This window comes from Gossypium hirsutum, chromosome D10 (assembly GCF_007990345.1).
Source record: "Gossypium hirsutum isolate 1008001.06 chromosome D10, Gossypium_hirsutum_v2.1, whole genome shotgun sequence".
Classification (NCBI taxonomy): Eukaryota; Viridiplantae; Streptophyta; class Magnoliopsida; order Malvales; family Malvaceae; genus Gossypium; species Gossypium hirsutum.
Window position 1 is genome coordinate 59,757,147 of NC_053446.1, and position 72,089 is coordinate 59,829,235.

The following is a 72,089-nucleotide window of genomic DNA, read 5'->3' on the forward strand; positions in this document are numbered from 1 at the left end:
CTCACTGTAAACCTCCAAGTTTGATCCATTGGGATGCAAAATTTATACCATCTTTCTCCCGTTGTCACCCAAGAGTAAAAGGATTTGGTCTTTTCTCAATCCTCTACTATCACAATTCAAGGATATAAGATATGAAACTCTTTGGTCCCTTACACCATTTCCAAGGTGTCATACCAAATTCTCATGCACAAATGAAGAATGTTCCTCTCCAAGAACAACTTCTTCTTATTATTCGGTGATCATTGCCTGCTTGTTCATTGAAGCCTTGTCACCAACATGACACATTGCCATTTTGTCCAATCGATGTTTTAGGCAACAAAATTTAAAGGGATAGTCTAAATTTAGACTTTTCCCTATTAGATTTCCAACCTGGTGCGTTCTAAACAATAGTCCTGTTTCAGGTTCCTGTATTATTTAGAAACTTCTAGAGTAATATGCAAAACTTCCCTTGTGAAAGTTTTATTAGTCTATTAACCATTATTCTAATGCAACATGCTTGCAAAAAGATCGTGGATAAGAATAGAGTTGGCTCTAAGCATAGCTCGAAATGAATAAATTATCAAGGATAATAAAGATGGATAACAAGGAAATTGATTTAGGAATGCATATCTTGGAAATGAATGAAGTGTTCCAAGAATAACAAAAATAGTATAAGGATTAGGTGCCCCAGATATCGCAGCCTGAACTTCTCTGTACAGACTTTCTGAAGATCATTCTAACTTTAACATGTGTTTAGGAGATCTACAATACTTTGTCGATGCCCCCAAAATGTCGCCTACCCTTTCCTGTTGATTCAGGTATAGCAAGACCACTGCATGCCCTGCTCTGATCAATATTTGAGCTGCTCTGATTACTTCATACCCCATTCTGATCAATATTTGAGCTGCCCTTTTCGGGTTTTCAACTCAAATCCCTTTGGTCTAAAGCGCCTTTTGCGAGTTTTCACCTTAGCCTCTCCATTTTTTTTTACTCAAGGCTCCCTTTGTAGGGTTTCACCCTGGTCTCTTTTTTTTGACTCAAAGCGCCCTTTGTAGGCTTTCACCTTGGTCCCACCTTTTTTAAGCAGAGTATTTCCTGACTGAATCTGAGTTTACAGGACTTTGTAAATTTTTACCATCCATCTCACTCAAGATCAAAGCTTCTCCAGAAAAGGCTTTCTTTATAACATATGGACCCTTCTAATTTGGCCTCTATCTTCCTCTAAAATCCTTTTGTATAGGAAGGATCTTTTTCAACACTAGTTCTCTCTTGTGAAATTCTTTGGGACGAACCTTCGGGTCTTCCTCTTAGGATAAAATGTAGAGAAATGACAATTCGACTTCAATGAGTAAAGCTATGATAAGCCAAAGAGGAGGATATTGCCCCAGCAAAGAAAGTTTACTGCATCGTTCATAGCATCGATGTTGAACCTACTGCCCATTTCTAACATCATGCTGTTATTCAGATTACAAGCTAGTGCTTAACCCTAGCATATCTGGGTATGACCATGTGAAGACATCATTGAATTCTTGGGGTAGCTCTATAAGGTCCCGCCTCGTCTTTGTGATCATGTCAATTCACCAAGCTCACAATTTCTGATAATTCATCGCGATGTAGGATCTGTCTATCCTCTTATTCTATCACCCTCCTCAAGTCTGGAGATAAGCTACAATCTATGTCATCTTCAAAGTTATGAGATCCCTCTAAACACATGTCTCACTCAAAAGAAAATTTTGAGTCTGTAGCAGCATCACTCATGACATTGATATCTGGGGACCCATAGTAGGTATCCGAGAATATACAAAAGAATGTATGAATAATATTAATGAATGGTTTGGCAGAGAAAAAATCCAAAAAAATGAAAAAAACGTAAAGAATGAAAGAACATTTGCTCAAAGATGATTGCAATAATGTATTTCATTAAAATAATAATGTTCAGACGTGAGCCTATTTCACAAAGAAAACCTTATTGCTTCTAGGCTTAAAGCAACAAGTGTGTTCTAAACATTACTCTAACAGACTTTAAATACTTCAGGGGTTTCCTCCGCAGTCTCATTATTTAGAACACCTCTAAGGCAAATATCTAACAAGGACCCTTTAAATTGTGTCTGCATATATGGCATCGATGTGTAAATTTCTCACCACTTCTTCATACATTGCAGTCCCTCTATCCTCAATCATGATTGGGTAGCAGATTTCCTGCGCTAGACAAGTCACCAAACTTGATAATACCCATGTTGATAAGTCTTTCAACTTGCTTCTTGAAGGCGGTGCAATTCTCAATCGAGTGTCCCGTAATTCCCGCGTGGTAGTCACATTGTGTGTTCGCATCATACCATTCGGGATACGGAGGTTGTAGAGGCTTCACATGAAAAGAGGAAACAACATGTGCATCAAACAAATTTTGATACAGTTCCTTATACGGTACTAGGATTGGTGTAAACTGGAACTTTTCAGTCTTTATGCCGGAATCTTGCCTCGAAGAATTTTGTTGATTACCAACCACCTTTCTTGGCTGAACAGTAACTGATTTAGAGTAACCCGTGTTGTTCACCTCATTTTCTCTTCTTTTTGAGACTGACCTCTTGTTACTCTCCTCTATATCAATTTTCCCACTTCTTATCGCATTTTCGATCATTTCACCATTCATAATTATGTCAGAAAAGCTTTTTGTAGCATTTCTTAACATATGCGTAATGAATGGGGCTTTCAGTGTGTTAATAAATATCATGGTCATTTCTTTCTCCAAGAGCGGTGGCTGGACTTGGACTGCAACTTCCCTCCATCTTTGTGCATATTGCCTGAAGCTTTCACTCGGCTTCTTCTTCATATTTTGAAGGGTGATTCTATCAGGAGCCATATCTGTCACATGACTATATTGTTTCATGAATGCTTGCGCCAAGTCTCTCCATGAACCAATCGTGGCACGACTCAACTGATTGTACCACTTGGATGCTGCCCCTGCAAGGCTGTCTTGGAAGCAATGTATTAATAGCTGGTCATTATTAACGTATCCAGCCATTCGCCTGCAGAACATGGTGATATGAGCCTCTGGGCAAGTCGTCCCATTGTACTTCTCGAATTCAGGCATCTTAAATTTATGAGGAAGTACAAGGTCTGGCACTAAACTCAGCTCTTTTGCGTCAATGCCTCGATAACTTTTAGTGACTTCCATCGCCTTGAACTTCTCCTCGAGCCACTTACATCTCTATTCTAACTGTCTCGGCAACTCTTCCTTCACTCTTTCCTTCTCAACCACTTCATCAAAGTCAGGAACGACAAAGTTAATAGGATTATTTTCGAGATTAAAACCCGGCCCAGTTTGGAGGTTCGGAATACCAGCTCGAAATTTCTGAGGCATGATGGTGACGGTAGATTTGTGCGGGTGTTCAGCTTGCACTCGCTCATGTGGAGGGGTGAAACTTGGAGGATAGAAAAGTTCATCATCATTTCCCTCATCGACATCTGCCATGGGGCCCTTTCCTTTGTCACCTCCCTTAGTTATCAGTTGGGTTAACTTTGCCACTATATCTTCTTGGGATTCTCGCATCTTCTCAGACATCTCTTGTTTCATCTTGTCTAACTGCTCTTGCATTTGTAGCTAAAGCCGGTCTTGCATCTCCTTCTGGGCTATTGGATTGGGACTTTGGTTTGTACGGGCCCGGGTAAATTGGGCTTATTACAGCAATTTTTTTCTTTTTTTTTTGGGGAAAATATTTTTTAATTTACTAAAATGTTAATAAATAATATATAAATTTTCAAATCAATTTGAATTCATTTACCCACCGAAATCAATGTTTTTCAAAAAAATTTTAAGGTAAAAACAAGTTTTCTTAGAGGTTGTTTAAGCAAAATGGGTGAAAACAGTTTATTTAACATAAAGAAACAACTTTAAAACACCAAATTCTTATACCAAATGATGGGGGAGGGTGGAAGATTATATTGAAATTGTTTGATACGAGAAAATTCAAATCTAATCTAAAAAAAAAACCAATAAAATTTAGGAAAACAAAGAAAATATTTATTTATTAATTCTAATTTCCCCTTCAATTTATTTCACTATTGTTAACTTGACAAACGAATGATGTAAAAAAATGAGAAATGAATGAATATAAAAATTCAAATAAACCTATAACTTACCATACTAATTTTAGTATACATTTTCAAGTTAAAGAATATTAAAGTACGGAATTCTGGGAGAGTAATAGCAACTTATTTGAATTTTCAATCAACTTATTTCTTCTTTCTCTGTCATTAAAATTTTTTGTTTAATTTCAATTTAAGAGATAATTTTTTTATTAAATTTAAAATTTTTATAAGTAGAGTTGTCAAATCAGCTAAGTTATCAATTTCCGGTTCAATCGATCTAGTCGATGTAAAATTATAAAAATATTCAAAAAATAAAAAACATTAAACTAGATGATATAAATTCATCAAATCGATACCCAATTAATTTTTTATCCAATCAATCCAGGGTTGAAACAACGTTGAAGAAACAGTAGTTACTCACATGCAAATGATGCGATGGGGCAAGACACACACAATCAACTATTTAAAAGTACTTGTTAATAATAGCATCTGCTTCTCCTTCAAATTTGTACCAACACAAATTATAAAATTCCAATCCTAAATCTATAACGTTCTGAATCTGCGAAAGATGAATAGAATAGTTACTGCTATTTCTTATCATTACTAACATTAATAAACAATACCATTATTTATATTTTTCTTATGTCTCCCACGTGAATATTTCGTAATATATAAATAAAGATTTATTTAGCTCTAAAGTGTACTTGCAAATTGTAAAAACACCATTTGAATGTTGATCTAAAACAAATCAGATCAAACCAAACTTGGAAGCTGATGCTCCAAGTCCTTTTATTTTGTTAACGAACAGGCAAATGGGTCGTGAACTATCCTAGTCTCGAGGTGTTGGGGCAATTTTGATGGCTTGCAGCAAAGTTTTTGAAGTCTTATGGAGCCTTGAATTGAATTTAGTGCAGTCTAATGTTGCTGATATTTGAGCTGGCTCGTGCTCACCTGCTCATGTTATGCCAGTGCATTCCTAGTGTACTTCTCCTTTGCCTTTTTAATATTAATTTTGTCTTTACTTTTCAAGAAAAAAATCAATCTTTATTAAAATATTAAGATGTCGAAAACCCTAGCTGTTTTTTTCAGGTAAATTGAAAACCCTAGTATAATTAGCGACGAATATAATTAAAGCTAAAAGTGTTACGTGTCTTTGATGTATTTAACACAATAAATCATGTGTTAGATGCAAAAATAAATTACATTACAGTATTTTTAGAAAGAAAATTTAAGTTAAAACTTTAAATATTATATTATTAAAAACAACAACATAAACACTAAAAATTTAAAAACTTTATGCAAGTAAAAACTTGAAGACTAACACAACAAAAACCATCGACAATACTGTATTCTTCATCAACAAAAAGAAAGAGCTAAAAAGCCTAAAACCATAGTGTGTACATATATATATATATGTATATACACACAATATCTAAAATGATGTGTGAGATATAGGAAAAACATGAAGAGGGATTTTCTTGTTAACTGTGAGGCCGTAGAGCTCAGTCATATCCAAGTTGTTAGCATTTTGACCAGCAGGCAACTTCCAGTCAAACCAATATAGGAGGTTGGCCATCACATACTCGACAGAAGCAACTCCAAATGGCATCCCAGGGCACCCCTTTCTTCCGAAACCAAATGGGATGAGCTGAAAATCTTGACCTTTGAAATCAATGGAGCTATTCTCGAACCTCTCTGGTATGAACTCTTCTGGTTTTTCCCACCATTTGGGATCTCTCTGAATGGCCCATGCATTAATCAAGACCGTGGTATCTGAAGGAATGTGGTAATCTCCCAATTTGACACTCGCAGATGTTCGTCGAGGAGCTAGAAGAGGAGCTACCGGATGCAATCTTAAAGTTTCTTTGATTACACATTTTAAGTATTCCATTTTACTGATATCTTCCATATCCACCTTCGACTTGTTTCCCACCACATTTTTCACTTCTTCTTGGACCTTTTTCATTGCATTTGGATGCTTTAAAAGCTCAGCCATCATCCATTCGGTTGTGGTTGTAGAGGTATCAGTTCCTCCTACAAACATGTCCTGAGTTTATCAAAATTAAAAATTTCAGATCAAACCAAGGCGCAGAAAAAGAAAAAAGAAAAAAAAAAAGAATGGAAACAATATTGTTGAATAATAACCAGTAAGATTGCTTTGATGTTGTCTTGAGTGAGGTCCATCTCATACATGCCATCCTTTTGGAGTTGCATAATGATAGAAACGAAGTCCTTTCTATCGGAAACTTGGTCATCACTTTCAAGAGCTCTATGCTCCTGAAGTACCTGGTCAAAGAATGCATCAAATTCCTCGTTTACTGCTTTCAAACTTGGAATATATCCAGTAACCACATCTAGCCACCTCAAGTAAGGAAACATATCGCCAATACAGAAACTTGTGAAGAGAATCATCAGCCTTTTGGCCAACTTCCCAAACTTGCTGCACCCATCTTCATCTTCACTTTTGTGACTAAGAACACATCGAGACACTATGTTACTGAAAACGGACGTAAGCATCTCTGACAAATTAATAGACTGTCCTTTAAGAGAAGCACTACGGATTTTTTTGATAAGAAGTTCAACTTCTTCATCTCTAACAAACTGAAAGGAGTGCACTCTTCGGTGGCTGAAAAGCTCAACAACACTGATCTTCTTAACTTGTCTCCAGTACTCACCGTAGGGTGCGAAAGCCATATCCTTGCATCCGTAGAACAAGATATCTACAGCTGTGGTCCTTGGTCTGTTGGAGAAAACAATGTCATGGTTCTTCACAATTTCTCTAACGATGTCAGCTGATGAAACCACTACAGTCGGGTTATACCCCAACTGTAGAAGTAAGAGAGAACCATATTTCCTAGAGAGGTCTCGGAGAGAGCGGTGGGGAAGTTTGCCAAGTTGATGGATGTTGCCAATAATTGGTAGCCTTGGGGGTGATGGAGGCAAATTAAGTGTTTTCCTTTTTGCTAGTTTAAGCCAAATCAAAAGCGAGAAAAGGAGAATCATAGATAGAAACAATGGTTTGCTGGAAAGTATAGCAACATTCAACAGCTCCATTTGCAAAGCTAATGTTGAAATTTCTTCGCTACTTTGCCCTTTTTATAGACTAAAGATGCTTAGATCTCGGGTAAATTGAGCTTCTCCCCTGCATGATTCCCTAGTCTTGGCATCTTTTTTTATTATTACGTTTTCTCAAAAAAATAAAAATTAAAAATTAAATAAAACAATGCCATGATCTTTAAAAATCGAATTCACATAGTTGATATATATATACACCTGTACATGGGTCAGGTTGGACCCGGCCCGAAGACCAGCCCAAAAAGTGAAAATTTAGGTAAAAATGTAGGCTTAAAAAATAGATTTGGACAAAAATAAGACCGTTTAAAAAATGAGTCAGACCTTTAGTAAGAATTTTTTGGCTCAAGCCTTGCTCAAATTTGTAAAACTTTTTCTTGTTATTTTTTACTGTTTTACTGTTATTCTATTGTTGTTTTCTCACTATTTTGCTACCATTTCACTATTATGTTACTACTATTGTGTTGTTATTGTTTGGATATTGCATAACTCTTGTTTTATTGTTAATTTTGTTACTATTTGAAAGACATTTGCGTATTAAGTTGCATCTATCTTAGTGTTATTTAAGTATTTTTTTATGTTGTTGGGAAACATTTATTTTAATATTTTAAGTATGTATAATGTATTATATTTTTTAAAAAATAATATAAAAAAATTCAATACGAGTAGATTAGGCCAGACTCAGATTTTAACATTTTTATTCGGACTAGCTTGAGTAAAATTTTAAGCCTATTTTTCAGATCAGTCCCGAGCCTAGTAAACGGGCCTAATATTTGGTTGGGTCCTGCCTAAACCCAACCCCGCCATGGACACCCCTCTCTCTATACATATATCCCCTAATGCCTACATTATATTATTTTTTATTTTCTTTCAAAAAAATTACTTTATTATTTAAGTGATTTTTTATTTTATATAATTAATTTAAGCAATCATTATATATTAAAGATAATTAAAATATATAATTTACTTTTAAAAGATTATAATTATGATTAAAGTAATTGTAATATTAAAAGTTTATACCTTTAGGATGTTTAAAGATAGTAACTTTTATTATCAATTTTTATTGTTTTGATCTCCGTAAAAAGAATTTATATAAATAACTTAATTATATTATCAATGCATTAAATAATAAAAAATAATTTATCTCATCATGATCTTATAAAATCAATAGTTTTTAGGTATTAAAATGCATTTACCCTTTTATTCAAGGATTAAAATGAGTTACGGATAATTTTAAGTATTGTATCAATTTAAAAACTTTTAGATACCTCAAAAATAATAATAATTGAAAATTGAAAAAAAAAATTGCTAGAAGAAACTAAAAAAAAAAGAAAAGAAAAGAAAAACTTATAAAATAAATAAAGCGGATTAGAATTTTAAAAGAAAAACTAAAAATAATTTAAATTATAAAGAAAGAAAATCTACTTGTTTATTTTTTTTCAAAATTTTAATTATATTTAAATAATTTAATTAAATTAGAGAAGTTATTATATATGAATGAGTGTATAATAATATTTGAATGCATTTAAAAATTGAGTACGTGGTACTATTTTTTTGGTGCCTAAAACTTATGAGTTTTAGGATCGTCCTAATGTAAATAAGTCCCTAAATGATCATGTCATTTTGAATTTTAAAAATGTTAATGTACTAAATATAACACCCCTTACTCTGCCCGATCGCTGAACCCGAGTAATATAATGTTACAGACAAATACGAATCGTTTACATACAAATTACAATTCAAAATCTCAATTAATTATCAAGCAATTTATAAATAATAGTGTTAATATGTGATTCAATCAATTTCGAGTTAATATCGAGCTTACAAAAGCTTAATACCAACCCGATAGCAAATAGGGATCAACTTGAAACTAAAACAAAAACTTGGGAAAAATAAAAAAACAAGGGTTACACAACTGTGTTCCCTAACCATGTGGAAAAGCTAAAGTCGTGTGGAATAGGACACAGTCGTGTAGACAAACCATGCAATAGACTAATGTTTTGTGGTGTTGGAGTCACATGGTCGTGCAAACAACCGTGTACACTCCTCAAGGTTATATGGGTCAAAGTGTAAATATTCTAAAATATGTCACACGGCCATGTTGCTAGGCCATTTAACAAACTATAACCGTGTGTACCAAAATCACCTAAAAACTTACAAACCACATGGTCGTGCCCTATGCCCGTATATGGCACATAGTCGTGCGTCAAGCCGTGTGTACCTAGAATTACCTTTCAATACAGGATTTCTAGTTTAACTCACTCAGGCAACAAGCAACCTTTTTAAACCACATTCAACTAATTTAATAGCATCAAAATCAACCAAAAAATCATCATTTAAAACAACCATCTTAAGTGTCTAACCAATATGTCACAATTGGCACCTCAATTCATAATTTAAAATCATCCAAGTTATCTCATTCAACCATAGCAATATGCCTTCTAAGGCACCTCAAACAAATACATCAATCTAACACCAAACTAACCATTCAAAACAATTTCAAATTGACTCCTATTCAACTTCATATCTTATGCGCTAAAGCTTCCAAACCATTTCAAGCATAATATAATCATATGAGTCCCTTTTACACAATCTATTTTATAACACATTACCTGGTTATCATTTAAGCTATCAACCATTGGTAAAGAATGAGGCGGATGAATGTGGAAGCAGATCGTAAAATTTGTTTAAGTCGCGAATTTGACTTAGGGCTCTAGACGTTCGAAAATAAATTTGGATTTCAACCTAAAACGCAATCAAATCCAAGTCAAATTAAATAAATAAGATAAGATAAATAAAATAAATCAAAGGTTAGAACAATAAGGAATAAAATAAATAAGATAGATAGAAAGAAAAAATGTGGTAGGTAAAAGTCCTAAGAAATCTTGGAAACACGAATAATCTACAACCCCTTTCAAACGGCTCTAATTTCCCCTCCAAGATAGAAACATTGGCAATAAAAAGCTTAAGATGATCCCCACAATCTGAAAAGATTGTTAAAAACTCTTCTAAAAGAAACTCAAGAGAAATTCTTGAAAAGAAAAACTTAAAGAGAATTTATTAATTCAAAAGAGAAATAGAATAATAATCAATTGTCTAAATTATGTACAATGCAAAGGCCTATATATAAACTAGCTAAATAAGTCTAAATAAAACTCTTAAGTATACTAGAACTCTAATTTAATCTAAACAAGAAGTAGTTTTAAACTAAACTTAAAATACTTAAAATTATCAAATATCCAGAATAAAATAATAAAATAATAAGAACTGATAAAAACAATATTGGGCTCATATATAATAAAAATTAAGTCCAAAACTTGAACCCAATATGATTTAAACTAGAATTAAAAGCTCAAAACTTGTAATTCCTGTCATAATCCCGTTCAGAAATTCTACTCACACAGTCTTCACTCAAACAGTCATAACTTGAGCTCTCAAACTCAAAATCGAGTAATTCAAAATGCATTTTAGAGCTAAGAGATAGATTTTCAAACTCCATGAGATATCTCAACCTAGAAATGCCAGGATCCCATCCAAAAAATCGTCACAAATCTACTAATTTCCCGAGCTTGAAAATTGGTAGCTTCGGTGAATGGAATTTAATAAATTTCACATCATCCATACAAGTATCAACCATACAATCCAACTACTCAACCAAATATCATTAACATGATCACTCCCATGACTCACACACACACATATACATATGATTTCTCAAAATGCCAACACAATCCATATAAACATCATATAAACACAAGACATCCTAGGTACATGTCAAGACCGAAATGAATTCATTACCAACACTTGAGTTTGGGATTGCCATTAGATGCTGTGTCGACAATCAAATCATAGGTACCTAACTTGCGCATGGAAAATAAAATCATACGTTGAGTATAACTCAATGGAATTTCTATAATATGAACATTTTATACATAATATAAGTCATTAGGGCGCACAAATGACATGTAATATAACAAATAAATTATACTATTTCATACATTCTTAATTCACAACTAACACATTTTATCAATAATGAAACATAACATTTATATTTCATATGTCATTTGGTTACTCAAATTATATAATGGAACATTCCATCTCATTTTCCAATTTCATGATTTCATTAAGCATAATCAATCTATGTTCATAACTCATTCACTATTTCATTTTCCATTTCATGTTTCACTTTCATTCTCAACATTTTTCATTTCAATATCAAATATCTCAATTTTATTTCCCTATTAACACGACTCAGACTCAGACAGATACATAGTCTCAACCAACACACAGTTTAGTACCTAGTGCATCATCGGATAAATCCAAAGTAAATAGTTGCACCCAACACTATAAAGAAATTTGACACCCAGTGTCTCATTGGTTAAGCTAAAGCAAATTGACACCCAATGCATCATCGAATCATAGTTGAAGAACCCTTGAACTCTTCCTATACTGTGGCATATGCCAACTATATCCAACTATATCCAACTTTACCCGAACAGTTAATAAGGTTTTCATTACCAATCAGTATCTCAATTCGCATTTATTTTCATCATAAACACTTTTATTTTAACATATGGAAGCAATAGTTCATTTCAATATATGCTCAATTTCACATTAATGTAAACATGCACACTTTTCATAATTATTCAATTTAGCCCTCAAGAACATTAATCTTTCAAATCAATCCAAATACATCTCATTATTACAAATTGACTCACCTTATATTCTTACCATGCACACACAATTCATAATGCAACAATTTACAAGTAATTCGAAACACAAACTGTAAACTCCGAGCTATTGATCGACAACTTTATCTTTTCCTTTTTGTTAAAGGAATCTCAGTCGATGTTAGCTACGGATTAAAATAAACAAATTATTTCATCAATAATCAATCATTTTCGCATTCTGCAAAATTATAAATTTTCTTTTTTGTATTTTATTCAATTTATCCCCTAAAATTGGGACTAACATAACTTTCACATTTAACCTCCAATTTTTATACCGATTTCACTCTAGGCCTTATTTAACTTCCTATTTCTTCTTTCTACCACAAATTTCTAAATTTGTGCAATTTATCCCTATCACACAAAATCATCAATTGTCTTTACAATTTATTCTTTTTCAATACTAAACTTAAAATCTATCAAGATATTACCAAAAGCTTCAACTATCTAACAATGATAACTTCCTAATTCTTTAATAGTATCGAAAAATATGACATGGGTCAACTAGCTTAAGCTATCGAGATTCTAAAAACATTTATATTCATAAGTTTCACACTGAAGAAGGTTGTCGAAACCATCTTTAAAAATAAAAATTTAATTCGTTGTCGACTTAAAAACGAAAATGGGAGTCGCCACCAATCTTTTATTGAGGTGTGATCGGCTCACCTTGAAAATGATTTTTGGTCTGCGAATTTTGAGAAAATAGGTTCGGGAGTCAGTTACGCACGAGGAAGGGTTAGCACCCTCGTAACGCCCAAAATTGGTACCAAATTGATCGTTTAATGTCCTAAGGTCTAAAAATTAAAAAGATTTTGAAACATGATCCTTTGAAGTTTTCAATAAACCAACTTAAATAATGAGATGTACTTATTTTGAAGAAATAAATTGCCACACTCAGTGAGTTAGGGTGCAACAATTCAATCGTCAAAATTAAGTATGTCTTTTTAGTTTTCAAATTTTAAAATTCATGTATCTTGAGAAGGTTGTTTGGTCATTTAAGTCGAACAAGAAATCAGAATCCAGTAAGTTAGGTTTCGATTATATTATTTATTAATTTTATTTAGTTTTATTATTCTTTATTTATTTGTTGTTGTTTTTTTTTCTTTTTGAAATATATGTGGGCCGGGCAAATTTGGGTTATTACAAAGGTCGTGAAATCCAGGAATGCGCTAAGTTCAAAGCTCTAGTGCAAAATCTGATGGATAACAAAGAATTGGAATTCTTTGAAGATGTCAAGAGTTTGGGAGAAGGAGATGTTTGTGCCTCAGAGGAAGGATCGACATAGAATGTCTACAAGGTCAACCACCTAGTGGTGATTATTTCACGGTTATCAATCCCTCTTATAATTACTTATTGGGTAGGCCTTGGATTCATTCGGCTAGGGCTGTGCCATCGTCACTACACCAAAAATTGAAGTTGGTAACAGAGGGTCAACTGGTAATGATAAACGCTAAAAAGGATATCATTGTATATGTAACTAGTGACGCACTATACATAGAAGCGGATGAAAAGGTAATGGAATGTTCCTTTCGATCACTAGAATTTGTTAGTGCAACTTTCATTATCGAAGGAAACAAGATCTTAGTGCCCAAAATATCCAAAACCACGAGGATGGGCCTGCAGTTGACGATTGGAAAATGAGCCTTACCTGGAAGAGGACTCGAAAAATATTTTCAAGGAAAAGTCGAGGCACCAATACTGATAGACAAACAAGACCGCTTTGGCTTAGGATACAAGTCAGATGTGAGGCAAAAGAAGAAAGAGTTGGAAAAGAAGTAAGAAAGGAGAAGAGTGCGACTAAGTGGGGGAGAGGTCAAGTGGGAACCGATGACCTTTCCCCATATATCCAAAACATTCGTGTTAGGAGAAACTATTTACCCTGAACGAAATATGTTAGAAAAAGAAAACCCGAAAGGAATATTGGGAAACTTGAGCATCAATGCTATATCCAAAGAAAGAGTTAGGGAAAACCTGTCAGGCATTCGTCTTTATATCTCCGGAAGTGTTCTGGACAATTAGACTGCGGAAGAGATCCCTATAATTTTTAAAACTAATTAAGGGTAATGTTCAAAGCACATTTATTGCTCTAAGCCTAGAAGTACTAAGAATCCTTTTGTGAAAAGGCATATGTCCAACAATTTTATTTCAAAAAAATGCATCTTTTTGTCTCATTTTGGCAAGTATTCTTTTATTTTTTCCATTTCATTCATACTCATAAAACACAGATAATTATTCTTAGATTCATTTGTTGTTTGGGTCTTCCTTTATTTCTATAACAGGTATCCAGATATCAATTATACGAGCGACACTGTTGCTGACCCAAAGTCTCATTTTCAGTAGGATATGTGTCTAAAGGAACTTAAGGACTTTGAAGATGATCGAGATTGTAATTTATCTCCTGATTTGTTAAGAATGGTAGAATAAGATGAGAAACAAATCCTACGTTACAAAGAGTCAGTAGAAATTGTGAGTTTGGGAGATAAACAAGAAAAGAAAGATATGAAGATCGGAGCTTGCATCACTGCGGAGACAAAGCGAGACCTCATTGAGTTACTCCAAGAATTCACAGATATTTTCGCGTGGTCATATCAAGACATGCTTGGGCTAAGTATTGATTTCTTGGTACACCAGTTTCTCATAAGGGAAGAATGCAAGCTGGTTCAACAGAAACTTCGAAGGATGAGGCCCGACGTCCTGTTGAAAATAAAAGAAGAGGTCAAGAAACAATTCGATGCTGGTTTCCTATAAGTGGTTAAATACTCGGAGTGGGTAGCTAATATAGTCATCGTCCTTAAGAAATATGGAAAAGTACGAATGTGTGTAGACTATAGGGATTTAAACAAAGCTAGCTCAAAAGATAATTTCATGTTGCCTCACATCGACACCTTAATGGACAACACGGTAGGTTATTCATTATTCTCCTTTATGGATGGCTTCTCTGGATACAACCAGATAAAGATGCATCCCGAAGACATGAAATAGACCACATTTGTAACCATGTGGGGAACATTTTTCTATAAAGTATTGTTATTCGGACTGAAAAATACGAAAGCTACATATCAAATAGCCATGGTAACTTTGTTTTATGGTATGATGTACAAGAAATCGAGAAAAAACCAGAATCACCTTTCTTTTCAATTTTTTGCTTTTTTTTTGCTTTGTATTGATCTTGCGTGTGTACAAATGAGAAGCAAAAGAGAAAAAGGAAAAAATTCCCCCTGTTACAGGTTTTTGAAAGGGTTTCTTATAGCCCCCGAAACAAAAATGAAAAAATACAAAACTCCTTTTTTCTTTTCTTTTTCTCTACTTTTCTCTTGTTGTTTGTTTATGTGTCTGTTGCAGGTACGGAGCCAGCCTGACGCTGAGGTGCACGTGTGGCGCAGATGCAGTGCATTGTGGGGCGGTTGGAGACGCGCGGATGTGCTAGAGTTGCTGACTGCTGCGGCGTCAGAAGAATCTAAGTTTAGTATTTGGACCAGTGTAATGGGTCAGATGTAAATGGACTTTTAATTGGATTCTATTCTTTATTAATTTTATTTGGCTTTATTATTCTTTATTTATTTGTTGTTGTTTTTTTCTTTTTGAAATATATGTGGGCCGAAAAAATTTGGTTTATTACAGCTGCCCCTCTTTCCTCTTTGTCGGGTAACGGGAATGAAGTAAAGACTTTAATAAGGCCAAATTTGCCTGGTCCTGCGGGATCTTGGTGTTTTTCTTTATGTAGTTTCATTCCATCCTACTGCATCTTCAGAGGTATAGGAATTGGTGCTTCGATCCACTCCACCGCAACGTCAAGAGAGATAGGATTTGTAACTCGTAATTTTAATCTACTTAACTATAATGTCGGGGAAGCAAGATTCGCCATTGTAGCTTTAATCTGTTCCACTGCACCGCCAGGGAAGTAAGATTCGCCGTTGTGGCTTTAATCTTTTTAACTGCAATGTCGGGGAAGCAAGATTCACCAATGTGGCTTTAATCTGTTCCACTGCACCGCCTGGGAAGTAAGATTCGCTGTTGTAGCTTTAATCTTTTTAACTGCAATGTCAGGGAAGCAAGATTCACCGATGTGGCTTTAATCTGTTCCACTGCACTGCCTGAGAAGTAAGATTCACTGTTGTAGCTTTAATCTTTTTAACTGCAATGTCGGGGAAGCAATATTCACCGTTGGCTTTAATCTGCTTTACTGCACTGGCTGAGAGAGTGAGATTCGTCGTTGTGACTTTAATCCTTTTAACTGCAATGTCGGGAAAGCAAGATTCACCGTTGTGGCTTTAATCTGCTTCACTGCATTGCCAGGGAAGTAACACTCGCTGCTGTGGCTTTAGTCTTTTTAACTGCAATGTCGGGGAAGCAAGATTCACCGATGTGGCTCTAATCTGTTCCACTGCACTGCCAGGGAAAATAAGATCTGTAATTATTCGGTCTATTCCACTGTAATCTCAGGGAGATAAAATCTGAAATTCTTCGGTCTATTCCACTGTAATCCCAGGGAGATAAGATCTAAAATTCTTCGGTCTATTCCACTGTAATCTTAGGGAGATAAAATCTGAAATTTTTCGGTCTATTCCACTGTAATCTCAGGGAGATAAGATCTGAAATTCTTCACTCTATTCCACTGTAATTTTAGGGAGATAAGACCTGATGCGATCTACTCTACTCTAACTTCAGAGAGATAAGATCCTTTATTTTAATACGCTCCACTGTAATCTCAGGGAGATAGAATTACTAGCTTCAATCTGCTCTGCTGTAATCTCAGAGAGATAAGATCTGAAATTTTAAGGTCTATTCCACTGTAATCTCAAGGAGATAAGACCTGATGCAATCTACTCTACTGTAACTTCAGAGAGATAAGATTCTTTATTTTAATCCGCTCCACTGTAATCTCAGGGAGATAGGATTACTAGCTTCAATCTACTCCGCTGTAATCTCAGGGAGATAAGATCTGGAACTCTTCACTTATCTATTCTCTGGGGAACACGACCTGTATAATAAACCTAATTATGCCTAATGATTAGGGTGGCATGATCAAAATGAATCAAATGCTCCTAACTAGACATGTGTGAATGAATGTAGAATTTTATTTTTTCGAGAATGAATCCGCTTTGTTATTACTCAAAGTTTATTAAGGCTTTGTGACTGACGTGCTACAACGCCTTCTTGCTTGACTGGCTTTCTGAAGAAACATTTAGCCAAGTTGCCCCCCACTGTAAACCTCAAAGTTCAATCCATTGGGGCGCAAGATTTGTATCATCATTCTCCCACTGCAATCCAAGGGTAGCAATATGTGGCTTTTCCTCAATCCCTCCCTATCACAATTTAAGGATACCGGATTTAAGTTGTTTTGGTTTCTTACACCATTCTCAGGGTGTCGTACCAAAGACTCATGCGTAAATGAAGACTCTCCTCTCCGAGGTAACCTCTTCTTATTACCTGATGATCATTGTTTGCTTGTTTATTTAAGCTTTGTCATTAACACGACATCTTGTCATTCTGTTCAATCAATGCATTTGACAACAAATTCCAAAGAGAAAATCCAAATTTAGACTCTTCCTTCTCAGATTTCCAACCATTAAATTTGGTGTGTTCTAAACAATAGTCATGTTTCATGTTCCTATATTATTTAGAAACTTTTTAGAGTAATACACAAAACTTCTTTTGTGAAATTTTTATTAGTCCATTAATCATTATTCCAATGCAACATGCTTGCAAAAATGGTCATAACAATGGATAAGAATAAAGTTGGTTTTGAGCATAGCTCGAAAGGAATAAATTATCAAAAACAATAAAGAAGGATAATAAAGAAATTGATTGGGAATGTATATCTTGGAAAAGAAAAAGTATTCCAAGAACAACAAATTCAATATAAATAATATGAGAATTGGGTGCCCTAGATATCGCAACTTAAACTTCTCTGTACAAACTTTCTAAAGACCATTTTGAGTTTGAAATGTGTTTAGGAGATCCACAGTGCTTTGTCGACTTAAAAATGAAAATGGGAGTTGCCACCGATCTTTTATTGAGGTGTGATTGGCTCACCTTGAAAATGATTTTTGGTCTGCGAATTTCGAGAAAATAGGGTCGGGAGTCGGTTACGCACGAGGAAGGGTTAGCACCCTCGTAATGCCCAAAATTGGTACCAAATTGATCGTTTAATGTCCTAAGGTCGAAAAATTAAAAAGATTTTGAAACACGATCCTTTGAAGTTTTCAATAAACCAACTTAAATAATGAGATGTACGTATTTTGAAGAAATAAATTGCCACACTCAGTGAGTTAGGGTGCAACAATTCAATCTTCAAAATTAAGTATGTCTTTTTAGTTTTCAAATTTTAAAATTCATGTATCTTGAGAAGGTTATTTGGTCATTTAAGTCGAACGAGAAATCAAAATCCAGTAAGTTAGGTTTCGATTTCTCGAAGTTCTTAAACATCAAACCTTGCCTTTATTTTAAAATTGGGATAACATAATGTCACATCCAGTAAGTTAGGATTCAACATTTTGAAATCCTAAATGCTTAGTTTTAAAATTGTATGGTCTTAATAAAATGAATACTTGATTATCTAAATTCATCGAGAAGAATTGAGGCCCAGTAAGTTAGGGCACAATTCTCTCGAGAACTCATAAACATCAATTCCTTTTTTGAAATTATGAAATACAATGGTTGTAGCGCTTTAATAAAACATAACTTTTACAAACCACATAATTGAATAGCACAATAAAGTAAAAGATAAATAGCGAACTAAATTTACATTAAGGAGCAAACAAGCATATAGTATATCAATATTAATAATTAAATACCTAACAAAATAATAATCAATTTCCTAAAGATATTTTGATTACAAATAAAAAATAATGTGAAGAAAAAAACAATTGGATAATAATGCTAAAAACAAAGAAAATGTTTAAATGAATCTTTACAAAAGAATTGTAAGAAAAAAAAAGAAAAAATCTTAGAATTAATATGTACATTTAATTTATAAGCAAAAATCTTAATGTAGATAATAGTATACGTATAGTAATAATATATAAAGGTCAGAATAAGTAAAGTAAAGTACCAAACTTAAAATGGACGAAATATTTGTGCAAAAAAAAGAGAGTAAAATTTCAATTTGAAATTAATAGCACATCATTACATATACATATGTATACTATAAATAATTTAATATGATTTACACATACATATATAAAAAAAACTTGAGATATTATTAAAAAAATTGAAGTTAAATGTATATACATACATATATGAAATAAAAAAGGTATAAATTGTACTAAGACAATATAGAAATGTATAATAAAATAAAATAATAATATCTAAAAACATAAAAAAATATCTTATAATAAAATAAAAGGATCTATATAATAAGATTAAGAGAAAAAAATAATAAAATAAAAAAAGTAAAAGACTAATAATAATAATGACAAATAAAAATAATAACAATAAATCAATTAATTTAATAAAAGTGGACCTATTTCGAAATCAAACAGAATTTAAAGGGCTGATTTGAAATAAAGAGATAAACAAACGAATTGAGAACGGCTTAAAATTAAAGGGACCATTGTAGCAATTAAGCGCATAAATCCAGGCACCCAAACCTAATCATCGAAAACGATGTCGTTTATTCATAGACTCAATTAAAATTGGAACTAAATATGAGATAACAATTAAAAAACAAATAAAACCGGATTGAAATGAAAAATAAATGCGGAGGGGCTTGTTGCGCAATAATCCCATCACACCCAAAACGCACGGATCCTTCCCTTGGGTCGGGTCACCGCGCAGGTCAAAGACCGCTAAACGGCGTAGTTTCATATCACGCATATATGTAAAAATAAACCTAAAAATAATAAATATTAACCATTTCCTTTGAAACCAAAAGAAAACCTAGAAGCCTTAAATATTATCTCTGCGTCGCTTCATGCCCCAGTCGTTCAGAGGCTCTTTAGAAGCTCAATCGACTTCGACTGCGACGGAGAGAATATGAGTCCAACGTCGGCGTAAAGGTAAACCCTCGCCTTTTATTTTCTTTCAAGTTGTAGATAAGAAAATAAGTAGAAGAACAGAAACGAGAAAAAACCAGAATCACCTATCTTTTCAATTTTTTGCTTTGTATTAATCTTGCGTGTGTACAAATGAGAAGCAAAAGAGAAAAAGGAAAAAATCCCCCCTGTTATAGGTTTTTGAAAGGCTTTCTTATAGCCCCCGAAACAAAAATGAAATAATACAAAACTCCTTTTTTCTTTTCTTTTTCTCTATTTTTCTCTTGCTGTTTGTTTATGTGTCTGTTGCAGGTACGGAGCCAGCCTGACGCTGAGGTGCACGTGTGGCGTTAGAAGAATCTAGAAACCCTAAAGGTGTCTGGAAATATTTGGGCCATTTGAGCCAGTATAGCTGGGTCTTGTCTAAGTTTAGTATTCGGACCAGTGTAATGGGTCAGATGTAAATGGACTTTTAATTGGATTCTATTCTTTATTAATTTTATTTGGCTTTATTATTCTTTATTTATTTGTTGTTATTTTTTTTCTTTTTGAAATATATGTGGGCCGGAAAAATTTGGTTTATTACAGCTGCCCCTCTTTCCTCATTGTCGGGTAACGGGAATGAAGTAAAGACTTTAATAAGGCCAAATTTGCCTGGTCCTGTGGGATTTTAGTGTTCTTCTTTATGTAGTTTCATTCCATCCTACTGCATCTTCAGAGGCATAGGATTTGGTGCTTCGATCCACTCCACCGCAACGTCGGGGGAGATAGGATTTGTAACTCGCAATTTTAATCTGCTTAACTGTGATGTCGGGGAAGCAAGATTCACCATTGTAGCTTTAATCTGTTCCACTGCACTGCCAGGGAAGTAAGATTTGCCGTTGTGGCTTTAACCTTTTTAACTGCAATGTTGGGGAAGCAAGATTCACTGATGTGGCTTTAATCTGTTCCACTGCACCACCTGGGAAGCAAGATTCGCTGTTGTAGCTTTAATCTTTTTAACTGCAATGTCAGGGAAGCAAGATTCACCTATGTGGATTTAATCTATTCCACTGTACTGCCTGAGAAGTAAGATTCGCTGTTGTAGCTTTAATCTTTTTAACTCCAATATCGGGGAAGCAATATTCACCGTTGTGGCTTTAATCTGCTCTACTGAACTGGCTGAGAGAGTGAGATTCGTCGTTGTGACTTTAATCCTTTTAACTGCAATGTCGGGAAGCAAGATTCACCGTTGTGGCTTTAATCTGCTTCACCGCATTGCCAAGGAAGTAACACTCGCCGCTGTGGCTTTAGTCTTTTTAACTGCAATGTCGGGGAAGCAAGATTCACCGATGTGGCTTTAATCTGTTCCACTGCACTGCAGCGAAAATAAGATCTGTAATTCTTCGGTCTATTCCACTATAATCTCAGGGAGATAAAATCTAAAATTCTTCGGTCTATTCCACTGTAATCTCAGGGAGATAAGATCTGAAATTCTTCGGTCTATTCCACTGTAATCTCAGGGAGATAAAATTTGAAATTTTTCAGTCTATTCCACTGTAATCTCAGGGAGATAAGATCTGAAATTCTTCAGTCTATTCCACTGTAATTTCAGGGAGATCAGACCTGATGCGATCTACTTACTGTAACTTCAGAGAGATAAGATCCTTTATTTTAATCCGCTCCACTGTAATCTCAGGGAGATAGGATTACTAGCTTCAATCTGCTCCGCTGTAATCTCAGGGAGATAAGATCTGAAATTTTTCGGTCTATTCCACTGTAATCTCAAGGAGATAAGACCTGATGCAATCTACTCTACTGTAACTTCAGAGAGATAAGATCCTTTATTTTAATCCGCTCTACTATAATCTCAGGGAGATAGGATTACTAGCTTCAATCTACTCCGCTGTAATCTCAGAGAGATAAGATCTGGAACTCTTCACTGATCTATTCTCTGGGGAACATGACCTGTATAATAAACCTAATTATGCCTAATGATTAGGGTGGCATGATCAAAATGAATCAAATGCTCCTAACTAGACATGTGTGAATGAATGCAGAATTTTATTTTTTCGAGAATGACTCCGCTTTGTTATTACTCAAAGTTTATTAAGGCTTTGTGACTAACGTGCTACGACGCCTTCTTGCTTGACTGGCTTTCTAAAGAAACATTTAGCCAAGTTGCCCCCCACTGTAAACCTCAAAGTTCAATCCATTGGGGTGCAAGATTTGTACCATTATTCTCCCACTGTAATCTAAGGGTAGCAATTTGTAGTTTCTCCTTAATCCCTCCCTATCACAATTTAAGGATACCGGATTTAAGTTGTTTTAGTTTCTTACACCATTCTCAAGGTGTCGTACCAAAGACTCATGCGCAAATGAAGACTCTCCTGTCTGAGGTAACCTCTTCTTATTGCCTGATGATCATTATTTGCTTGTTTATTTAAGCTTTGTCATTAACACGACATCTTATCATTCTGTTCAATCACTGCATTTGACAACAAAATCGAAAGAGAAAATCCAAATTTAGACTCTTCCTTCTCATATTTCTAACCTTTAAATTTGGTGTGTTCTAAACAATAGTCCTGTTTCAGGTTCCTATATTATTTAAAAACTTTTTAGAGTAATACACAAAACTCCCTTTGTGAAAGTTTTATTAGTCCATTAATCATTATTCCAATGCAACATGCTCGCAAAAATGGTCATAACAATGGATAAGAATAAAGTTGGTTTTGAGCATAGCTCGAAAGGAATAAATTATCAAAAACAATAAATAATGATAATAAAGAAATTGATTGGGAATGTATATCTTGGAAAATAAAAAGTATTCCAAGAATAACAAATTCAATATAAATAATATAAGAATTGGGTGCCCCAGATATCGCAGCTTAAACTTCTCTGTACAAACTTTCTAAAAACCATTTTGAGTTTGAAATGTGTTTAGGAGATCCACAGTGCTTTGTCGATGCCCCAAGATGTCGCCTACCATTTCATGTTGATTCAAGTATAACAAGATTACCACATGCCCCAATCTGATCAAGATACGAGTTGCTCTGATCACTTCATGCCCCATTCTGATCAATATTTGAGCCGCCCTTTTCGGGTTTTCAACTCAAATCCCCTTTGGCCTAAAGTGTCCTTTACGTGTTTTCCCCTTAGCCTCTCCATTTTTACGTTTTCATTTTTTCATTTTTCATTTTCATTTTTTTGACTCAAAGTGCCATTTGTAGGTTTTCACCTTGGTCCTTTCTTCTTCTTTAAATAAAGTATTTCTTGACTGGATCCGAGTTTATAGGATTAGCCATCTCACTCAGGATTAGTGCTCTTCTGAGAAAGGTTTTCTTTACAACATAGGGGCATTCCCGGCTTGGCATTCATTTCTCTCTAGAATCCTTTTGTTGAGGAAGGATCTTTTTCGACATCTAGCCTTCTCGTGGAATTCTCTAAGACGACCATTTTTATTATGGGCTCGTATCATTTGTTTCTGGTACATAAGCTTTTAACCTTTTTCCTAGGTTCAACTGATCACATCACGATTGGATTCATTCTGCTTCATCCAACTCTAGCTCAACTAATACCCGGAGAGAGAGGATTTCAATAGGTAAAACTACCTAAATCCCGCAAACCAAAGAGAAAGGTATTGCCCCAGTACAGATGTTTGACAAGCAAGGAAGGCAAATGGTAATTTCTCATGCCGGTCCTTGCAGGTCTCAGTCATTTTCCTTCAATTTTCTTCATCTCTAGGCAATTTGGTGACGAATCGTGGTGTCTGATTTTGACTTGATTTAAGACCTCAGCAGTCGTGCTATTGTCCAAGTTCAATACCATCTTCTCTAGAATTCTATATAAGCATATGATGACATTGGCGTATGAAGCGGCCTCTAATGATCTCAAAAAGGAAGCAATGCCCATTAGAAGTCTTCGATAATGGTGATGTCCATGCCCCATTTTGCTCAAAATTTGAGTCGCCCTTTTCGGGTTTTCAACTCAAAACCACATTTGGTCACAAAGCGCCCTTTTGCGATTTTTCGCCTTGGCCTCTCCTTTTCTTTTTCCTTTTTTCCTTTTTTCTTCTCTCTTTTTCATTTCCATTTTTACTTTGATTTTGATTTTTCTTTTTCTTATCTTTTTTGTTTTTTTTTTTTTGAAATTGGATCTGAACCCATAGGATTAGGCAAGTCCATGTTATCCATTTCGATAAGATCTTCCACTTTCATCTTGTACATGAAAAATCTTCTTTGGTATCAGATTTCTTTCCTAGAGCCTTTTGAGGCACAACTACGACAGAAAATTCCAATCAACATCTTAAAGGGATAGAAACTCGACTTCAAATGGGCAAAGCTATGCTGAGTCAACGAGAGAGGCATTGCCTCGGCGAAGAATTGCATTGTTCATACTGCAAATTTCTGACATCGTGCTATTGTGCAGATTTCATTATCAGCGGTTAACCCGGGCATATCCTGGTATGATCATACAAAGACATCTTAAAACTCTAGAGGTATCTCGACAAGGTATTGCTTCGCCTTTGCAGTCAGGTCAATTCTAATCTTTACCAAGCTCACAATTTCTAATGATTCCTTGAGAGGTATGATCTGTTTTATCCTCTTATTTTACCATCCTCGACAAGTTCAGAGATAAGCTACGATTTATGTCATTTCCAAAGTTATGAGATCCGTCTAAACACATGCCTCGCTCAAGAGGAAAATCTGAGTTTGTAGCAGCGTCATTCATGTAATTGATATCTGGGGACCCATAATAAGTACCAAAGAATATACAAAAGAATGTATAAATTTATGAATAATTATTTATACAATATGATTATGAATGAATGAATGATGTGGAAGAAAATCCAAAAGAATAAAATAATTATTCAAAAAGAATGAAATAACATTGGCTCAAAAGTGATCGCAAAGATGTATTTCATTAGAATAATAACGTTCAGACATGAGCCTTTTTCACAAAGGAATTTCTATCATTTTTAGGCTAAAAACAAAAAAAATGTTCTGAACATTACTCTAAATAAGTTCTAAAAACTACAGGGCTTTCATCTGCAGTCTAATTGCTTAGAGCACTCCCAAATTTATAAGGGTGGATATCTAACAAGGCCCCTTCTTCAGTTGTTTTTCGTCGATGTGAACATTTCCCACTCTTCTTCATGCAATGCATTTACTCCATTATCAATTATGATTGGGTAACGGATTTTCTACACTGGAGTCATCAAACTTGACAACACCCATGTTAATGAGCCTTTCAACAAGCTTTTTAAAGACGATGCAATTTTCTATCGAATGTCTCACAATTCCCGCATGATAATTACACTGTACATTCGCATCATACCACTTGGGGAACGGAGGTTGTAGGGGATTTGAGTAAAAATGGGCAACAATGCGCGCATCGAATAAGCGTTGATACAGCTCTTTATACGACATCGGAATTGGTGTGAACTGGAGCTTCTCAGTACTTGGTTTCACTCCAGATTCTTGTCTCAATGAACCTTGTTGACTCGGGACCCCTTTACCTAGACGACTTACTGACCTTGAGTAACTTATGTTATTCATCTCATCTTCTTTTCTCTTTGCGACTGATTTTTTGTTACTCTCTCCACCATCTATTCTTCCGTTTCTGATGGCATTTTCAATCATTTCGCCATTCATGATTATATCTGAAAAACTCTTCAAAGCGCTTCCCAGCATGTGAGTGATGAACGGGGCCTTTAATGTGTTGATAAAGAGCATTGTAGTTTCTTTCTCTAGGAGTGGCGGTTGAACTTGGACTGCAACCTCTCTCCACCTCTGTGCATACTATCTAAAGCTTTCATTCGATTTCTTTTCCAAATTTTGCAAGGTGATTCTATCAGGAACCATATCTGTCACATGACTGTATTGTTTCATAAATGTCTATGCTAGGTCCCTCCATGAACCAATCTCGGTAAGGCTCAACTAATAGTACCATTTTGACGCTGCTCCAATGAGGCTATCCTGAAAACAATGTATTAATAGCTGATCATATTTAATATACCCAGTCATTCTCCTACAGAACATGGTGATATGAGCTTCTGGGCAACTGGTCCCACTATATTTCTCAAATTCAGGCATCTTGAACTTGTGAGGGAGTACTAATTCTGGAACCAAGCTCAGATCTTTAGCGTCGATTCCATGGTGACTATCGGTGCTTTCCAGGGCTTTGAATTTTTTCCTCCAACCATTTACACCTATCTTCCCACAGTTTTGGCAATTTCGCGTTCGCCTTTCCTTCTTAGCTGCTTCATCAAAATCCGAGACGGCAAGATTAACCAAATTATCACCAGGGTTAGGGCCTGATCCGGTCAGAAAGTTTATCGGTAATGAAACATCTGTTTGAAACCTCTGAGGCCCAATTGAAATAGAGGATCTGTGCGGAGGTACCTCAGTCTGAACCTGCGCATACAAAGGTATAAATCTTGGAGGATAGGAAGGCCTATCCTTGTCTTCTTCTTCATCATTTATCATAGGGCCTTTCCCCTTATTTATTCCTTTTAGTAATTGCGTCAGCTAAGTCATCATGTCCTTTTGAGACTTCAGCATCCTTTCTGTCATGTCCTGTTGAATTTTTTTTCCAATTGCTCCTTCATTTGCATCTATAACTGATCTTGCATATCCTTTTGCATTTGCTCCAATTTCTCTAATCTTTGATCCATTTCCTTAGTTTTGCGACGAGTACCGTAAGGATGATTGGTTGGTTGGTTTTCCAGATTAGCTTAAATAAATTGACTCAATTAGACTCTTTCAATAGATTTTAATGCATGTAATGCAGATGCATAAAATGAATGCCTAAAGAGACGTTGATTCTGATTCAATTACATTTAGAAAACTTTTCTAGAAGACAAATTTCTTTACATAAAACAGATACATGTACGGCCTCACCCTCATATTCCAAGAAACAACATCGATCTTTTTCTTCAGGCGCATGTTTGAGATAATCTCACCAATTTCCAATAGATGCCACTGCTAGCTCCTTTTCTTGATCTTGGTCGCGATCCATCACCTGCCCATCTTCATAAGGCTCGTCAGCTTCTTTAAGGGAGTTGGAACGTCGAAGGCTCTTAGACAATCGCCTTGAATCCTCAGGCCACGAAGCAAGGTCACTAACTCTTCCATGTGTTTTTCAGAATATATTAAGGTAGCCGTATTGTTTTCCACTTTATCAAGGAATCCGTATTCCATGACAAGCTTTCTAATTTAGTAATTGGACTTGAATCAATATCTCTTTCCTAAGATGCAAATACAATGCAATCAAAATCAAAACACAACAAAAGGGGTTAGTACAAAACAGAAGTAAACAAGGAAAACAGAAAGTACCTAATTAGGTAACCACTAGGGATTTGGAGTGGCTCTACCTAGGTTAAGTTCCTAAGTCCACTATATGAGGTTTGGTTCTAAAGTCAAGATACCCGAACCAGCAGATTCCTCGATCCTCACCCATTATAGGCTCATACAGACTGAGTTCGGTTCAGGGGAATACATTTCCCTATGGCTGCAAGGAGATGAAAATATCACGAAGACATAGGTACGGATGTATTCCGAAAGTGATCCACTATCCTGCACGGAGGTGAAAACCTCACGAAGGAGTAGCTTCTCACTCCCACTTAGAAGGGTAAGACTAAACAGTCTTATGCAAAATGATGTCAAAATATACAACTTAATTTACAATAATCATGCAAACAAGTGCAAAGAAAAGATCGTAATTTTTCAAATCAATTTTCGACAATAAGACAGAAAACAATCAATTTTACGGCTTAAAAATAAAAATTTAACTGGTTGTCGACTTAAAAACGAAAATGGGAGTTGCCACCGATCTTTTATTGAGGTGTGATTGGCTCACCTTGAAAATGATTTTTGGTTTACGAATTTCGAGAAAATAGGTTCGGGAGTCGGTTACGCACGAGGAAGGGTTAGCACCCTCGTAACGCCCAAAATTGGTACCAAATTGATCGTTTAATGTCTTAAGGTCGAAAAATTAAAAAGATTTTGAAACACGATCCTTTGAAGTTTTGAATAAACCAACTTAAATAATGAGATGTACTTATTTTGAAGAAATAAATTTCCACACTCAGTGAGTTAGGGTGCAACAATTCAATCGTCAAAATTAAATATGTCTTTTAGTTTTCAAATTTTAAAATTCATGTATCTTGAGAAGGTTGTTTGGTCATTTAAGTCAAACGAGAAATCAGAATCCAGTAAGTTAGGTTTTGATTTCTCGAAGTTCTTAAACATCAAACATTGTCTTTATTTTAAAATTGGGATAACAGAATGTCACATCCAGTAAGTTAGGATTCAACATTTTGAAATCCTAAATGCTTAGTTTTAAAATTGTATGGTCTTAATAAAATAAATACTTGATTATCTAAATTCATTGAGAAGAATTGAGGCCCAGTAAGTTAGGGCACAATTCCCTCGAGAACTCATAAACATTAGTCCTTTTTTGAAATTATGAAATACAATGGTTGTAGCGCTTTAATAAAACATAACTTTTACAAACAACATAATTGAATAGCAATATAAAGTAAAAGATAAATAGCGAACTAAATGTACATTAAGGAGCAAACAAGCATATAGTGTATCAATATTAATAATTAAATACCTAACAAAATAATAATCAATTTCCTAAAGATATTTTGATTACAAATAAAAAATAATGTGAAGAAAAAATCAATTGGATAATAATGCTAAAAACAAAGAAAATGTTTAAATGAATCTTTACAAAAGAATTGTAAGAAAAAAAAAAGAAAAAATCTTAGAATTAATATGTACATTTAATTTATAAGCAAAAATCTTAACGTAGATAATAGTATGCGTATAGTAATAATATACAAAGGTCAGAATAAGTAAAGTAGAGTAGCAAACTTAAAATGGACGAAATATTTGTGCAAAAAAAAAGAAGTAAAATTTCAATTTGAAATTAATAGTACATCATTACATATACATATGTATACTATAAATAATTTAATATGATTTACACATACATATATAAAAAAAACTTGAGATATTATTAAAAAAAATTGAAGTTAAATGTATATATATACATATATGAAATAAAAAAGGTATAAATTGTACTAAGACAATATAGAAATGTATAATAAAATAAAATAATAATATCTAAAAACATAAAAAAAATATCTTATAATAAAATAAAAGGATCTATATAATAAGATTAGGAGAAAAAAATAATAAAATAAAAAAATAAAAGACTAATAATAATAATAATGACAAATAAAAATAATAACAATAAATCAATTAATTTAATAAAAGTGGACCTATTTCGAAATCAAACAGAATTTAAAGGGCTGATTTGAAATAAATAGATAAACAAACGAATTGAGAACGACTTAAAATTAAAGGGACCATTGTAGCAATTAAGCGCATAAATCCAGGCACCCAAACCTAATCATCGAAAACGATGTTGTTTATTCATAGACCCAATTGAAATTGGAACTAAATATGAGATAACAATTAAAAAACAAATAAAACCAGATTGAAATGAAAAACAAATGCGGAGGGGCTTGTTGCGCAATAATCCTATCAGACCCAAAACGCGCGAATCCTTCCCTTGGGTCGGGTCACCGCGCAAGTCAAAGACCGCTAAACGGCGTAGTTTCATATCACGCATATATGTAAAAATAAACCTAAAAATAAAAATTATTAATCATTTCATTTGAAACCAAAAGAAAACCTAGAAGCCTTAAGTATTATCTCTGCGCCGCTTCATGCCCCGGCCGTTCAGAGGCTCTTCGGACGCTCATTTGACTCCGATTGCAACAGAGAGAATAGGAGTCCGACACCGGCATAAAGGTAAACCCTCACCTTTTATTTTCTTTCGAGTCGTAGATAAGAAAATAAGTCGAAAAACAGAAACGAGAAAAACAAAGAATCACCTTTCTTTTCAATTTTTTACTTTTTTTTTTGCTTTGTATTGATCTTGCGTGTGTACAAATGAGAAGCAAAAGAGAAAAAGGAAAAAATCCCCCCTGTTACAGGTTTTTGAAAGGCTTTCTTATAGCCCCCCCGAAACAAAAATGAAAAAAATACAAAACTCCTTTTTTCTTTTATTTTTCTCTACTTTTCTCTTGTTGTTTGTTTGTGTGTCTGTTGTAGGTACGGAGCCAGCCTGGCACTGAGGTGCACTTGTGGCTCAGATGCAGTGCATTACGGGCGGTTGGTGGCGCGCGGATGTGCTAGAGTTGCTGACTGTTGTGGCGTCAAAAGAATCTAGAAACCCTAAAGGTTTCTGGAAATATTTGGGCCATTTGGGCCAGTATAGCTGGGTCTTGTCTAAGTTTAGTATTCGGACCAGTGTAATGGGTCAGATGTAAATGGACTTTTAATTGGATTCTATTATTTATTAATTTTATTTGGTTTTATTATTCTTTATTTATTTGTTGTTTTTTTTTCTTTCTGAAATATATGTGGGCCGGGCAAATTTGGGTTATTACAAAGGTCATGAAATCCAGGAATGCGCTAAGTTCAAAGCTCTAGTGCAAAATCTGATGGATAACAAATAATTGGAATTCTTTGAAGATGTCAAGGGTTTGGGAGAAGGAGATGTTTGTGCCTCAGATGAAGGATCGACATAGAATGTCTACAAGGTCAACCACCCAGTGGTGATTATATCACGGTTATCAATCCCTCTTATAATTACTTATTGGGTAGGCCTTGGATTCATTCGGCTGGGGCTGTGCCATCGTCACTACACCAAAAATTGAAGTTGGTAACAGAGGGTCAACTGGTAATGATAAACGCTAAAAAGGATATCATTGTATATGTAACTAGTGATGCACCATACATAGAAGCGGATGAAAAGATAATGGAATGTTCCTTTCGATCATTAGAATTTGTTAGTGCGACTTTCATTATCGAAGGAAACAAGATCCTAGTGCCCAAAATATCCAAAACACGAGGATGGGCCTGCAGTTGACGATTGGAAAATGAGCCTTACCTGGAAGAGGACTCGAAAAATATTTTCAAGGAAAAGTCGAGGCACCAATACTGATAGAAAAACAAGACCGCTTTGGCTTAGGATACAAGTTAGATGCGAGGCAAAAGAAGAAAGAGTTGGAAAAGAAGTAAGAAAGGAGAAGAGTGCGACTAAGTGGGGGAGAGGTCAAGTGGGAACCGATGACCTTTCCCCATATATCCAAAACATTCGTGTCAGGAGAAACTATTTACCCTGAACGAAATATGTCAGAAAAAGAAAACCCGAAAGGAATATTGGGAAACTTGAGCATCAATGTTATATCCGAAGAAGGAGTTGGGGAAAACCTGTCATGCATTCGTCTTTATATCTCCGGAAGTGTTATGAACAATTACACTGCAGAAAAGATCCCTATAATTTTTAAAACTAATTAAGGGTAACGTTCAAAACACATTTATTGCTCTAAGCCTAGAAGTAATAAGAATCCTTTTGTGAAAAGGCATATGTCCAACAATTTTATTTCAAAAAATGCATCTTTTTGTCTCATTTTGGCAAGTATTCTTTTATTTTTTCCATTTCATTCATACTCATACCACACAGATAATTATTCTTAGATTCATTTGTTGTTTGGGTCTTCCTTTATTTCTATAACAGGTATCCAGATATCAATTATACGAGCGACACTGTTGCTGACCCAAAGTCTCATTTTGAGCAGGATATGTGTCTAAAGGAACTTAAGGACTTTGAAGATGATCGAGATTGTAATTTATCTCCTGATTTGTTAAGAATGGTAGAACAAGATGAGAAACAAATCCTACGTTACAAAGACTCAGTAGAAATTGTGAGTTTGAGAGATAAACAAGAAAAGAAAGAGGTGAAGATTCGGAGCTTGCATTACTGCGGAGACAAAGTGAGACCTCATTGAGTTACTCCAAGAATTCACAGATATCTTCGCATGGTCGTATCAAGACATGCTTGGGCTAAGTATTGATTTCTTGGTACACCAGCTTCTCATAAGGGAAGAATGGAAGCTGGTTCAACAGTAACTCCGAAGGATGAGGCCCGACGTCCTGCTGAAAATAAAAGAAGAGGTCAAGAAACAATTCGACGCTGGTTTCCTATAAGTGGTTAAATACTCAGAGTGGGTAGCTAATATAGTCATCATCCTTAAGAAATATGGAAAAGTACGAATGTGTGTAAACTATAGGGATTTAAACAAAGCTAGCCCAAAAGATAATTTCATGTTGCCTTAGATCGACACCTTAGTGGACAACACGGTAGGTTATTCATTATTCTCTTTTATAGATGGCTTCTCTGGATACAACCAGATAAAGATGCATCCCGAAGACATGAAATAGACCACATTTGTAACCATGTGGGGAACATTTTTCTATAAAGTAATGTTATTCGGACTGAAAAATACGGGAGCTACGTATCAAAGAGCCATAGTAACTTTGTTTTATGATATGATATACAAGAAAATCGAGGTTTATGTTGATGATATGATCGGTAAATCTCGAAAAGAAAATGAGCATTTGCAAGTCCTGAGGAAACTATTTTTGAACTTAAGAAAATTCCAGTTAAAGCTCAATCCAACAAAATGTACCTTCAGGGTTAGGTCGGGAAAATTACTAGGATTCGTAGTCAACGAAAAGGGGATCGAGGTTTACCCAAATAAAGTCAAGGCTATACAAAAGTTGCCTCCGCTGCACACTCAAAAAGAGGTCCGGAGTTTCTTAAGAAAATTAAATTACATCACCCGATTCATTTCACAACTAACTGAGAAATGCAACCCCATATTCCGTCTCCTTAAGAAACACAATCCAGGTGTATGGGATGAGGAATGCCAGAAAACCTTTGACAAGATCAAACGTTTCTTGTCCAATGCCCCAATATTGATGCTACCTAGTCTAGATAAGCCACTAATACTGTACATGGTAGTATTTGGGAATTCTATGGGATGTGTACTCGGCCAAGACGATGAGTCCGGAAGGAAAGAAAGAACGATATATTACCTCAGTAAAAAATTCATTGAATGTGAGACAAGATATTCGCCAATCGAGAAGTTGTGTTGCACCTTGATCTGGACAACCCAGAGACTAAGATAGTACATGTTGTACCATACAACTTGGCTAATCTCAAAAATGGACCCTCTAAAGTACATGAAGTAGTCGACTACTTTGAATGGAAGAATGACCTAATGGCAAATTCTGCTATCTGAATTTGATATAATCTGTGTAAATCAGAAGGCAGTAAAAAGAAGTGTAATAGTTGATTTTCTAGCCAAGAGAGCTCTAGAAGATTACGAGCCTTTGAACTTTGATTTCTCAAACGAAGATTTGATTTATGTTGCGACTACTGAAGAAGGTGTTCAAGAAGAACATCCCTAGAAACTAAATTTTAATAGGGCTTCAAACACTATGGGTAATGGAATCGGGGTAGTCCTAGTATCTCCAAATGGAGATCATTATCCATTTACTAGCAAATTGGATTTTGATTGCACGAACAATATGGAAGAATACGAAGCATGCATCATGGGTATTCGTGCAGCCATAAAACGCAAGATCAAAGTACTAGAGGTATATGAGGACTCTGCACTAGTGATCTATCAACTTAAAGGTGAATGGGAGACAAGAGATCCCAAGTTGACCAATTATTGAAGGCTAGTCTTGAAATTAGTTAAAGAGTTTGATGACATCACCTTCTGCTACCTCCCACGAGATGAAAATAAAATAGATGACGCCCTAGCTACCTTAGCTTCCATAGTCAAAGTGAGTAAACAAGATGAAGTAAAACCTATCCAGATGAGTATTTATGAGGCTCTGGCTTATTGTTACAATATCGAGGAAGAAGAAAAAGATGATCACCCTTGGTACCACGATATACTGCGATATGTGAAGAATTGTGAATACCTTGATCAAGCAACCGAGAATAATAAAAGGACGTTGAGAAGATTGGCCAATAACTATGTCTTAGATAAGGAGATCCTATACAAAAGAAGAAAGGATTAGGTACTACTAAGATGTGTGGATGCTGTTAAGGCCAAGAAAATCTTAGAAGAAGTCCATAAGGGTGTTTGCAGAACACATGCTAATGGTTTTACAATGGCCAGGCAAATCATGAGATTCAAATATTATTGTTTCACCATGGAAGGGGATTGCATCAGTATGCCAAGAGATGTCATAAGTGCCAAATTTATGGAGACAAAATTCATGTGCCTCCTTCACCTCCTCATGTTATGACTTCTCAATGGCCTTTCTCTATGTGGGGCATGGATGTCATTGGGTCGATCTCGCCAAAAGCTTTCAGTGGGTATCGATTCATCTTTGTGGTCATCGACAACTTCACCAAGTAGGTAGAAGTCGCTTCTTACGCCAATGTCACGAAGTCAACAGTCAGTAAATTCTTGAAAAAAGAAATTATATGTCGGTATAGGATGCCAAAAATGATTATATCTGACAATGCATTAAATTTAAACAACAGCATGATAACAGAGGTCTGTAGTCAATTCAAGATCAAACACCACAACTCGTCACCATATCGCCTAAAAATGAATGGTACAATAGAAGCAACCAATAAAAACATTAAAAAGATCGTGGGGAAAATGACTGAGACTTATAAAGACTAGCATGAGGAGTTACAATTTTCCCTTTATGTTTATCGAACGTCTGTCAAAACCTCAATTGGGGTAACACATTTCTCATTGGTTTATGGAATAGAGGCGGTTTTGCCTATTGAAGTCGAGATTCCTTCTCTCCGAGTTTTTTCAGAGTTGAAGATAGATGAAGCAGAATGGATCCAATCTCAATATGATCAGTTGAACTTGATTGAAGATAAGAGGTTAAAAACTATCCGCCATGGCCAGATGTATCAAAAACGAATGATACGAGCTTACAAGAAAAATGTTCGCCCTAGAAAATTTCATGAGGGGGACCTAGTATTGAAAAAGATCCTACCCATACAAAAGGACTTCAGAGGGAAATTGATGTCAAACTGGGAAGGACCTTATGTGGTAAAGAAGTCCGTTTCTGGAGGAGCGCTAATTCTGACCGAGATGGATGGCAAAAACCTACCTAATCTAGTGAATTCAAATTTAGTCAAGAAATACTTCACCTAAAAAAGATTGGAGAGACTAAGGCGGAAACTCGCAAAAGGCATATTGAGACCAAAGGGGTTTTGAGTTGAAAACCCGAGAAAGGGCAGCTCAAATTTAGATTAAAGATTGAACATGTGGTAGTTGTCAGAAGAAGAAACGTTACATCTTGGGGGATCAACAAAGTACTCTAGATCTCCTAAACACATATCAAGCTTAAAATGGTCCTTGAGAAGTTTCTGCAGAGAAGCTCATGCTATGATATTTGAGGTACCTCTTTTCATCTTACTCATTTTGTATTTTAACAATGTTTTCTATTTTGATTAATATATTCATTTCGAGCTTTGCTCCCAATAAATTTCAATTGTATCCATTGTTACAATCTTTTTCAAGCATTTTTAAATTGAAATAACGATTAATGGACTAACAATATTCAAGTAAAAGGATTTTTGCATATTGCTATGAAAGGTTTCTAAATAGTATAAGGACCTGAAATAAGACCACTAGTCAAAACTAATCAAATCTAAGGGTTGAAAATATTTGGGAATGAATAGTTTAAATTGTGATTACTTTTTCGGGTTTTTTATCAAAGGTACTAGATTTGAATAAAAAGGTAGGGTAACACGTCAGTCAGTGATGGAGCCTTAATAAACAACGAGTAATGCCAACTTAAGTACTAAAAAGGGGGATCATTCTCAAAAGATAACATCCTGCATTCATGCAAATATCATTCATATAAATCTAGTTAGGAGCATTTGATCATAACATTTTAATCACTTGGCATAAATATAAGCCTATGAAATGGCTTCTACAGGCTATGTTCCCTAGAGAACGGTGGAACAGATCAGTGAAACCACAATTCCTATACCCCTAAAGTTTTAGTGGGTTAGATTGAAGCTACAAATCTTATCTTCCTAAAGTTGTAGTGGAATAGATTGAAACAACAAATCTTATCTTCTTGAAGTTGCAGTAGAGTAGATTGAGACAACAAATCTTATATCCCTAAAATTGTAGTAGAGCAGACTGAAACAATAAATCTTATATCTCTAAAATTGCAGTGGAGCAGACTGATACAACGAATCTTAACTTCCTGAAGTTGCAGTGGAGTAGATTGAAACAACGAATCTTCTCTTCCTGAAGTTGCAGTGGAGCAAATTGAAGCGATAAATCCTATACCTCTAAAGTTGCAGTGGGTTAGAATGAAGCTACTTGAAAAAGAGGAGCACCAAAAAGGTCGAGATTCAGCAAGAACAGCGAAATTGGTCCTTCTTAATAGTCTTTGCTCCATTCTCGTTACACGACAACGAGCAAATAGGGGTAGTTGTAATAGCCCAATTTTGCTCGGGCCCAATTTACAAACAAATAAAAATAAATTACAAGCCCAAATAAAAAAAAACCCTAATGGCCTAGTGGCCTAACAACCTAAACATCTTTTCAGTAAAACTAAAAACCCTAGGGTTCTTGGCACCACACCCCCTTTCGCAGGTACGCCACCCAAGGCTTCTCGTCCCGAAGCCTGACGCACCTCTGTCGCCCTTGCACCAAAACGAAAAAGGCAAGGGCCTCCGTCTCACCGTTGATTGCGCATCGTCATCTACAAAGAGAAAGAACGAAAGGACAGCAAACGCAGAAACAAAAAAAGCAAATAGTAGCAAAGGCAGTAGATACAATAAAAGAAAATATGTATAATTGGCTATAAAAGCCGGATTTAAAATATATTTTAGAAGACACGAAAGTAATCAAAAACAGAGAAAATACGAAGAACAAAAAGTTAAAAGAAAAAAGGTGAATTTTTTCTTTATTTTGAAAAGCATAACACATAAAAATACCCTTTTTACCGGCATCCTTTTGCCTCCCTCCGTCGTCGGAGATCTTCTCTGACTCCGGAAGACCCTTGGGCTCCTTCGGGCTAGTCGGGATTTCGTAGGAAAAGAGGCGTGAGAGGTGCGATGAGGGCTATTTTTTAGTTTTGAAGGCGTTGCCTTCAGATCAGAATAAAAAAAAAAAGGGAAAATGGAAAGGCAAATTTTTTAAATTTTTCGGCCACAGGAGACGGCGATCGTCGTCACTGACGACTGACAGCCGCGGCGGAGCAATAATGACTCTAATAGTCGACCCTAAGAACATTTCACAATAAAAAAAAAGGAGAAAAGGTTTTTTTTAAAAAAAAACAAAGGGGAAATGATTTTTTTTGAAAAATTATTAACTTAAATAGGCATAGTGGAACGACACCGTTTCATCTAGGCCCTAAATGCCCCAAAACGGCGTCGTTTTAGGATTGACCTGCCAACCCGACCCACATTAGGATCCGCGCGTTTTCTAAAAGGGGGTCTAATTGTTGTTTTGACTCTTCCGCTTTTTTGCCACTTTTCGATTTCGTCCTATTGTTTATTATTTTTTATTTTCGCCCTTTTATTTTGTTTTTTGTGCAATTTAGTCCTTCGACCATTGTTGACCCACTTAGGGGATGACACGTGTCTCAGGGCTTGGAATAATTACCCATTTGGACCTTGCGCCTTTTCGCACGTCACATTTTAGTCCTTTATTATTTATTTTATTCCAATTTATCCTTTTAATTTTGTTTAAGTTATTATTAAGTCCTTTATTTATTTTAATTCAACCTTTTATAAATTGTTCTTTTTATTTATTTATTTATTTACTTATTTATTATTCCTTTAATTTTTAATATTTAAAATTGTTTTTTTATTTCCTTTTATTATGCATTTTTTTTCTCTTTTCTTCTTTGTTTTGCCTTTGTTATTATTATTCCATTATTATCTATCTATTTATTTACTATTCCTTTTTTATAGTTAATGCGGATGTTATTTATATTTCTTTTTATTGTGGATTTATTTTTTTTCCTTTTCCTTCATTTTTTTTACCCTTATTATCATTATTATTATTTCATTATCTATGTTATGATAGTAAACATAACACGATTATCACTATTATTGTCGGTTTTTCATTATCATCATAGTCGTATTATTATTACCCATTTGCGTAGTATTTTTATTTTTTATTTTATTTTATTGATTTATTGATTTTTTCTTTTATTTACTTATCATTTTAATATCATCATATCATTTTTACCTGATACCATGTTATTTTTTTTGCTACAATCGTGTCTCGAACCGCATTTAAATATACTTATCCATTTTTATATTGTGTCCGAATAAGTTAAATGCACATCACTTTAAATGTTACGTTCGTTTTTACACAATGCATAAAAAAGGAAAATTTTTAACTCGAGGCAATGTTCATTATTTTTGGAATTAGAATAGTCGTGTTCCTAACTTACGGAATATGACTTCTTTCTAAAACCGAAATAGTCGAATATCTATTTTAAAAAATAAGAAAAAAGAGATTTAAGTAATGATCAAATGGCGTTCATTCTTGTTTCCGAGGATTTAAGGCAGTGTGTCCTAACGTACGAGATATGATCATTTCTTCTCGATTAACTTGAAATAAGCTCTCTTCGTGAAAACTAATTTAGTTAAGTAATGTCCTAATACAAAAAGGGATCGCATTTTAAATTCTCTTCAAATATTCAATTCTCGACACTAAGACATCAGTAATCTACTAGGTACCAATTTTGGGCGTCACGATGGTGTTAATCCTTCCTCGTGCGTAACTGACTCCCAAACTCATTTCCTGGATTTTGTAGATCGAAAAGTATTGTTTTAATAAGTCTAACATTTTATTAAAATGAGTTTTAAGGTGATCCAATCACACCTAAATAAAAAGGATTAGTGGCAACTCCATTTTCGTTTTTTAATAAAATGTCTATTTTCAAAAAAGGTTTCGACAATATTAAAATTATTATTAAATATTATTCATAATTATATTAAGAATGTTATTAAATTATATATTATTTTATTAAATTATATTTAATAATAATTATGTTAAAATATGACTAAATTATTTATTTTTATTTTTATTAAATTATATTTAATAATAATCTTATTAAAATTTAATAACAATAACAATAATCATCTACCTAACAGAAAATTCTGCTAAGGGTACTTTGATCATTTAAGTATTTTTCCTTATGCTATTGCAACATCTATTCTATTAAACCAAATACAAGAATACTATTACAGCTTTATTACATTCCATTGAGCCAAACATTTGAATTACTGATTACATCTCTATTCCATTCACCCCAACCAAACGTGGTGGTACTATTTCAATGATTAAACAAAGAGTTTTACATGAGGATGACTTAATTTTTAACTTTTTAAGTATAAGATTAAATCTCAGATTTAGTAAAAATACAAGGACTAACAATATATTTTAACCAAAAATAAAAACCTTGAAACAAGTGCAAAGTAGCAAAAGAAGGAAACAAGTGTCGGTAATACATCTAACAATAACTACACTGACAGTGTATCTTGGTGTTTTTTATCGCTTTTTATGGAAAAAGATCTTTTCAGGGGGTGCCCCTTAAATTCGCCGTTGGTTTTTTTTTTTACATCATTCCCATATTCACGTGATATTTTTAATATTTTATTACACACACTTATCAATCTCATAATTCCAATATTTAAAAAATAATTATTAAAAACGCATGTTAATTTTTTAAAATTATTTATGAAATTTAAAAAATATATTATTAACCTACTTATTATATTTGAATATTTAGGATCTGTTTGATTGCCAGTAAAATATTTTCCGTAAAATGATTTCTGGAAAATGTTTTACTTTTCTGTAAAATGATTTACTGGAAAATATTTTCTGGTGTTTGATTGAATCTGTGTAAAATATTTTCTGCTGCTTGGCAGATTTTTTGAAAATATTTTTCGAAAAATTTGTTTTTACATATATTAATATATATTAATAAATTTTTATATTTTAAATTATTTTTACTTATATTGCAATGATTTATTTATAATAATACTCAATTATTAAGCTACAATATTAATCGTTATAAATTGAAAAAAACTAATATCAAATAAATTATTTGTAATTGTGTTAAAAAAACAAGTATTGAATAATTAAAAAAACAAGTTACTGGAAAATCGATAAACAGAAGCAGTTTTCTACCGAAAATGAAGGAAGGAATGAAGGAGGCGATAGAGAGGAGAGCACGGAAAATGTCTTACGGAAATTGAAAGGGTAAGACATTTTCCCTAAAATGTAACTCATTTTCCCTTGCTTTGGAGTTCATTTTCCAAATGGAAAATGTTTTCCGCCAATCAAACACTGGAAAAGTTGGAAATGATTTTCCGGAAAATCAATTCCGTCAATCAAACAGACCCTTATATCTTTAAACTATAATTTAAATAAAAAAATATTTTTTTAATTTTATGGTTAAGAACCAACTAAGGAAAAAATGTTCATCTTATAGTGTCCTAATAAGAAAATATAAATAAGAACAGAAAGTGGACGAAAACAAAAATAATAAAAATTAATTTAAATTTTAATTGCTAATTTATTAAATTAAAAAATAAAAATAAAACTATGATCTTCATTTAATTGTTTAAGAAAAGTACCTTTGAAGAATTATTGACCACCGAAAACGAAAATGAATCGAAGACCAAGCCGCCGCTTGTATTAGAGTTGCCTCCCACAATTTTACTTTATTAAAAAAATAGATTAAAGTGGAGGGGTTAACCTTTTTAAAATTTCAAGATAAAAATTAAACTAAGCTAAATAAATAAACTATGATAATACTAACAACTTATGAAAAGTTTTATGTTAAGACAGCTCTTTATATTGGTATTTATACATTAGATTAATAAATTAATTAATTTTTTATTAAAAATTTTATTTATTATATATCATCATAAAGTACAAGTGGTATGTCTCGTATTAATTTTTTTGTTAAACACGTCAATTTTTAACAATATAAATAAATAATTATTTTTAAAAGAAAAATTAATTTATTTTTTTAATTTGACGTGCATACTCTAATTTATTATATTTTATATAAAAGGGTATAAAATGTGATTTGATTTGTAGTATAAAGATGGAAATTTTTAGTGTTAAAACGATAGTACCCAAAAGCAAAATTGTACGATGATTCTCGTATTAAATGATTGTCAATTTGTCTGTTATAAAAAGTGGACTCACAAACGAATACTAGAGAACCATTTGGTAAGAAAGTAAGAAAAAACACTAAAACCTCCCTGAAATCTGAGTCCAGGAAAGAAAATATGAATTCAAATCACTTGCTTCTTGAAGAGCCCATAAGAATGGCTTCCATTCTTGAGCCATCAAAGCCTGTAAGTTTTTATTTTTATTTTTTGCTTGCAAAAAACCTAGAGAAAGAAACGCCTTTTTCTTTCTGGCATTTTTTTAAAATTTTTTTGTTTATACTGTTTATCGATCTTCTGATTTTTGTTTTTGGTGATGAGCTATATGAAGAGAAAGCAAAAGAAGAAATAAGAAAAAAAGGAGTACTGTATGTATAGCTTATACTGAATTTTACGTATCCAAAAGAAAAACTTAGATATAGATGGTGGGAAACTTTCCTCGGTAATTGCTTGTTTGATAAGAAAATTTGAAGAATTCTACTCATAATTAGTTAAATGAAATTCTTGGGACTTAGAATAAACAAAAAGATAAAAAAGAAAACAAAAATCATAGAAGAGCATGTCATTGTTAACTTTTATTAGGACTTTTTTAGTACTTAAGAAACTTTGGATGATATTGCTAACTTTTGAGTTGACTGTGAATTGCAGAGTTTCTTTCCTGCAATGACTAAAATTGTGGGGACACTTGGTCCGAAGTCGCGATCTGTTGAAATAATATCCGATTGTCTTAAGGCTGGAATGTCTGGTATTAATTATTTTCCCTTTTGTAATATTAATTTTGTGTAACCATAGTCTTGACAATGCAATTTTTGTTTAGTTTTGGAAATGGGTTCATTTGACTTTAGAATTTAAAGGCAAAAAAGAAGAAGAAAAGAACAGTGCATTAACAATTGTTTGTATACTTGACCAACAGAGTAGAATTTTATATGCTTTTGAGACGATTATGTGTTGTTTTCTTCAGTGGCGAGGTTCGATTTTTCGTGGGGTGATATTGAATTTCACCAAGAGACATTGGAAAATTTGAAGACTGCTGTTAAAAGCACTAGGAAGCTTTGTGCCGTAAGCCTCTTTTGTACTTTAGTTTAAATCCGACCTCTTTATTATCCTTCTGTTATTTTACACCATTGAAGTCCTTTACCCGGTATGTTCACATGACAGTTTATTCAAGCCTTGATGAATTTGTTTACAATTCCATCCTTAAGATCTAGAAAATATAAATATTACAAGATTGGACCTGTGATTTCAGATTATGCTTGATACTGGGGGTCCAGAATTGCAAGTAGTTAATAAAACGGAGCACCCCATTTCCCTTGAAGCAGATACAAAAGTTATCCTCACTCCAGACCAAGATAAACCAGCTACTTCAAATCTGCTACCAATAAATTATCATGGGCTATCTAAGGTCAGCAACATTTTTGTGAGATCTGTAAATTTCATGGACCATCTGTACTCTGATGTGTGTCTCACTTTTGCATCTCATATTATCATTTTTTTTTCAATATCCTACATATGGATTGATGGAAATTTTTGTTGGTCTTGGTTGACCTGAAACTTGTGCATTTTTTCTGCATTAGTGTTACTATTATTAGGAATGGTTTCAGTTTAACATTTTTTCCGAAATTCTTCTTTTGCTGCTAAATATTCTAAACAAGATAATTGACTTTTAAGTGTCAAATGTACAGGAATTAGTTTAACATAGTAGTTTGACCAAGAGAAGAATCTTTGTTAAGAGGCTGTGAAATGGATAAAGAGCATATGAGTGACTCTTTTTTGTCCTATGTACTCCGTTTTTCTTGTCTGTATAGGTTGCATGTGAAAGGGAATTTTCTTGTTCATCATCCTTTTCTTCACATATTAGTTAACTAAATTTCTTTATCCGTAGCGGACGTGACATTTTCCTTTTTGTATTAGCATATGGAGGGACTTTATTATCTCCCATCTACTTTCCCTTGTCTTCTGATTTATCATCCCTCTCTTCCTCCAGGTTTTATCATGAAAAGGAAGAAGGTATGTGGTAATTTTTCCATTCTAACTACAGTAGTTGATTCAGTTTCATTTGGTACTTGCAGGCGGTCAAGAAGGGAGATACTATATTTATTGGCCAATACCTGTTTACTGGAAATGAAACTACTTCAGTGTGGTTAGAGGTAAGGAAAAGTTGAAGGAGTGAGTTCATTCCGACTAGACAAAATAGTGGCCTACCTACATCCCGTATTGGGCATTTCTTATGGTTGTCGCCACTTTATTAGAGCAGGAGCAAATGACAAATATATTACATGGAGAATGAAGGTTATGGGATAATAAGGTATATTAATGTAATTTATGTCATGGTCCAGGTAGATGAGGTGTGCAGTGAAGATGTGGTTTGCCTAATCAAGAATTCCGCTACCTTATCTGGGACATTGTATACCTTGCATGTCTCTCAAATTCGCATTGATATGCCTACTTTGACTGATAAGGATAAGGAGGTAATTTTCCTATTTCTATTTGATTTCAGATATTGAATGGAAGAACTAGCGCAAAAATATATTCAATGTACCTTGTATAATAGTAGAATACTCCATTAACTATCAGACGCTTATTTAAATGATGTGATGAGCTAATCTATTGGTTGTTGGATAGATATGTATATGTTTATGTTTATTTTCCCCCTAGAAGAACCTAAATAAAATTATCTGTCTATTATATCTTTGCTTGAAATCATAATAGGTGGCATTTGATTCCAGCTTTTATACCATTGATTTTGATGATAGGCATCAATTATGTAGCATTATTAATAGATGCATATCTTGTACTTCACTGAAGGCACAAAGCACAGTGTAGATAGATACAGCATGAACATTTTGTCTCCAAGAGATTGTTTTGGTTTAACAATACAAACAAGGGACAGCATGATACATCTGCTTTGAAGGTACTTTTTTGAGATTTTGTTAACATGATTATTTTTTATAGGTTATAAGCATCTGGGGCGTTCAAAACAATATAGACATCCTTTCTTTGTCATATACCCGACATGCAGAAGATATTCGTCATGTAAGAACTTTCCTACTTGGAGTTTATATTGTTTAATTATTTCAGTTTCTCCTTTTGCACCCTCGTCATTCTGATTTCTTTAGAGTTAGTGCAAATTTCGTAATATTGTGGCCTGCAGTTATGATTTCTGTCCATTTTACTAGTACTTCCAATATTGCTGTGTGCAGGCTCGTTCTTTTCTTTCTAAACTGGGTGAGCTCAACCAGACTCAAATTTTTGCCAAGATTGAAAATATAGAGGTTAGATGTATAAAAAGGCAGATAGATTTTAACACTCTTTTGATTTGTACTTGAGATGTGATTTGGTTTTGAATGAAATCCTTGTCTTTTGTCAACTGCTTGTAGGGGTTAACTCATTTTGATGAGATCTTACAAGAAGCAGATGGAATCATCTTTTCTCGGGGAAATCTGGGGATAGATCTCCCGCCTGAGAAGGTTAGCATTTTTAGTTTTTTTATCGCAATATGTATTTAGCAGAATGGGACCATCTTGGTCGTGGTTCTATATGCATTCTTTGCTTGAAAACTATCTATAAAATTTGAAGGAGCAGAGTATAGAAAAGTGCTGACAGCCAAAATAGTGGATATTGCATCCTCATTAGTTAAAATGCTTGATGGCATTGCTGATAGCTAGGAGGTATCAGTCCAGAGTTTTGTGTCTGTTGAGTGTTATTACTTGAGTGAAAGCATATATTCACTTATCTGATTTTAATCAAATATTAGCTAGTAAATTGTAGGTAAAATCGTGCATCCCTACAACTGAAATGGATTTTTCATAAGACTGATTTCCGAGTTTCTTTATTGTTTTTAATTTATGGGACCACATTAGCACCCGCAAATTAGTTTCTTTGTTGTTTTTTTTCCATTTGGAATTTACAGGTGTTTCTATTTCAAAAAGCTGCTGTTTACAAGTGCAACATGATGGGAAAACCTGCAGTGGTCACTCGTGTTGTGGACAGTATGACAGACAACCTAAGACCTACTCGTGCTGAAGCAACTGATGTTGCCAATGCTGTGTTGGATGGTGAATTTTTGCTCACTTATACCATGCTTTTTTCCTCCTTTCTGTCACCTTTGTGTCAAGTTTGATGGAATCTCTTAGTTACACCGCCTTCATTTCTTAATCTCATTGGTCCCTGTTTAATAAATGACTTCTGACATGGATTCAATCAATTCAAATCTTAATTTTCTGTTTACATTTTGGTTCAGGGAGTGATGCAATACTTTTAGGGGCAGAAACCTTGCGTGGACTATACCCTGTTGAGACTGTCTCTACAGTTGGAAAAATTTGTGCTGAAGTAAGTTCAGTATACCCTAGGTCTGGATGCTTGTTTGTTTCTACTATCCTAAGAAGTTTTGTGGAACCACATATTTTGTCCATTGAATTTTCCGTCATATGTGAATGTTCAATCTATTTACCAATCTCAGTTTATTGGTTTCTCTTCGATATATATGAGGGTTTGAGGGTTTAAGCATTGCGAAGCAAAATAGTTTTAAGTATTAATAAGCAAGATTATTACTTCCACTAATTTTTACTACATTATTCTAAATGTTGCCAACCTGGTGTACTTCCAATTAATTTCTTTATGCAGGCAGAAAAAGTTTTCAATCAAGATTTATACTTCAAGAAAACTGTCAAAAATGTTGGAGAACCAATGAGTCATCTGGAATCCATTGCTTCCTCTGCGGTATTTACCTTAGATGCTTCCTCGTTTTAACTTTCTGTTTCTGTCTTTCCATGCAATACAGTCAGAACAAGGTATTATAGTAAGAACTGAATAGTTCCCTCAGAGACTGGTTGATTCATCAATGGATTCTCTATCCTATCTTTTGCCATCTAATCGATTTATGGTCCTTGTAGGATAAGAAAATGGTAAGAAATCCAACCAAATACAAATTTGGAAGGTGTAAATTCCACACTTGTGCCTTCTATGGGAATTCTTGTAATTTGGATAAGCTATTTTAGGGTCAATCTATTAGGAATATGTTTACATAGTTATGGTATTGCCTTCTAATTTTCTGACTAAAGCATTTGGATGTCCAAATTTTAAGCCCCTTAATTGAATTTAATGTACCACAGGTACGTGCAGCTATCAAAGTCAAAGCCTCTGCAATTATTTGCTTCACTTCATCTGGAAGAGCTGCAAGGTTACATTTATTATTTTGCGTCCACTTCTTTTTTTTTGTGTGTGTGTGAGAAAGAGTCTATATCAGTGCCTGTAGTTTGTGTTCTTATAATTAATGCAAATGCTTATGGTCGGTGGTTTCCTACATGGTTATTGCACATTGATCATCCTGCATGGCATACCAACATTATGCTTATACTTCTTTCTTTGCTAATTGGTTGCTAAATGTAGCTTCATACGTTTTTGTACTAGTGCAGGCTGATTGCCAAGTACAGGCCAACAATGCCTGTGATATCTGTTGTCATTCCTCGGCTAAAGACAAATCAACTACGCTGGACTTTCTCTGGTGCTTTTGAGGTATGCTACTGATGATATTTTTCATGTTCTCTGGGAGTATGAGTCTGTTTCATGGATGTGAGAAGCTTGAATTACATTTTGAATGGATGCGTTAATACTTTTAACTTGGTTCGCAGGAGTAGAATTTCTTTCTTCTATCTGCCCTTTAGATACTAATTACCAAACTACATTTTAAATAGCTTAAATGATGCAACACTGTTCAAGCTATTTGCAAAATTATATTCTACTTATTTGGCAGTTTCTTTGAATAAAGTTTAAATGAATGGAATACTCTTTTATTGTCTTCCTTTTTTTATCAGCGGAATATTTATACTGAATAACCCCTCATCCTAGTATAGCTGGTTATTCGCTTGAAAACTTGAAGTTCGTCTCTTCATCACTCTTTCTTTTCTTTGAACCATTGCAGGCAAGGCAATCCCTCATCGTTAGAGGCCTATTCCCCATGCTGGCTGACCCTCGACATCCGGTAAGGCTTATTTTATGCTTGTTAGAGATGTTCCTCATCAGAGGAGCTAAATAGTAAATACAAATAAGATTTGATTAGTTACACGTAACAGTCATCCAATTGCCAGTGTTTTACTAGTTCCGGATTCGGTCCATTTTTGTGATATTATGATGCTTGTGTTATCCTCTGCTTCTCGTAATCAAAATCTTGTTTATACTCTGGACATCACCCTTTCCGAAAATTGAACCCTTCATCAATAATTGAAGCACATATTCTTTTACTTTAAACTGCTGCCTTATTTGAAGTACATAATTTCTATAATTGGATTGACAATTTCCTTGAAGAAAAGCTATATTTCCTTGGGACTGTAGTAGAGCATAATATCACATGAATCTCATAAAATGATTCTATGCCTTTTCTACTATACTTTGGGTTTTGCAGGCGGAGTCGAAGAGCGGCTCAAATGAATCGGTTTTAAAGGTTGCTTTAGATCATGGAAAGGCCTCAGGTGTTATAAAGCCACATGACCGTGTGGTGGTTTGCCAGAAGCTGGGTGATGCATCAGTGGTAAAGATCCTTGAACTTGAAGATTAGAAGCTAATATGTGGATGAGAAGTTTTGCATAACCTAAAACCCTAAGCATAGCATGGATGAAATAAACCGTATCTGTACATGTATTCTTAAACTATCCATGCTATTTTTGTGTAAACGGATTTTGCGTCTTGTAAGAAAAACAGATCAGATATTTGCGGAGGTTACTAAAAAGTGGTCATGAAATTTTATTTTACTTTTACTTACTATGGCATATCTAAAAAATTTATATAAATAAATATATTTATAAACAAAAGATAAAAACACCTTAAAAATAATATTTATTACTTTAATCAATAATTGAATTGTGTTCGGTTAACTTAAATCTAACATTACCAACAAGTGCTGGTGCAGCAATAAGCTATATTGTATTCTTAAAAGGAAAAACACGAACACCGAAATATATGAGTTTTTCACCTTAAAAAAGTTACATCTGATTTTGGTGGTGGGGGAATATCCTGAAATACATTACAGGACCAAGCATAGGGACAATAAATAATCTTTTCCACACATCCATCAGCAGGGTTATACCCCAAAGTAACGGCAGCATCAAAAGCTCGGATTCTACGAACCACCCAACCAACAGACAAAATATGATTGAGTAAAGGCTTTCAGACACCAACATAATGAAAGCACTTGTACCAAAAACCACTTGGAGAAGGGCAATGGTGAAAATGAAAATTATCACAAACACACGAATTTAGAGCATAGAAACAAGGCGAACTGGTGATTGATTCCCAATGAGAAGTTTTCCCAAAAATCACCATGGCTTTAAAAGCAGTAGTGCTAACCAAAACTAACATTATCAGTACTGCATTGATCTTATCCATGATTGAAAATGAAAACAAGATGACAAGAATGAAAAAAAGCCTAATTCTTGAGCAGAAATGAAGAAGTAGAAAAATAGAGCGGAGCTCAGCTAATGTTTGTAAGTTGTAACTAAATTAATAAGCGGCCAGGGCCAGCTATTCTGGCAGGTTGCTCGTGTTCTTTGATCCATCTTTGTTGATGAAAGCAAAGCTTTGTTTGTTCATGTTTGCATGTTCGAACTGAAACTTTATGGTCCATGTTCGAGGTTCCACCTTACATCTCCCCTTAAAATATAATGTATTTTATTATTGCATATAATATTTGTTGGTTAGAACTGTTATTAATGGTTATAGTTGTACGACACTGATATCACTTTTGCTTTGAACTAATGCCATATTTTACTATTTTCTCACTTTTGGTAATTGGTAGCTTTTGTCTCGAGTTTATGTCTTCTTATTAAATAAAGGATTTTTCAACTTTAAAAAATCATTTAATAATGGCTAATTTTTACAATTAGGATAAAAATATAATTAATAAATATTGAGGGTTAAATTTATTATTATGTCAATTAAAAAATAGTCACATTGCTCTTCCATCAGTCATCTATTGACTAGATGACCCAAAAAAACACAATCCTGAATAGTCAAGTGACCCAATTGTAACTTTTTAAAGTTGAGTGATCAAAACAATAACTTACAAATAATTAAATAACTAATGATATAATTTATCCAAATATTTATGTATAATTTTTTAAATGTAACATCATAGCTTCAAGAATGAAGAAAATATTTCTTTATCTATTATACATAAAAGTACCAACTCTAAAAGTGTAAATAGTGATAGACATATTTGCCCTTGATAATTTTTACAATTAATTATCTAATCATGCATGCTTAATTAAAAAAAAACTATTAATAAAATATATATTACCTTTGATATTAAAGTCCTTATTAAACTAAATTACTTAATTGTTTAAAATATTAATCAAATATATTATCATTCCTATTAACATTAAACTTTTTATTAAAGTGAAAATTCTTTTAGATTAGACTCCCATGAAGGCGAAAGGGAAAATAGTGTTACATGTTACTTTTAGATTAACAAGATTGCTCTACTATTATGTTATATGGTACGAAGGAATACGAGAAAGCATGTGTCAATGCCTAACACTTCCATGATGCATGCAACAGGATCACTGAAATAGTTCGACATATATTTTTCAAGGATTTATTTTCCTATTTTCTATCAAATGGATCTTTTAATATGTATAGATCGAGGTCTTAAGAGCTAAGTAAATAGAGGCATGCCTAAAAAATCTACATTCATGGAATGTGGTACGTATATTAAAGATAATTTATTATTAGAATCTAAAAAATTGATGGCTGATTTTGTTGATGAAGCTAATTATAGATTACATAAATTAGTTGATTCCCACTAAAAGAATTTTTTTTTTAAATGTGCTACTTGAGAGATTTAAAAAAGGAGGAATCGTGATCGCATTTGAACTATATGAACTTCATATTTACTTAGATAATAGTGTTTGAGAATCCCCTTTAACACTTCGAATGCAATAACTTTTCAAAACATTGTTGATCTATGAGGAGAAGTAGTATTGATGACAGAATCACTCATGGAAGTTATGACTATGGTAAAATGACTATGATGATTTTAACTAGTTAGTTAAGTCATATTAAGGAGGTTTCCATACTCAATCGCAATGGTTGTTTGTTCCCAATTAGATTTTTAGAATGAGAAGATGTGTTGACATTAGTTCATTATTTTTGTCTATAAAATGATTCTAAGTAACTCATATCTCTAGCGCCATTGGACATTGAATCAAGTGGCTTTATTGATTAGAGAAAGAAGCTAGAAAAGGTAGAAGAACAATTCCATATTAGAGGTGAAGAGAATGAAAAAAAAGATGTAGCGTATTTAATGAACCAGCTTTGGGGATTTTAAATGTCTAACATAACACTAAAGAAAAGGGAGCATATGATCAAGTGTGAGCACATATGCATTGATAAAGAGTAGACGTTGAGCATCCATATGGGGCAACTATCAAGAAATAATGCTAATAAAAATGGTCAACAAAAGATGAAGTAGAGCTTAGTATACCAATATTGGAATTTGATAAATTATGGACTTTTTTAATTAATGTAAGCTTAAGTTCTTTGAGGGTCTAATTCAACTAGTGAAGTAATTATTGAACCTTGAAGAATGAAAGTAGATATAATAGCCTTTAAATTAATGAAGTGAATGGTGAAAGGTTAACTTAAAGAATGATTGAAGAGGATAAAAGTTAATAATTAAAAAGAAGAAAAGTGAAGACTCAATGTTTCTTAAGTGGAAATGAGATTAGATATCAAGTTGATTTAAAAAGGTGGAATTATTATCGCATTTGAACTATATGAACTTCATATCTATTTGGATAATGGTGCTCAGAATCTCTTTTAATATCTAGAATACGATAACTTTTGGAAAGATAGTATCAGTGGAAGAATCACTCATGGAAGTTACAACTACGGTAAAATAACCGAGTATTTTAATTAATTAATTAAGTTATATAAGGAGGTTTCCATACTCAATCGCAAAGGTTATTAGTTCTCAATTAGAGTTTTAGAATTCAGAGATGTGTTGGCATTAGTTCACTATTTTTGTCTATAAAATATTATAAGTAATCCATATCCCTAGTGTCACTGGACGATGAATCAAGTGGCTTTTTTTATTGGAGAAAGAAGTTGGAAAAGGTGGAGGAACAAATCCATTTCAGACGTGAAGATAATGAAAGAGAAGATGAGACATATTCAATGAACCAATTTTGGGGATTTTAAATGTCTTACATAACAATGAAGAAAAAGAGCATATTATCGAGTGCAAACACATATGCATTAATAAAGAACAGACGTTGAATAATGCTAATAAAAATTGTCAACGGAGATGAAGTAGAGCTTAGTATACCAATAATGGATTTTGATATATCATAAGCTTCTTTGATTAATGTAAGCCCAAATTTATTGAGGGTCCTAATAAACTTTGGAGAATGAAAGTAAATAGAATAACCCTTAAATTAATAAAGTGGACAGCAAGAGGTTGATCTAAAAAATGATTGAAGAGGATAAAAGCTCATAACTAAAAAGGAAAGTGAAGACTCTTAAAGATATCGAAGATGCACTTTAGTCAAAAGTGACTAAAAAAATTAAGAAAGAAAAGAAACATTAAAAGGAGGACAAAGGTGCAAACACGGGTTAACAAAAGTGAAAAATACACGAATGAATATCTTATCAATATCGTAGGAGAATTTTTCACAAAAACTTCAAGTAAACATGGAGGGTCGACAAGCTCATCGAATTACAAATTGTGATGACCAGGTAAATAGTCAATGAACGGATTAATCTTGAAATTGAGGATAGTACTGGAGTTTATAATTAATATTTAATAATATTTAATTAATTTGTAACAATGTTTACTTTCTAAAAAAATTATATACATTGTGACAATTATGGCGTGTCAGATTATATTTTTAATTAATTTAATAATTTTATACGTAAATTTTTTATTATTTTAATTATTATGAATTTATATCTTTATATAATTAAGTAATTTTTACGCATTATTATTTATAATTAATTATTTTAGTTAGTCAATAACTTATGAATGAATCTTATATATCAAAAAAAATCAATCAAATTATTATTTTGGCATGTAACATTATTATTTGTAAAAAGATTATTTTAAACTTATGATCAATTAATTATTTGAATATAAAATATCTTCAAACCTAGAAATGTGAGCATTTTTACTTTGACATAATAAGTTAGCCCCTAAAGTTTACCTCTTTTATCACTTTTGCCCTAATTCCTTTTTTTGAACCCTTTGGCCCTTTCTTTCAAAATTTTATAAATTATATGAATTGTTTTATGTTATTATTTTACCAAATAAACATTTAAATATTAATTATATTAAGTTTTTTTTCTAATATCTATTATGTTTATTATTCAACATAAACAGTGTAATATCCTTCAAATTGCACGTGAGTTAAAACTAATATATATAAAGGTAAACTATACTCAAGGTCACCAACTATTAGTAAGCTTATATTTTGGTCACTAATTTTAAAAAGTTACAAATTAAAAGACATATAACAGGTGCATGTATTATTACTTTTATGCATTTTTTAACATTCTTTTACATGATTAATTATAAAGTTTATAAGTCTAAGAAGTTTAATTAATCAATATGAGCTATCAAATTAAATTAATTAATTTATCACGAGTTACTAATTTCAAGTAATTTATTTAGAAGTTTATAATGTTCCAAATCCATAATACAACTTAATAGTTTCTTGAATTGATATCTTTAATTTCACTAATAAAGATTATTTTCATTTAATAAATATGATTAATAGATTTTTTCACGTAAAATTTAATTATTTTATTAAAATAATATTTTAATTAAAATTATTTTCATTTAATAAATAATAATTAATAGGCTTACTTATATGAAATATTAAAATTTTACTTAAAAATTTAGATCATATGATATTATAAAGAATTAATTTAATAATTTAATAACTATGGATGCTCTTGTTATAAGTGAAAAGCTATTACAGAGAGTTAAAATAAAACATAAAAAAAAATCAATTCTTTTAAAAAAACCTTTACTATTATAGTAAAATGTTGTTATAGTGAACAAATGTTATATAGAGAAGGTTGACTTGACGGTACTACTACTGACAGAAGTGTATCTACAACTTCATTCAAGTGAACCTTATCAAAATCAATTTAGATGTGTTCAATATAGAGTAGAGATCTCTAATCAGTGTCAAAAGTTGAAAGAAAATTACATACTAAAAATTATTTCATACTTAGTTTCCATTACAAGGTCAATGCCCCTCCCCTGGATAGTTCCCTTTTCTCTGCTACTTCCAAATCAAAGTGCTTCAGAGAAACGCAAATCTGCTGGACCAGGACCCAAAATCCCCTTCTGCTCACTTATCTTCCCTAGTCCATGAGGTGGAGGTGGTGGAGCCGGAGTCGGAGCTGGAGCTGGAGCTGGAGCCGATGGTGGAGGTGGAGGTGGAGGTGGCTGCTCTGCTTGTCCATTCATCTCATCTTCTCCCCACCCAGCCCCTTCCCACTGGCTCTACAACAATTAACCAAATGCAGTAAATACACAATCAAGTGTATCCATGAATCTTATACTATGTTACTCGGACTAGGAGGTGATTGTCGAATGTCAATGTCTCATATTTTTGGAGGATAAACCTCCGTAGTGTTGTCTGTCATATATGTCTGTGTTGGACACAGATACTTCTAGAAAAATGTAAAGTCAGATCAACATATTTCTTATGAGATGAAGCTTAGTCCCTACTCGGCTACTCCCTAACGATCTTATTTACAACCATGTCAAAAGAGAAAGTAAGATCCTTCCCTCCTTGATATAGAGAAATTATCCAATACAACAACTATGGTCAACGACCTATCATATATGGAACTTGAATGAGAATTCTAAACTAGGGGCCTTTGGGAAAAGAAAAAAATGTATCCTGATCTAATAGGTTAATGTCAGAAATACTTGCCTCATCATTGTCATAACTACTGTCTGGCAATAATGGGGTTGCAAGTGGGGGGACAACATCTGGATCAGGTTTTTGAAATATAAATGTTGTATAGAGACCTGCAGAAGAAAACCAGCAGCAAAAAATATTAGATCTTGAATATGAAATGCCAAAGCAACAAGAGAGGTAATAAAGCAATCACCTAAAACATCGTAAGATCGAGGAAGAAGTCGCCCTCGTGGATCAAGAAGATTTGGACCTGCATTCATCATCATGCCTGCAAACAGTGATCTGTGAAAGAAATGACATTAACAGTTAAGAACAACATCATTATTAAAAAACTGATGGAGGCCCAATGAAGCATTCATTGAACTCGGTGGAAAAGTTTTGAATAGAGATTCGCCTACTTGTTATCATCGTAAAATTCAGTTAAGTTTTGAATCTCCACATATTCAAGACCAGCTTCTCTAGCCAACCTGAGTAGCACAGCAGATTAGATGTTGATTACTGGATTGCATATATGTCAAGTACAAGGGATTAACATATTTATACAATTAAACAAAAGAAGGTAAAAGTTTATTAATGATATAAGCTAACCCTCCCATGTGGAAGGTTAGTCAATGAAAAAAAAAATCGAAGTTCACCTTCCCATGCAAGCTTCCAGAGTTGTAGACTAAAAGAGGCATACCAGGAAGTAGTATGGTAAGTTTAAGGTACAACCAATAGAGGACAACCAACCTGATTAAACTTGGAAAATGAACCAAGCAATGGGTCTCAGCAGCAACATCACTCGAGAATTTCAACTGGTATTTCTTTCCAAACAACGGAAACCTGGATTCAATAGAATGAAGCAAAATGTTTCAATTAAATAACCCAAATATGATACATTTAAAAAAAATTAGAAGCATCTAAAATTCATACATACTTCTCTTCCTCAATTTCAAAGGTGATCATGTAATTCTCAGACCGAATGCAATTGGGAACGATGTTGGGCTTCATGCTGCTACTTCTGTTGTGGTATGCTTCAACATTCTTCTGGTACTTTGCCCTGTACATACACAATAACAAATTCTTATGCTTTGCTCCAAATGGAACCTTCATTAAAGCAATATCTCACATGGAAAATATGGAAATGATCACAAGGTGACAAAGGGCAACCATGCACCAAAAGATAGGTGTAACTTTTAGAACTAGTAGCATAACTGAAAGATATAAAATAAAATAAAAATCATCCAAAAAGATAGAGCCTTCATCAAATAGGATATTGACCAACGTTGGTAAAAAACAAAGACAAGAAGGATCTAAATGATGCAGCACAGCTGATGGTCCCCTGACTTAAATGGCCAAAATTGAAACCAGAACTTCTCCATAAATAAGGCTGAAGTGAGAAGCTTAGTTCTAGGTGAATCTAAATGTTCCACAATTACTGGAAGCTAGAAATTTTAGATCTCAATCTAAATCGCATCAGCACATCGGACACTAATGTAGATTCTACTTGCTCTGATATTAAGCTGGTAAAAATGTATATGGATCCCAACAATGAGCTTGCAAATTACGTGTGTGTACCCCATGCACAAGTGCAAGGAGAGAGCAGAGCATGCCGAAATATTAAAGGTTAAGTGTGATACAACTCATTTTTATCGGAATATTAAGTGTTCTAACATCAACGGATTGTTGAAAATTGGGACTCTCAATCCTATAAAAGTTGAATTTCTAGTCTGCACATGATTAAGTTGAATTTCTAGTCTGCACATGATTAAGTTTGTTGATCGGGACATATTAAATAATCAACTTGATAATAACAAGAATTTTCAAACTAGAGAGAAACTAAAGCACACTAAAATGTTTACACAATCACCTCCCAGAAACAGGTGCAGCAGTAACCAGAAGAAAAAAAAAGGAAAATACACAAATCCAGAAACAGCGGTATTTGCCAATCACTTTTTCATACCATATGGTAGATGAGTCAGGAGTAATACCGAAAAAATAACCCCCTGGTTTCAACAAAAATGACACATTACTTAGAAGTCTCCTTGCTTTGTCTTCAGTTTCAAATCTTAACTGCAAATAGAAGAATAGAAATGCACTTCAGATTCATCATATTTGTTCACAAGACAAATCAAAACCCAATGTTCACAACTTAAACTACACAAAATACCTGCAAATGCTGCAAGCAACAGACAAGATCAGCCTGAATGTCCTTCTCTTGCAACAGGGTTTCCAAATTATCCTGTCAAATGAATGTGCAGTCAAGGGCAGGAGAAGAGAAAAGCATTGAATAGATTCAACCTTTTTAAAAGTTAAAGGCCAAACAGCCACTTTTACCAGAATATTTTTCTCTCTTTTCACAAATAATTAACTTAGAGAACATTTTTATGCCATCCAGAAACAAAAAATAAACACTAACTCCGTATACAGCACTGATAACATCATTCAAAGATCAAAAACATAAATCAAAATGGTTTCAGCATTTACCACAAAGTAATGAATGGATCTAGTCCTCTACTATAAACTACCAAAAAACAAACCATTTCCATCTTTACCGACAAAATGCATATACTTGTGCTATAAGATGAGGAAGAATGCATCCTCAGCAAAATTCGTACTAATATTACTGAAACAGACACTCAGGGTGAAGAGGGGAAAAAAAAGGCAAGAATAAGTATACATTCTTAAACAGACCTAAAAGAAAATCAAAGAAATTTCATCTAGTTTCAAAGGAAAAAGAAAGCATAGCTCCACATCTAAATGTTCATACACACATGGGAAGACATCAGCATATTGACCAAATGGGGTGTAGTAAAAGAAGCTCACGGTGCAAGGATCAGCCTCAAAGAACTCAGAAGTGAAGCTTTTGCGCTGACTCTCCCATGCTTCCCTCACTTCATTTATCCCAGATGACACAACATCTGCAATTAACATCCATTTTTAACATGAACTGTCAGTCACATATAATCACAAGAATGATAACCAACCTATCATGACCTTAACCCTTGGTTTCAATTTCCAGTGCAAGATTAACAATGACTTACTAGGGACAAGAAAATCACTCATCACATCAATGATTTCATCATCAAAATAAGCAATTCAAACCCATTTTAACAATTATCATTAACCATCAATGCACACATAAACGTAACCACAAGTTGAGAACTATGAACCTATATATTGAACAGTTGGCACTTCCACTTTACATTAGAAAAAGCAAAAATAAAATAGAAAAACTACCAACCAACCAAACCAAAAGAACCCTAAATTAATAATCGAAAATGTTACGCTTAAATGGGTACTTGTGTTTACTACAATGTTGCATGTCCTTGAAATTTACTTAATATAAATAAATAAATAAATAAAGTAATGAGATGAAGGTGTTCGTGAAAATTCCATACCAATTCCAACATAATGACTGATTTGAGCTCCATCCCATTTCTCCGCATCAGCTCCGCCGCCGCAATACAAGTCGCAGACCTTCAATATTTACAAAAAGGAGTTAAAATATGAAAAATAAAATATACCCATTTGAAAATAGGAAGTAAGGAAGTGAGAGAGGTGAAAGAGAGAGACGGTGGCATATGGATGGACAAAGATTTTGATGAGGGCGGTTTTAGCGAACTCGTAGAGTTTATGGTGAATCGACTCGGCTCTGGGTACTGGTACTGGTACTGGTACTGGATACCCACTCATTTCTTCCTCTGCTTTCTTCTTTTCCCTTTTTCATGTACCCACTTCAGTCAAATGGATTGTGTCTTGCCTGGCTAAAAAACGAGAGGAGAAAAGCAATGCCGATATATCGACTCCAATAAAGGAATTAGTTTGGTCTTAGAGTGAACTGTTAGAATAGGAGCTTGAACAATCAACCAATTGTGAGTTTGAATAGGTGCCCATTTTTATTTTTTAAAGTTTATCTTTTTATTTTAATTTTTGAATAGTTTAATTCAACTATTAAACTAACCATTCAGTCACTCAATTTTGAGTGTGATTCTTATTTTAGTCACTTAATTGATTAAATTTTAGTTATTTTACTCTTACGGCATGTTTGGTTGGGAGAATAGGAATGCATTCCCTCTTAATTCGGTGGACTCACTGACATGATTTTCTTTTAATTGGTATAATAATAAATTTAATTTTTTAACATTTTACACATGCTATCAATTTGGTCTAAATTTTAAAAAATTTAACACTCAAGATTTACATATTCTATCAATTTTATTTAAATTCTAAAAATAATTTATCATTTTTAAATATCCAAAAATTATTATATTATTATAATTATTAGATTTCCTTATCCATCATTGTTGTTAGCCAGTATCACTTACTCTAGTTAACTTGTCCTATAACTAGAGGTGATCATGGGTCGGATCAAGCTAGGTCTCAACATAATTTTAAGCTCGTTTTCTAAGCTCAGATCCAGCCTGGCCTGCCCGTATTAAAATTTTTATATTATTATATAAAAACAAATTTAAAAAATATAATACATTAAAAACATTAAAATAAATATTTTCCAACAAATTAAAAATAAATTAAAAAAGTATTTAATATTTATTTTTACATAACATTAAGATATGTGCAACTTAACAAACAAATGCCTCTAAATAGTAGTAAAATTAAAAATAAAATAAGAGTTATACAATATCCAAATAATAGTAACAATATAGTAATAATATAATAACAAAATGACCAATAAAACAGTGACAAAATAACAACAAAATAGTGGAAATAGCAGCAGGTTTATTTTTTGCAAGGGTCGAATCGGGCCAAAAAAGCTTACTAGAGACCTGATCCGTTTAGAAAACGAACCTCTTTTTGCTCAAACCTATTTTTCAAACTTATATTTTTACTCAAACATTCTTACTTTTCAGGCCGGGCCATGATCAAGTTTACCTATTAACCCACCTACAAGCACTTGCATCATTCGAATCCCACCTAGCGACTTTGATTCTATAGAAGAACAGAAAGTTGAGAGAAAATGAAAAACACAAATATTTCCTTTATTGTTTTCCTTTGAAGAAAGGATCTTTTATGAATTTTTAATATTTCTTTTGATATTTTTGAAAAAGAAAAGTTTACGTATTTTTATGTTTTTTCGAATAATTTATATTTTTTATTGATTTATAATACCTTTATATTTTTATAATTTTTAAAATTAGGATCAAAATGATAGAATGCGTAAACATAGAGGGTTAAATTTACTGAATATTTTAAAATTAAGACCAAATTGATAGAATGTATAAATTATTAATGGCTAAAATTGTTATTGTACCAATTAAAAGAATATCACGTCAACCTACCGTTTGGTATACATTTCCATATAATCAATTGCACAAATATGATTATATACGAAAGAAGTCATCTTTTTGCCTAATCTAAGACATTCTTCACACTTTTCTGTTACCAATTTCTTCTAGAATAAGATCTAGACAATAAGCAAAACATGCAGCCCAACATAAATGCTTTTTTTTACATCAACATATGACTGCTAGCTCTGATAATTGCTTTGTTGTATGCAACAACATGAACATATTCATCACCAATTTCATCCACCATTGTCCATTAAGAAAAATAATACTCAACATTGCAAGAGCTAACACTGCTAGCATCAATGAATTTTTTTTTAAATAGTATCTCTAGGGCTATAAATCAAAAAATTAATTATGTGTCGATTAGTGGCTCATTTCCACCCATGACACATAATTATCACCCCTCTTTCTTCCCATATTGGTTTAAAGCTATCAACTCGTTTTTTTTTTCCTTTTTATACTCCTCTTTCAAATACACTTTTGTGATCTCATAAGTTGAAGGGCCCAGAATTGATTTTCCCATTTCTGTGGCAATTTGAAGTACATGTTGCCAAAATGGTAACTCCACAATTCTCTTGCAAGCAAAGCTTTATGCATAATCAACTTCGGCATTACTTTTCCTTAGCTTTTGCATTTTTCAAAAAGTATGTATTATGTTTTGAGAACATGATCCAAATTAGCTAATCGAGCTCCAAGAGAGTTAAGAATACTTTATTGATATTCCCTCCCATTTCTTTCAAAAGTATAGATGCTTGAGTTCTAGAACCACTGTCTCCTCCAATTTAATAAAGTGACTATTGACCAAGTTGTACCCTGCATGTAGCCTTTCATCTTATCTGGCTTCAGATTTTATACTCTCACATCTCACAATAGTTGATTCATCATCGTCATCGCCAATATCGCCATTATCTTATTCTTTCCTCCTTTACTTTGCAACTTTTTCACTATGAAATTCTTTAAGTTGTTGAGCAATGTTTTCTCTAACTTCTACTGAGGCACTTGGACATGGTACCACATCCCCTTTTTTTTCTTTTTCTTTTTTTTGCAATCAAATGTTTTTTTCAGTTGTGTCATTCCTCTTTCAATAATTCTATCGCAAATTTTACATTTAACGTTATTATGATTACCTTCAATACTATCCACCATAATCATCATTAGAAATTGTGTATTCTTTATTTTTAAACGTGGCACTTTTACTTGCAACTGCAAAAATAGAAAAAAAATTATATTTATAACTAACACTATAAAATATACACAAAAATGAAACAAAAATTATAAGATTTGTAACTAATAATACAAATTTCACAAAACATATAAGACATATAACTAAGCTTTAAAAAAGATTCACAAAAATGATACAAAAATTATAAGATTTATAACTAATGATAAAAAGAATTCACAAATATATAAGACTTATAGAGGTGTTCATGGGCCGGGCGGCCTAGCCCGACGGCCCGCCCAAAATATGGGAGGGTTCGGGTAAAAATATAGGCCCGAAATATGGGTTTGGGTAAAAAAATGAGGCCCGTTTAGAAAATGGGTCTGGCCTCAAGCACCACTTTTTTGGCCCGGGCCCGGCCCGAATATAATAAATATATATTTTTTATTTTTTAATTTTAAAATATTTTTAAAGTACTTTTTTATTTTTAAAATAAATTTTTGGTGTTTATTAAAAAAATGGACCGGGCTCAAGCTTAGGAATTTTTTCCCGGACCGGGCTTGAGCAAAATTTCAGGTCCATATTTTGGGTCGGGCCTGGCCCGGGCTGAAATTTTTTCTGGGCCCAGCCCGGCCCATGAACACCTCGAAAGACTTATAATGAAGCTTAAAAAAGATTCACAAAAATGCCAACAAGCTCTTGACCTAATGGTAACAGTATTATGTTGTAAGCATGAAAACTTAGTTTAAACCAAATCTCATTCCCCACCTCTACCTATAAAAAAAAAGATTCACAAAAATCAAACAAAAAATATATGATTTATAACTAATTATACAAAAAATTCACAAAAATATAAAACATATAACTAAGCTTTAAAAAAAATCACAAAAATGAAACAAAAATGATAAGATTTGTATCTAACAATACAAATAATAATAAAAATTTAGTTGAAACTTACAACTTTTTGAAGAGATTAGAGCTTGATAAAAAGAAAATGAGAGAAAATCTCTCTTGAAATGAAGAAGTTAAAGGAAAATATTTTAGAATTTGATTTTTTTTTCTTTCTTATTTCAAACTAATTTGCACTTTCATTATGAAGGTTTTTTTTTTTTTGACAAACTTTAGTTGTGAAGTTGGTCAAATTAGCTGTCTATGAATTTATTTTACTTTTTTACTCATTCTTTTTAAATGATTTTTCGTAAAAATAAAAATAAAAAATCTTGTGTTATCATGTCATCACTTCTTTCTTTAAATGCTAAAGCCTATACTCTACACATTTTATAACATATAAATTTTACTAAGAAAATAAAATAACATAGACTTTGGTGCTTTTTAGAGTAAAAAGGCATTAAATAATGATAACTAGCAATTAAAAAACCAAACCAAAAACAACCAAAATTAAATTCCAAACGAATCTTTGGTCTTGTTACAGTCTGTTATGAGTTGTTGCATTACATTTTTTCTTTGTTGCAGAATGGATTGTAGCCATAATAGTCATGATTCCATTACACCATTTCAACGCACCGATGTTGCATTATAACGATGCTAATTTTTGCTATAATGTGGCCATTGTATTGCGTTATAGTCATAATTTAATACTATGTTAAAAATGAAATGCATAATGAAATTTAGGACCCCTTTGGATGGACGTTTATTTTCAGTGCGGTACGTTTAGCTTTTTTTTTTGTCTCATGCTACAATATTTAATCACATTGCTATCGTTGTTTTTACACTAATAGCAGGTAAACACACCACTCATCCAAAGAAGCCCTTAAAAACTTTTCAATGTAAAACCTAATGAATATGATGTGTCGTTTTAAATTAATATTTCACAACTTAATAAAAAATTTACATGAAAATTTTAACAACTATATCATCAATATCATCATCTAAAATATTTGGTAACTACATTTTAAGGTTGTTAAAATAATTTTTGGCAGTTGTGCAATATAATTCAATTAAAATATTTTTACAAAATAATATTTAACAAAAAATACAATATTGTTACGTAACATTTTTGGCATGTGAATTTATGTTGTTGCAAAAGATACTTTTGCAATAAATATATTGTTGTTAATAGTTATAGTAATCAAAACATTATTGTTGTGTTAAAAAATATTGTAACTAATTTTAAGGATACAAAAACATATTAAACAATTAAATTATGTGATTGACAAACAAGAAGACCTAAAGAAATCTTTTACTAACTTGGAACAATAGAGCAAATAAGCACTTTTAAATCTTGAGAACATCATAACACTCCTTGCAAATTGATATTAAATTGATGATTGCAATCAAAGAAATGCTAATACGTACCTTCCAGGTGAAGGATTATATATAAAGATAAGAATCATTTTTCCTTATTCTATCTCTCCCAAAACAATCACAATTTCTAAATTTACGTCTTACAGAACAATCACAAACAAGATAATTCTAAGTTGATATGTAGCGAATGTTTTATCCCATAAAGTAATATATTGTTAGTAGTTTTTTGTGCATTACTTGAGCTACATATTGCTTAGTTATATGCACTCATCAATTAAGTTTAATTTATTTTATAAAGAAATCTGAAAAAAAAAAGAATTTCTTCAAAATTTCACATGATTGATGTTTTATTTAAGCCTAATTGATTTTGTTTTATTTGAGTGAGTATAATTTAAAATAAAATAAAATTATTAGAATATTGATTGTTGAAAAGTTTTGTTATACTGAATATTGAAACCTGAATTTCAACAAAAAGAAAATGTAATAATCAATACATATCTTATTAGATTAGCATTTTGACTTTTATATTTGTAATATATGTTTTTGTAACTCAAAATACGTAGCAGATGAAAATTTTATTTGTAAGAAAGTGTTGGGATGAAACCAAACTCGACGAAACAACGCAGAAGCACAATCAGTACTCTTTCGCTCCTAAAATTTTAACTCACCAGTTATGACAAACCTAATAACACAATATATCAACAACCAATCCAAATCAACTAAAATATCGCAAGTAAAAATAATAAAATCGAGACATGCAAGGACTTAAAAGTTCACCAAAATTTTCACTATAATCAAAATCTTGCTACAATCACAACCAACTCACAATAAAGAATATACAACTCAAACAAGACTATCAACAAATAATCTCAAGCAAACTTTAAGAGAAACATTTAGAATATCACCAAAAGGGGGTTGATTTAGAAGAATGAGAACCTGAAGCTACAATACCTATATGGAAAATCCCATCGTACACAATTGAGATCCTCGAGTCTGCTAACCACAACCCAAGAATCAGCTCAAACGGACATTAGATAAACCCTTGGTCAAAGAGTTGAAAAAATTGCACTTGGTTAACAAAGCTGCCTTTTTATGTCTTTTTCTCTCCGTTTCTTTTGACTTTGTCGACACACACTTTCACTCATAAAAAAATGCTATTGTTTCCTTCTTTAAATATAATCGAGCACAAAGTTGTAGGCCTTCCCACACATAATGAACACATGGGGGCCCACACCTAGAAAATCTCCCCTTCCCACGACATGGGGGTGTTCGCCATATTGACAATCAAGCAACAAGCTTCAAACGTCTCTCTTGGTAAAGCCTTGGTCAACATATTCGCACCATTGTCATCAGTGTGAATTTTTTCAAGCTCTATCAACTTAACCTTGAGAACTTCTCGTATCCAGTGATACCTTACATTGATATCGACCATGAAAAGTTGAATTCTTACCAAAATGAATAGCATTTGGTTATCATAAAACAAGACATACCTCTCTTGAACAAAGCTAAGTTACATACCTCTCTTGAGCAAAGCTAAGTTGTTACATAAATTTCTTCATCCAAACTCTTTACACGCTTCGGTAGTTGCAATAAATTCAGACTTGGTAGTGGATAAAGCAACACATTTCTGCAATCTAAATTATCAAACCATAACTCCCCCTACAAAAGTGATCAAGTAATCTGAAATAGATCATCTTGAGTTAATGTCTTCGGCCACATTTGAATCTGTATATCCAACTAGAACAGATTTCTCACTGCCGAAACAAAGTTTCAATTTGGAGGTGTCCTTCATTGTAAAGGACTTACTCAACTCTTGCTTCAACATGGCAATTCTAAAAGCACTATGACCAACAATAAGCATATCATCAAGATAAAAACAATATAATAATGTAATCACCACTAGAGAAAGTCTAAATAAAAACACAATGATCAGAAGTAGTCTTCTATGAAGTCATGCTACCCCATAACAAACTCAAACTTCTTGTACCATTGCCTCAGAGCTTGCTTCAAGTCATACAAGCTCTTACTTAATCTGCACACGTAGTCCTCTTTCTCTTGTGTAATATAACCTTTTGGTTGTTCCATGTAAAGCTCTTCCTCTAAACCACAATGAAGAAAGCAATTTTCACATTCATCTATTCAACCTCTAAGTCATAATAAGCTGCCAAACTCAATATAATTCTGATGAAGGACATCTCCACAACTGAAGAAAATATTTCCTTAAAGTTAATCCCCTTTTTTCTGACTGTAATCCTTGACGACCAATCTAACTTTGTATCGTGGAGTTGAATTCTCTTCTTGCTTCAACCTGTAAATCCACTGATTTTTCAAAGCTTTTTTACCCTTTGGCAATTTCACCAACTCAAATGCATGATTTTCATGCAAGGATTGAAGTTCATCTTTCATAGCCTCAACCCACTTACATTTTCATTCACTTTCCACAGCCTCCTCATAGCACTTGGGTCATTCCCTATCAGTCAAAAGAACATATTCATCAATAGAATACATTGCAGAAGATTTCTAATCTTTAGTTGATCTCCAAGGTGAAACTGTTGGTGAAGCTATGGGTGTTTGGTGTTGATCATTCACAACTTCATCTATGGGAGCATCAAAATCAACTATACCCTACTGGTCATCAATGTTATCTTCTTGCATAACATCCTGAATAAGATTTGACGAAAGAACTAGAGGAACTGAATCTGTGTCGATTAGTCACCACTACTTTGTGGATATGTCTTCTTTTTCTTATCAATGTCAAAGAAAACAACACCTCTTCTTCTTACAAGTTTCTTTTTAATCGGATCATACAGTCTGTTTCCAAACCCTTATGATTGTAACCAACGAAGATACATTGCCAAGTCTTGGCATCCAACTTAAATCTCTCATCTTTTGGAATATGAACAAATATCTTACAATCAAATACATGCAGGTGATCATACGACACATCTTTACCAAACCAAACCCTATCTAGTACATCACTCTACAAAGGAACATTATAAGATAAATTAATCACATGTGCAGCTGTATACAAAGCTTCGACCCAAAAAGATATAGGCAACATTGCATCTGAAAACAAACATTTGATTCCCTCAATCAATGTTCAATTCATCCTTTCAATCAACCTATTCACTTGTGGAGTCTTTGGCGGTATCTTTTAATGTCTAATTCCATATAACCGATAGTAAACATCAAATGATCATTTGTACTCGCAACCATTATTAGTATGGATGCACTTCAACTTCTTCCCAATTTCTCTTAACCAAAACTTGAAATTTCTTGAACACATCAAGAACATGGTATTTTCTATTCAAAGCATAAACCTAAAGCTTCATTAAACACTCATCAATGAAAGTCATGAAGTGAAGTGCACTACCATGTTACTTAACCTTCAACAGACTACAAACATCAAAATAAATCAACTCTAGCAAATCTGACTTTCTTGAAGGAGGATAACGCTTAAATGAAACTCTTCTTTACTTACCAGCTAGACAATAAACACAATTCTTCAATATAACATTTTTCAAACTTGAAAGTTTATTATTCTTGACCAAACAATTAAACCCATTCTCACTCATGTGACTAAGTCGCCTATGCCACAACTCTGTTGAGCCATCATCTCCTGTCACTTTCACCATGCCTCGAGAAGTTGAAGCATAAATCAAATACAAGTTCGAACTCTTCTTCCCTCGAGCCACAACCAAGGAGTCTTTAGTCAATTTCCACTGGCCCTCACTGAAAGTGTTACAAAAGCCATAATCATCAAGCTTTTCTACAAAAATCAAATTCAAACGAACATTCGGTGTCTGCCTAACATCTTTAAGTGTCAACTTGGTTCAATTGTTAGTGACTAAGGTAACATCTCTCATGCCAACAACTTGTACCAAGCCTTCATTACCCATCTTCAATACCCCTAAAATCACCAGAAATATAAAAATGTGAAGAACTCCTTTTGTGACGTAACATAAAGTGAAGCACCAAAGTCTATCACCCAACTAGTCTCGTCGCATGCTAGGTTGATCAAATTTTTATCACCAAGGAGTAACAGATCATCAGTAGTAGTGACAGTAACATTTGGATTTATTTTTATCCCTTCTCTTTTGTTCATTACCATCACAATTATTCTCTCTTTTTCACTTGTAGCAATACTTCTTGATATGGCCTTTCTTACTGTAGTGATGACATTCAATATTCTTGTATCTTAATCTTGACTTGCTTTGGTTTTTATCTTTACCCTTTTCATCTTTGTCATTGCTTCTCCCTCTATTTTCAATAACTAAAACCTTAAACTGTGATTAAGAACCTTGAGACCTTCTTCTTACCTCTTCATTGAACACACCACTCTTAGCAATTTCCAAGGTCATAATACCCTCTAGAGCAACATTAATAAGTGAAACACGAAACGTTTCTGAAGAGTTCGATAAGTAGTAAGCAACTAATGCCCTATAATCTTATCATCAAATTTAATGCCCATACCAAATAGTTGAGTCAACAAACCTTCAAACTCATTCAAGTGGTTGTCTATAAAAGTCCCTTCCATATAACTCAACGTCATCATTCTCCTAAGCATGAACAACTTATTATTGTTGGATCTCGAAGCATACAAGTTTTCAAACTTGTTCCACAATATGCCCGCATGTGTCTCTTGATCAATGTGGTTACAAACATTTTCTTCTGTAACACCCCCATACCCAACCCGATCGTTGAGTCAATGCATCAAGATGTCACATTCGTTGCCGAAGCAACTATTGAAAATTCAGATCAATTTATCATATTATTTAATTAATGTAGATCATTAACTCATTTTAGTAATAATTGAATTTACGATAAAACTAATAATGAGTTAAAGGAGCTCATTAAAACATCCACAATTGATCAAATGCCAAACTGTAAAGTTCATAAAAAATTTTAAACTATCGTCGTGATGTTGGGGTTTCCACGTCGTAACATGGAAAACTTGTCATCGTGACGTCGTCTCCATATTCTTACAAGTTCCACGCTTTATTTTTATTTATTTATTTTTATATATCATTACCTGAATATATATTCAGATGTCATAACCGCCACTTCATTTTACATATCATCCACTTACATCTATTTCTAATATCAAGTCCTCATAAAAACATGATATTCAATCAAAGATAAAAAAAGTATATAAAATTAACACAAATATTAAAGTTTTACAAATAAGACCATTGGACAACTTGCACTTTCAAAAGTAGTTTACCCACTTTACGTATATTTCATATTTATTTCTAAATTGTGCCAATCAATTTAATTCTTCATAAAATTTTAACAAAGAATTCAATATTACATCAATTAACAATTACTCACTTATTATTTTATCAATTCGTTTAAATATACTCACATGTATTAATCATTCCATCACTTACAACCATTTCGAAACATTTCAAATTCATCTACTATCCTCCTCCTCCTCTCCATTCCACATCCTTTATGTATATATTTGTTAGAATCTTTATCTTTTAGTATATAACATGCTTATCTGTAACACTATCTATAATTCCACTATTTACTTATGTGTTCATATCAAAGCTGTCCACTTGAGTTATAGTCACTAAATTATTTATATCTTGAGCTAAAGAATTCGAAATTAAGATATGCTTAATGTTTTTGAAACTAGACTCAAGCATATTTTTACCATAAAAATTTCAAAATTTATGACTTAGCCAATAAGTACAGTAAATTCTTCAAATTTGTCTCTATTCTGCTATTTGACAGGTTCGACCTTTCTTTACTAAAAATTAATTATCTCTTATTACGAGGTTTAGATGATGTTTTTGTTTGTTTATCTTGAAAATAGACTCATTAATAATTTAAACATATAAATTTAAAACCCTAATAAATTTTTTTACAATTTTTTATGATTTTCCAAAGTCAGAACAGGGGAACTCAAATCCATTCCGACCTTGTTTCACAAAAATTAATACATCTCAAACTATAAAATTTTGTTTCTTTCATCGTTTCTTCCATATGAAACTAGACTCAATAAGATTTAATTACATATTTAATTCATTCTCTAAATAAATTTCTATAATTTTTGGTGAATTTTTAAAGTTAAGTCATTGCTACTGTCCAAACTGTTTTGATGAAAAAAATATTTTCTTTTCCATGGTTCTTTGCACTATCTTTCATTCATTCACACATAATTGCCATACATTTGATTACTATACAATTTAGACACTTATGTTTATGTGTAGATTACATATTCATTTGTTAATCTTAGTACTGTAAAAGGTCAATTTTGACCTGGGTCTAAAAGCCCAAAACAAATAAATAGAGTCTAAATAACTTGGCCTGAAACACCCATAACAAGCCCAATTACATGCTAGGCCTAGTACGGCCCAAGATGGCAAAACCCTAGCCCAATTCAGCCCACAACCAAACAATCCCAGTGTGCCGTATGTCCCCTCGTGCCTTTGCAGCACACTCGACGCCCGAAGCACGACAGACACCACCAGCTTTGCACCAAAAAGGCCAGGGTTATTCTGCCAATACCCGTTGACCTTACCAAAATCTTCAAACAAGAAACAAGGAAGACAGACATAGAAGCAAAAGAAAAAGAAAACAAAAACGGCATGTAAATCGGCTATAAAAGGCCGCATCAACCATGTATATTTTTTACACAGACATTTTTTCGGAGAATCCAATACAAAAAAGATCAGTTCAAGGTTCATATTTTTAGTTTTTATTTTCGCTAGTCTACTATTTATATATATATTTGTTTATTATTGGCATACGAAAGTAAATAAACAAAGAAGAAAGAAAAAACTGATCGGATCTTCGAGCCTGTACCGCCGAGGACAACCAAGGGAGCCACCTCCGATGATAGGTGGTCAGAAACTGAAAGGTTTCTTGAGATTCGGGGTCTTTTTGTCAATATTTTGAAAATTTTGGAGCTAGATTCAGGTTTAAAGGCTTTAATGGGACCGGTTTGAGGTTTTAATTTTTTCGGCCACCGCATGCAGCGGTGCAGTCGCCGGCGACCGACGACCGACACAGCAGCCGGTGGCCTGAGCTGTGACCGGACTAAGGCCGGACTGGGGGGCTGGGGAGAGAGCTTTCGAGTTTTTTTTTTTTGTGAGAAGGGTTGAAAATGAGTTTTTTTAGAATTTTGGGGGTTTTTATAGGATACCAGAACAGTACCGTTTAGCACTCAAAACGGCGTCGTTTCGCATAAGACCCGTGAGCGCGACCCGACCCGCCAGAGGATCTACATGTTTTTGTGTAGGGGGTATTTATGCGCTAGGTCCTTCTGCTTTGTCGCATGTTTTCAATTCGGCCCTTCTATCTTTTGTTTTGTGTTTTTAATTTGACCTCTCTTTTTTTGCCTGTTCCATCTTGGTCCTACATGAAACGACGCGCATAAGGCTAGGGATATTTTCCCAATCAGCCTTCCATCCTTGGAGCGCGTTTCAGTTCTGTCCACGTGGTCCCCTTTTGGTTTATTTGCGTTTTAAACCCCCAAATTTTGTTTCAAAATTTAGTTAAACTTATTTGTTTAATTATTAATGTTATTTATTAATAACATTAATAATTTTGATATTGTTGTGATTATCATCATCATTTGTATTATTTTTGTCATAAGTTCATTTATATTTGCTTATTTAAATGTCAAAGATATTTGCTTTATTGTGTTGATGTTATTATTATTCGATTATACATATTCTTTTTTTAAACATTGTCATACATACATATATACATACGTACATTTTTTATAATATATATATACACGTACATATCTTTATAACATATATACGTACGTATACATTCTTATATTCTATATATATACTTTATAATTTGTTTATATATCTATATATAACTATATATGTGTTTTTATTTTCATAAACATATTAATACGTACTTATATTTTTTTCTCATATGTCTGTACACAGATTTTATTTTCATAAATATATATATGCTTATGCATATTCTTTATATTTTAAAATCCATGTTTTCCTTATGAGTATATTTTATATATTTTACAATATGTATATACACATAATAAATATATATATCTATATACGTTTTTATTTTTATAAACACATATATGTGTATACATATATTTCTATATTTAATAATTTTAAAACATGTATACGTGCATAGATTTCCCATATTTTCATAATTTTATATATACACATACATATATTTTTATAACTTATTTGTATATATACTTATATTTTTTATGTATATTTTTATTTACATACATATCTATGCATATATCTTTTAATTTTCATAAATAAATGTATACACGCTTATTTATATTCCTTTACTATGTCTTATAATTTATATATATATACATATGAACATCTATACATTTTCACATTTTTATAATTTTATTCATTTATTTATTTATTTATTTACATCTTCATTATTATTAAAGAACGCTTTAATTTTATTTGCGTACATACTTGTTATCTTGTGTATTATCGATTTGTCATTTTTATTTATCTATTTTTATTGCCGCTCATATTATTTCTTTATACAACCATATTCAATATTGTTTCATACGCATATTAACACCGGATTTCATTTCTATCATTCCAAGTTAGATTAATTTATTCGATGCATGAATCATGATTTTAAAATAAGTAGAACCTTGTATTTTGATTCGATGAGATCGTGCCCCAACTTACGGGGTTTCGATTTTCTCGACAAATCCGAGTACACAAATCTTTCCAAACGAAAATTTTAAACGATCTTGAGAATTAGCAAAGGATCATGTTCTAACTTACGGGACACAATCCCTTTCCTAAAACTCGAGCTAATCTAATGTCTTTCAAAAATGAACTTTTCGGTGTTTATTTCTCACATCGAGGATTCAAGACGTTGTGTCCTAACTTACGGGATGCAATTCTTTTTCTCGATTGATGTGAAATATGCATTGTTCTCGAAAAAGGTTTCATTTTAACAGGGGATCGTGTTTTAAAATCCTTTCCAAAATTTCAAACTGTCGACACTAAGACACTAATTAATCAACCAGGTACCAAGTTTGGACGTTACGAGGGTGCTAATCCTTCCTCGTACGTAACCGACTCCCGAACCCGTTTTTCTAAATTTCGTGGACCAAATTTTTTTTAATCGAATGGTTTATTAAATACAACCGCTTTTCGAAGTGACCCGATCACACCTCATCAAAAAAGATTGGTGGCGACTCCCATATTTGTTTTCATTTTTAAAATCCAAGTCGACCCCGTTTTATCAAAAAATGGTGTCAACAGCTTGGCGAGTTTTTACAAAAAAAATGGTGTCAACAAGTACTTTTCACCATACAAATTACATTCTCTCTTACCAATCTAGTGTTTTAAGTCTCTATTCTTCATCAAATACTTTCTATTTCAAGTATTTAGATTAAATACATGTTTCATACATCTCACTCAAGACATCTTTAACTCAATCTATTGAAATACAAGTAGGTTTAGTATGAAACTTACCTCCTTTGTCAAGAATTTCTTCATTTCTTCTTCATTTCCATGCATTTCTCGTTTTCACCACTTTCCTTCCTTTTTCTTCTCATTTTCTCCACTTTCATTAAC

The 72,089-nt window shown here is 33.2% G+C and overlaps 3 protein-coding genes and 1 long non-coding RNA gene across 4 annotated transcripts; 2 read left to right on the forward strand and 2 right to left on the reverse strand.

Annotated features, from left to right (window-relative positions):
* Positions 1 to 5,500: 5,500 nt before the first annotated feature.
* On the reverse strand, positions 5,501 to 7,122 carry LOC107915586 (cytochrome P450 71A1). Its single transcript, XM_016844722.2, has 2 exons — positions 6,214 to 7,122; positions 5,501 to 6,115 (listed from the first exon to the last, which is right to left on the reverse strand). Exons 1-2 carry the CDS (start codon positions 7,120 to 7,122, stop codon positions 5,501 to 5,503), a joined length of 1,524 nt encoding a protein of 507 aa, XP_016700211.2.
* A 22,087-nt stretch (positions 7,123 to 29,209) lies between these two features.
* On the forward strand, positions 29,210 to 30,228 carry LOC107916061 (uncharacterized). The gene is made up of 2 exons (XR_001689365.2): positions 29,210 to 29,649; positions 29,953 to 30,228. It is a non-coding gene; the product is annotated as an uncharacterized lncRNA (long non-coding RNA).
* A 10,593-nt stretch (positions 30,229 to 40,821) lies between these two features.
* On the forward strand, positions 40,822 to 47,649 carry LOC107915772 (pyruvate kinase 1, cytosolic). Its single transcript, XM_016844929.2, has 16 exons — positions 40,822 to 41,086; positions 41,546 to 41,642; positions 41,859 to 41,956; positions 42,144 to 42,299; positions 42,967 to 43,044; positions 43,234 to 43,365; positions 43,850 to 43,930; positions 44,098 to 44,169; positions 44,275 to 44,364; positions 44,808 to 44,952; positions 45,138 to 45,226; positions 45,521 to 45,616; positions 46,009 to 46,076; positions 46,312 to 46,411; positions 46,818 to 46,877; positions 47,298 to 47,649. The coding sequence occupies exons 1-16, from the start codon at positions 41,018 to 41,020 to the stop codon at positions 47,448 to 47,450; spliced, it is 1,584 nt and encodes a 527-aa protein (XP_016700418.1). The 5' UTR covers positions 40,822 to 41,017; the 3' UTR covers positions 47,451 to 47,649.
* A 5,338-nt stretch (positions 47,650 to 52,987) lies between these two features.
* LOC107915773 (mRNA cap guanine-N7 methyltransferase 2) lies at positions 52,988 to 57,725 on the reverse strand. The gene is made up of 11 exons (XM_016844930.2): positions 57,379 to 57,725; positions 57,204 to 57,282; positions 56,629 to 56,723; positions 55,973 to 56,044; positions 55,766 to 55,875; positions 54,740 to 54,862; positions 54,553 to 54,645; positions 54,222 to 54,290; positions 54,017 to 54,105; positions 53,836 to 53,933; positions 52,988 to 53,399 (listed from the first exon to the last, which is right to left on the reverse strand). Exons 1-11 carry the CDS (start codon positions 57,496 to 57,498, stop codon positions 53,187 to 53,189), a joined length of 1,161 nt encoding a protein of 386 aa, XP_016700419.2. The 5' UTR covers positions 57,499 to 57,725; the 3' UTR covers positions 52,988 to 53,186.
* Between the last annotated feature and the right edge of the window lie 14,364 nt (positions 57,726 to 72,089).

Coding starts and splice junctions, on each gene's coding strand:
- LOC107915586 (XM_016844722.2), bottom strand. CDS start 7,122: ATGGAGCTGTTGAATGTTGCTATACTTTCCAGCAAACCATTGTTTCTA. Junction 6,116..6,213: donor ACATCAAAGCAATCTTACTG/GTTATTATTCAA, acceptor TGATAAACTCAG/GACATGTTTGTAGGAGGAAC.
- LOC107915772 (XM_016844929.2), top strand. CDS start 41,018: ATGAATTCAAATCACTTGCTTCTTGAAGAGCCCATAAGAATGGCTTCC. Junction 41,957..42,143: donor GCACTAGGAAGCTTTGTGCC/GTAAGCCTCTTT, acceptor CTGTGATTTCAG/ATTATGCTTGATACTGGGGG. Junction 43,366..43,849: donor TGACTGATAAGGATAAGGAG/GTAATTTTCCTA, acceptor TATTTTTTATAG/GTTATAAGCATCTGGGGCGT.
- LOC107915773 (XM_016844930.2), bottom strand. CDS start 57,498: ATGAGTGGGTATCCAGTACCAGTACCAGTACCAGTACCCAGAGCCGAG. Junction 57,283..57,378: donor TTGTCCATCCATATGCCACC/GTCTCTCTCTTT, acceptor TAAATATTGAAG/GTCTGCGACTTGTATTGCGG. Junction 54,863..55,765: donor CCTGACTCATCTACCATATG/GTATGAAAAAGT, acceptor GTGTATGTACAG/GGCAAAGTACCAGAAGAATG.